This window comes from Amphiura filiformis, chromosome 13 (genome assembly GCF_039555335.1).
Source record: "Amphiura filiformis chromosome 13, Afil_fr2py, whole genome shotgun sequence".
NCBI lineage: Eukaryota > Metazoa > Echinodermata > Ophiuroidea > Amphilepidida > Amphiuridae > Amphiura > Amphiura filiformis.
Window position 1 is genome coordinate 67,420,239 of NC_092640.1, and position 72,089 is coordinate 67,492,327.

General features: G+C 37.2%; 1 protein-coding gene across 2 annotated transcripts; it reads right to left on the reverse strand.

The window, feature by feature from the left end:
* Window positions 1–6,378: 6,378 nt before the first annotated feature.
* LOC140168678 (uncharacterized) lies at window positions 6,379–39,678 on the reverse strand. Of its 2 annotated transcripts, XR_011861262.1 has the most exons (10): window positions 39,317–39,677; window positions 37,314–37,424; window positions 35,808–35,993; window positions 33,933–34,091; window positions 32,609–32,728; window positions 25,402–25,447; window positions 23,203–23,308; window positions 20,400–20,529; window positions 10,239–10,352; window positions 6,379–7,983 (listed from the first exon to the last, which is right to left on the reverse strand). XR_011861262.1 is itself a non-coding variant. In XM_072192089.1 (9 exons), exons 3-8 carry the CDS (start codon window positions 35,923–35,925, stop codon window positions 10,287–10,289), a joined length of 615 nt encoding a protein of 204 aa, XP_072048190.1. In that variant the 5' UTR covers window positions 35,926–35,993; window positions 37,314–37,424; window positions 39,317–39,678; the 3' UTR covers window positions 7,226–7,983; window positions 10,239–10,286. The 2 variants fall into 2 exon arrangements, 1 of the variants encoding a protein (XP_072048190.1); XM_072192089.1 differs by lacking the exon at window positions 20,400–20,529 and having other exon boundaries at window positions 7,226–7,983; window positions 39,317–39,678.
* Between the last annotated feature and the right edge of the window lie 32,411 nt (window positions 39,679–72,089).

Sequence of the window (72,089 nt, forward strand, 5' to 3'; positions counted from 1 at the left end):
ATGTAACTTTTTCATAAGACCAATGTATCATCTCAACATGCTGTGGTCGATGTTGAAATCGGAACACTACCATATGGTTTATGAGCTATACAAAGTTGGTTTATTTTCATACTTTGAAAAAATTGAAAAACACCCCTATTTCAAATAAATGGTATAACCCACCCTGACATCTGGTGATTATTTTTATACTTTCATTGCGGCATCTAAGGTTTGACCTATTCATACCTTATAAAGAAAAAAAATATATATATATTGTGTATATTAGTAACACTGGCTTCAAATCTTGAAAATTTGACTGCTGAAAAATGCAGAAATTGTGAAAATAGGCCTAAAATTGCAATTTGCCTGTTACCATGGCAACGGGGATATATTTTTCCGAAATTTATCCCATGTGTGTTAGTTTGAGGTCAAGGTCCATCAAATATGAAAGTATAAAGAAAATCTATTTTTGACCGTGGCAACACTATTCTCAAAAATAACAGATAGTTCCTCTTACTTAAAAGTATTATTGAGTATCGATTCGCGTGTAACACCTTTATTTTGACAAACTAAAAAAATATTGTCACGTGTTCCTATGTAATAGCATGGTAATATTCGTATTGCGCGGACTTGGATGTCGACCTGGCTACGCCCCTGGCGCTAACACTTTTCTTTGATGACTTTGACCACAATTCTTAATTTTTTCAAATATCTTCAAAAAACAATAATTGAACAGAAAGTAGTGCGTATGATACATTGTCAGTTAACCTGAACGTTGACCGACTGAGGGCAGTAGTGCAAATCCACCAAATACAGAAATAACTTGTGTAACATATACTCTTTGAAATCCACCCATCATGTAAATGATGTATTTAAATGCAGATGTTGCACGCTCCTTTTGTAGTTATTACGGCACAAATGTTATTCTTAGGCATATAGCCACTAATGATAATTATTCATTGCAAATATAAAGTACAGCTATCCGATTTGATGATAATGTCAATTTTTTTTATATACATAGAAAGTCATCTTGTCATGTAAATGCGTTTTTATAACCATTTTACCCTTTGCAAATTTAAAGTACACTGACTGTCAAAAACGCGGACTCAAGATCTTCCTCGGATATGATTTTACCACATACGCTTCTTTTTTTTTTCGTTTTCTCCCCAAAGTTTTTATTTTGTCTCTCCCCTCTCCCGCCCAAGAAAGCTGGATACGCCCCCGGGGGGGGGCACTCACATTCCCCAGCTATACGAGTATGTGCCGCGGCGACGACCCCCTTTTTCAGAGCCGCTAGCCGTTCCTTAGACCCACTGAATTCATTGATTGCCGCTCTTGAACCCCCGAAATTTTTCTAGACTCTCAGATCACCGATCTCCGCTCTCATTGGCATTTTGATTGGTCATACTATTTCAAGCCCAAAAGCTACTTTTGCGAGCCAAAAAGCTTCAAAGGGAATTTTCAATCAATTTCTTCCCCATTGAAACACACTGTAAGGAATAAGGTGGATTTTAGGCGGGATTTTGGGCTCCTTGTAGTAGTAGCAACACTGGTTGGTTGTTTGTAAACAGTGATTGCAGCACTGTCGCGAGTGCCGAGATAAACGTGTTGCTGGAAATAAATGATTTTGAGATCTCTTTTGGGAACAAAATTGCCAAATATAAGGAAAAGTACCTCAAATAATTATGTACACGTCCTTGCAGCTGGCCATAACAGTGAATTAAAAGGTAATTTACGATCTACTGGTTTAGTGCCAATTCTGTCGGTCCAACATCCGGGCTATCTCTAGTCTCGGGCCCAAACTGCATGTGGCTCACGGTTTGTTGTGAACAACAGAAACCGGCTGTGAAGGAGGCTACATAGCGATGTTGCTGGAGTGGCATTCAATTTCGGAAAAAAACGACACTCGACCATGGAATTTAATTTTAAGTTTGTCAGTATATAAACGGTAAATCAAGTAAGTTTCTTTCACTCTGAAGACTTAGAAACGGTTGTTTTTTTCCACTGACTATTTGCGATCGAAATTTACATAACACCAATGACAGAAATCATCAACAAAAATCGAATCAGGCCTTTCAGGGACTTGTTTTCACTCGAACATCATCAACCGGAAGTGACGTGACACGGACCGACAGAATAGTGGAATGGTTTTCATTTGTCAAATTCTGCATACTTTACTTAATCGTGTCATGTATGCATGGCAGTTCAATGTAGCCTAAATGTTTTTCTTTAGTTACGGCACTGAAAAAAATATTTTTGTGGGTTTGTTTTTATGGTGGGCTTTTATGTAATGCTGCTCGCTGCTGCTATAATTATCAGTAGGCTATAGGTAGGTCTGCAGGGTCTAGTAATTTTGATCCGAATGCTGTTTTGCTTTGCTGAGAGTTCCATCGTAGGCCACCCCAGACCAATTTTGCATTGATGGTTTTCTTGATTTAATAATTTAATGTACAATTCAAAGTGAAATCGATTCCTTCAAAAATCTGTGGCAAAAACACAACGAAATTGAGCCCTGGTTTGGCCTGCATGGTTTAGTTCCGAGACCCCCATTTTCAGATTTTGGCTGCTGATTAGTTCCCAAGACCCCCCTTTTTGGCTGGTTAAGGTTGGTCTGAACCCTGGAATTATGGAAACTTCCAAATTGTTGGTCTAAAGTATATAAAATTATACATATTTAGAATGGCAAAGACTTGATAAGTTCATCTGTGAGGTCAAATTTGGGCCACAAATGCCATTTTTGGCCCAAAATCCCAAAAATAACGGTTTTTGTTCCACTTCTTTTTCGTGCATCCTAACAAAAAAAAATTCTTGGGTCAAAATTTTTTTTATTAATTTTTAAAAACTAGATCAAAATATCTAGGACCCGTTTTTTCATTTTTTTGAATTTTGACCAACTTCACAAAAAGTATTTGAAATTTGGGCCAAAATCGGGCTTTTTTATGATTTTTTTGAAAAATCAGCATTTTTTGACAATTTTTGGTGCAAATTTCTCAAAGTTACACACTTGATAAATTATGTACATACCGAGAATTCAAAACTCTCCTTAATCCTGAAATATATTTGTTTTCTGTTGAAATTTCATCTCATAGAAAGGCCCTTAGCCGGTTGAGGTGTTCGAGTCACTCATTATTTATTGAGACGGGTAGAATTCAAAATATTGATAGAGAATGTCGCATTTGTGTCCTTTGTGAAACGGGGGATATCCATGACGAATTCCATTTTGTTCTCATTTGCAATTTTTTCACCAGCTTGCGTTTAAGATACCTGCCTGTTTGGGTTTTGACTCGTCCAACTGTTTGTTTATCATGCATTCAGTCTAAGAAATAGTGTAGTTAAAACTTAATCATGTTAATGGTAATACTTTACATGTAAAAATTATTCATCAGTATACTGTTTTTCTCATATACAAGTTATATAATTATTTAAAATAATTTGTGGTGTTGTTTGTGTATTTGTGATGCTTTATAATGCAAAATATTTTGTAATACTATGGGCCAAAGGCCTGAATGTATTTAATAAAATTGAACTTGAACTTGAACTATAAACAGGCTGATTTTGAAACCCATAACCCCCCTGTATTATGGCTTTACCAATATCTTCCGAAACTGGATTAATTATTTTAAATAGAGGTTACTCTATTGTGTATTCTATTCAAAATTGGTACTCCTTCTGTAGCCAACTCTTCCACAGGGGTAGTGTGGATTTTAAATGGAATAGCCCAATTGAGTGGTTGCCAAGTTTTATTCAAAGCATGTTGATTTATTTTTTGGGTTTTTTTTTTCAAAGTGTAAACCATGACAACGCTGAAGTACCACTCATGTTGGGTAGGGTGGTGCCAGGTCATGAAGACCTTTGCAGGTTATCAATAACGGTTTTGAATGTCATCCTTTGGCGTGCTGGAAGCCAATGTAAATCTTTGAGAACAACATGCCTTACTTACGTCAAGATTGGACAATTAAAGTTGTTTATTACACGGAATATCAGAATAATCTTCTCAAAAAACTTCAAACTGGTTCAAAAGTCTACTGCACGTGCGCACACCAAAACTCGTAAATTCGATCATATTTCAATTTTTCTCAAGGATTCGCATTGACTTCCGCAAAAGCATGAAATACATCCGGGGATATACAGAACATAATTGCTAACCTGCAAAAGTTTTCATGACATGGCACCATCCTACCTAACATTTTCTTCCAACTTGCGAATTGTAATCAGCTCTGGCAAATATTGCATTGATCATTTCAAAGCGAGCGTATAGAAGAATTCAAAAACCACAGATATACTTTTGTAGGTCCTGTGGTTCTTGAGAGTTGTAAAAATGGATGAAATAACAACACTTTCGTAAAACGTACATAACTCATTAACAATAATAAATCAAGCAAGTTCCAGCGTATATGATTTGTAGAATGAACTTTTGCAAAAGTTGAAAGTGTTATTTTGCAATAATATATAGATTTAGATAACGAAAATCTTTACGCTCATTTTAGTGATGAAATTTTTACCCCAGCACCTTATCATTGGATTTTGCCTGACAATACTTCCTGATGCGGATGGTCGAATAAAATACTATCTAATTATTATGACATTCGTCCCCATTAAAATGGATTGATAAAATGTTTATGGTACCCGACGTTCTACAGCTTTTTATTAACAAAAATATCGCTGAAAAAGACCAAAATTTAAAAGAAAATTGAACTTTGGAATTTGAAAAGTATAAATCACGTTGGGTCTTAGGCTGCGCTAACACTTTTCTTTGATGACTTTGACCACAATTCTTAATTTTTTCAAATATCTTCAAAAAAACAATAATTGAACAGAGAGTAGTGCGTATGATACATTGTCAGTTAACTTGAACGTTGACCGACTGAGGGCAGTAGTGCAAATCCACCAAATACAGAAATAACTTATAACATAACTTGTAACACATACTCTTTGAAATCCACCCATCATGTAAATGATGTATTAAAATGCAGATGTTGCACGCTCCTCTCGTTATTACGGCACAAATGTTATTCTTAGGCATATAGCCACTAATGATAGTTATTAATTGCAAATATAAAGTACAGCTATGCGATTTGATGATAATGTCAATTTTTTTATATACATAGAAAGTCATCTTGTCATGTAAATGCGTTTTTATTACCATTTTACCCTTTGCAAATTTAAAGTACACTGACTGTCAAAAACGCGGACTCAAGATCTTCCTCGAATATGATTTTACCACATACGCTGAATTTAGCACTCACCACTGTACAAACTTTACATTGTTGTAATCAATGGGACCAAGATAATAATTTGACATGTTTGGAAGTGTAATCTCCCTGATTGGGGGAGAGGGTTAGGGGACTGAGTACCCCCTGACAAAAAAATGTAAGAGAACATCGGGAAGATAAAGGACAAGAAAAAGGACAAGGAGCCCGTTTTGATTTTCCACTAAAAATCACCCAGATGGGCCAAAATAGTGTAAAATACGAATTTTTTATGCTTACACAATGTCCCAATAAAGCTCGAAGACTTTACATACAGTTTCTTTGAAAAACAATCAGTGTATGTCCACTGGAAATACTGGTGTAAAATAATGCAACCGGGATTTTTTTCGTCTTTGCCTGGAAATGTTTATTTTGTCTCGGTCCCTCTACCGACCAAGAAAGCTGGCTACGCCCCTGGGGTAGTGTGGATTTAAAATGGAATAGCCCAATGGAGTGGTTGCCAAGTTTTACCACAAATTCTTACGTACACATGTTGATTTTTTTTCCTTCAAAATGTAAGAAGCCTAAACCATGACAACACTGAAGCACCACTCATGTAGGATAGGGTGGTGTCAGGTCATAAAGACTTTTGCTGGTATAGTAACGTTTTGAATTTCATCCTTTTGCGTACTGGATGCCAGATCTTTGAGAACAAATGGCCTTACTTACGTAAAGATTGGACAATGGAAATTGTCAGATAATCTTCTCAAAAAACTTCAAATTCATTTGGTTCAAAAGTCTACTGCACGTGCGCACAACAAAACTCGTAAATTCGATCATATTTCAATTTTTCTCAAGGATTCGCATTGACTTCCGCAAAAGCATGAAATACATCCGGGGATATACAGAACATAATTGCTAACCTGCAAAAGTTTTCATGACATGGCACCATCCTACCTAACATTTTCTTCCAACTCCATTATAGTCTGGGTCGTAATCTCAAATCCTCAGAAAAACTACTTCTTCCTGTTCCTCCCGTTACAACATCAGTTGGTGACTACACTTTCTCCTCTGCTGCACCTTAACTTTGGAAGTCTTTACCTTCTGATCTTCGACTCTTCGTCGCTCCACATCCATCGGACATTTTAAAAAAGGACTCAAGAATCATTTTCTTCAATATTGCTTTAATGCATATTTGATACCCTTTATTGATAATCATAATCTAGTGTTAATTGCACGTGCAAATTAATTTAGTTGTATACTGGGAGCAAACACAAAAATGATTTGGTAAAAGCGTTCTGGTTTTAGTTAAACGTCTGAATAACATTTAAAGCGTTTAAAAATTATATGAAAAAACACTATAACATTAGCTTTAATTAGTTTAGAATGTTACTGAAAGATATTTGTGCAAACCATTTTGTCAACACTTATCTAATATTATGTTAGAATTATTAGCAGCAATTGTTTCAAAAATGTTTTGAATGTTGTTACTAAAACGTTTTATACCCTTTATAAACCCTCTATATAACTCGACATTTTTACGTTTTGTGTTTGCTGGGATATAATGTTTATTTCTATTATATTTTTTTTTCCAGCAAACACAAAAACGTTTTAAAAACGTTTTGAATAAGTTATATTTTGGCTTTTGGTTTAGGTAAAAACGTTTTGATAACATTAAAATGTCGGGTTATATAAAGGTTATGAAAACGTTTTAAAACGTTTTGTATGAAAACACACTACAATAATATTTTTAAAATGTTTTCAAAATGTTTTTCCAAACTATTTTTGCAAACATTTTTGTCAAATATTTTGTCAACACTTAAATAACATTATGTTAAAATATTTGCGCCCAGCAAACACAGAAATGTTCTTAAAATGTTCTTTCAAAATGTTTTAATAATATTTAAATGTCGGGTTATATAAATGTCATGAAAACGTTTTAAAACGTTTTGTATGAAAACACACTGTAACAATATTTTTAAAACGTGTTAAAAAATGTTATTGCAAACTATTTTTGCAAAAATTTTTGATAAATATATTGTCAACACTTTAATAACATTATGTTAAAATATTTGCACCAAACAAACACAGAAATGTTCTTTAAATGTTTTTTTTCCAAAAACGTTATTGCAAATATTTTGGGAAAACATTTTTCGAAAAAATATTTTTTCAACCCCAAATAACATTCTGCTTAGAATGTTTTGGATCAAGTTTTTAAAACAAGTTTGGAATGTTATTAAAACGTTTTTATACCCTTTATATAACCCGACATTTAAACGTTTTCTGTAAAACATTTTGTGTTTGCTGGGCAGTAGATTATCAAAAAAATGTTGTTTATTGTAAAGAAAACGTTTTATAACCTTAATATACCGTTTATATAACCCGACATTTAAACGTTTTCTGACAATCTTTTATAACCTTTTGCGAATCATGTCGAAAACGTTTTGTGTTTGCTGGGTTACAGCGCTTTGGGTTAGGTTCATTTCTAGATAAGTGGCGCTTTATAATGCATATTTCTATTTCTATTCTAATTTAAGAGGTGTATCGCCCATCACCGTAATCAGCCACAATTAGAATCTTGAGCATGCATTTTGTTGAACAACTGTTAAAGTTGTGTATCGCCTATCACCGTTATGAACCACATTTAAAATCTTGAGCATGCATTTTGTTGAACCACTGGTAAAGTTGAGTCCCCTAGATTGCAACCGATGTACTGGAGTAAACCCTTCGATAAATAAGTTAGTCCATCAGTGCCGCAAACTAAGACAATGTTGCATCACAGTTGCCTAACAGCTCTACCTCCAGCAATCTGGGTCTGTAGTGAATATGAAAATGTTATAATCTTAGTTTTATTACGTCAAGGAACTTGAATGAAATATTTGATGCGATCAAGCAAAATCAGTCTTAAGTAGGCCCAAGTCAATTTTGAGATTCATACATTTTCATTTTTAGTGTATTCAAACCCTCGTTTCATCTTTTCTGTTTCGGTTTCGGTTTCACTTTTCGGTTTCGGATCTCATTGTTTTTTTGAAGTGTTAGCATGGTACATGTACGTGTGAACAATCCTTTTATTCTTGTCTTTTGTTGACTACAGAAAAGTTGAACGAAGATAAGTTCTGTTTCGGTTTCAGGAGTTATGTTAATTTCTGACATGAAAAAACGTGAGATGAGAGGGTTGATGCTAATCTAGACAAAAGAAGTGTCTAAATGTTACGGTCGTAAATTCGCGATAAATTGTACGGCTTCAATTGACTTGTGTTGGGTGTATAGGTGGGAGTGGCTCGTGGAAATAGCCCAGCGTAGAAATATACATTAATATACATTAATCGCTAGTTATCAGTGTTGCCAAGAATTTGTTTGTTTGTTTGTTTGTTTTATTTCTTCTTTAACCTGGGACACTCAATCAGTTGAAAACACAATTAATCATCTGTTCTTCCTTGAGGCCCAGGGTTAGAATTAGGTATAGAGGGCTTACTTGTTCGCGCAATCGCGCAAAAATCGGTCATATGATTATGTAGAGATGAAACGGGAAATTTGGTAATATGCAACACCAAAGAAGTGCGCTGAAGTGAAACTAATTGGATTTCTTTCATTGGAATTGGTAATCTGATCATTGCTTCGGGCAAAATTGCCTGACTCAAATCTATTTTAAATGTATATTATTTTTCATTTAATGACCAGGTTAAACATGTTAAAGATGGCAAATTGCGAAGTAAGGGGAAATGAGAGAGTGGGGATTATAAGACGAGGAGATGATCGGGTGGAGGGGTGGAGGGGAGGAGAGGAGAGGAGAGGAGAGCAGTTTATTAAAATTTGTCCATGTTGATGATAGGCAACCTGCTTTGAGTTTTCCAACTGCATAGCAGGGTAAAATTAGCAACAAAAAGATGAAGAAAGCCCAAAGTTTACCAACATCAAAGGCCTATCGGTATTAGAGGACATTCAAGCGAAAGGGCGCTAGACCACTAAATACACCGGTCTTCCACACACAGTGGGTGTCCTATAATCTCGTCTTATCCATCCTTGTTTATTAACAACAGGTATCTACCTCTATTGAAATAAGCTGATTGGTCCTTCAAAGTTAACAATGAATTTAAGGAACAGATCAATTCACACAATCCCTTACGTTTTCATTTCTGAACAATAGAGCTCCCGAAACAGAAAAGATAAAACGAGCCAAAGCTCAACATTAGTGAAAAACCCAATGATAATATGACATTTGGTTACAAAATTACAACAATTTGAACACCAATACATTAAAAAGAAAGAAACAGAGTTAGAGTACTTTAATTGAGTCATTTTTAGCACATCTGATATAACTTTGGTTTAAGATATGGCTACGAAATTTGGCATAACGATACGTTAAATCTGAGCTTCGTTTGCAATAATTTCACAGTTTTTGACAATTATCGCAGTTGGAAGTGGTCAAAATGTGAAAGAAGAATGCTTTTCCATTAAAAAAAAAGCAATTTCGATTTTCTACCCCTACACACACATACACACCAATATCTCAAAACCAGTATTGCCGAGTTCCGACTAATTTTGTTTGATCGCATCACATATGAGAAGGGCGAGTGGAATGACTTCACGATTCAACAATATGTATCCTATATGTCTAGATAATAGGTGCCATTAGCGGCCATTTTGGTTCATACATGATGCTCTTCATTGTGTTTGAATGCTGCCAAAACAAGCCAACCCCCCCCCGGGCCTAGGTGTCATTAGCGGCCATTTTGGTTACTACATGATGCTATTCATTATGTTTGAATGTTGCCAAAACAAGCCCGAACATTTCATGTTTAAAGGACCCCATGGACCTAACTTAAACGTGTGGATCCCTGGACAAGAAATGATTTGGGAGCCCCTTGGGGAGCTAGCACTGGTTGCGGAGACTCTACAGTTTACTCGCACTTAGACAGCACCAATCATTCGTTTGACAATAAGGATGTCAAAATATTAGATCGCGAAAGCAGATGGTTTTAGAGAGGAGTCAAGAAAGCTATTTACGTCAAACTGGAGGAGCCTTCATTTAACAAGGGAGGCGGGCTACGTCACAACTTTTTTTCTTACAAACTGAGCTCATGTCCACTTCTTCAGATTCAAATCTGTTCCATTCAATTATTTCTTCTGTACGCTTGTTGACTTGTTCGTCATTTGCATTGTCCTTACGGAGATCCAGTAATTCTTTAAAATAAAGCAAATCATTATGATAATTATATTAAAACCAATAGCGTTTCCCTATAGAATAAGTATTATTTCAACCAGGGCAAATTTCTCCCAGCATGCTTTTGACACAATTTCGATAGCATTATGTCTATTATATGGCACGCCACACATATATCACGTCTCTACATTTTATCTAATTTGATCGTGTAATTCACATATCATATTAGCAACCCAGCAAACACAAAACGTTTTCGACATCATTCGCAACAGGTTATAAAAGGTTGTCAGAAAACGTTTAAATGTCGGGTTATATAAAGGGTACATTAATGGTATTTAACGTTTTCATAACATTAAATAACATTTGATGGACAGCAAACACAAATGTTTTACAGAAAACATTTACATATCGGGTTATATAAAGGGTATAAAAACGTTTTAAGAACATTCCAAAAACATTTTTGAAAACTTGGTACAAATCATTCTAAACAGAATGTTATTTTTGGGTTGAAAAAATATTTTGCAAAAAATGTTTGCCCAAAATATTTACAATAACGTTTTTAAAATGTTTTCACGACCTTTATATAACCCGACATTTAAATGTTATTAAAACGTTTTGTAAAAAACATTTTAAGAACATTTCTGTGATTGCTAGGTGCAAATATTTTAACATAATGTTATTTAAGTTTTGATAAAATATTTGGCCAAAAATGTTTGCAAAAATAGTTTACAATGACATTTCGAAAACATTTTAAAAATATTGTTGTAGTGTGTTTTCATACAAAACGTTTTAAAACGATTTCATGACCTTTATATAACCCGACATTTTAATGTTATTAAAACGTTTTTAACTAAACCAAAACCCAAAATATAACTTATTTAAAACGTTTTAAAAACGTTTTTGTGTTTGCTGGGAATGACCTATAATTTCTCATTTTATTAATATTCCTATCTGATCTCACTTGAATTAGTAGAAAGTAAAAAACTTAAGCAAGTTGATTTAGTTTTTCGACATGTCCACGTAATTACGCCTCGAAGCACTCGTAACGTAACGTAACGTAACGTAACATAAGCAACATAACGCATAGTACTGATTTTGCTTGATCGCATCACATATGTGCATCCTCTCTATATATTAGAGTTGCAGTGAATCTCAGAAAAAGTGCCTTATTTTAGGAGTTTAATGTTCCCACCCTACACACACCCCGGCCCCCGCACTCCGTAAGGAAGGACCCCAGGGAAACGACCTACAGAATAACCCCCTATGCGCTGGACGGACAACATCAAAGCAAACTGCAGTGCAGTGGGAATCCAAGCCACAGTAGAAGCCGGTCGGATGGCAAATAAGAGAGCTGATTGAGTGGCAAGGCAGCTATCTCCAGGACCTACCTGTGTCATAGGAGGAAAGCTTTAAGTCAAGTCAAGTATACATTCATATGATGCATGATGTGGAGCTGAGAGATTTGACATAGGGTGTTTTGTGGCACTTTTCCTAAAAATGCTCATTTTTGGGCAAACATGTGATTTTTGAGATATTGCTATTTTTGACATATATGTACCAAGCTGCATCCATAATCATAAACATACTTATATATATCCGATGCCTCATTAGTGCATAATAAGGATCCTAAAATTACAAAATGTACAGTAAGTATAGGAAATACAGAGTAAATACGTGCGTTTTTCTTATAATCATATTTCTGAAAGCAAAATAAAAATATAAAGTTTGCTTACACATTTATAATATACATATTTTTACGTTAAATCATATCCTGATGCTAAAGGTACATTCTACATTCAGATTATGCATGATGTGGCAGTGGCGGATCCAGAGAGGGTGGGCCAAATTTTAGAATTCAAATGTAAGTAACCACCCCGGAGCGCTTGCGCGACCCCGGAGGGGTGTCTGTGGGGGTGTATGCCCCCCCCCCTGAGAAGTTAGAAACTTTTGGAAAATGAAGACCCAATTGAAGCCATTTTGTCAATATTATTGTGTAAAATTTTAGTTTGAAAAAGCCTAACATTTGCGAAAAGACAGCCCAATTGAAGGCATTTGTGGACAAGTTTTGACTTTTATTGTCTGAATTATTGCTTTATAATTATTTACTTATAAAGTTGCGCACGCAGAGGGTGTCTGAGTATAAAGAAAAATTTGTAAAATGAAGACCTAATTGAAGCCATTTGGTGGACTATTTTGCACTATTATTGTGTAAAATTTCAAAGTTTGAAAAGGCCGAAAATTTGCGAAATGACGGCCCAATTGAAGCCATTCGTGGGCAAGTTTTGACCTTTATAAATTACCCGATATTGCTTTAGATGTAAACATGAAGTTGCGCACACAGGGGGGTGTCTGAGGGGGATGTGCTCCCCTCCGAAGTGAGAAACTTTTGCAAAATTAAGACCTAATTGAAGCCATTTGGTGGACCATTTTGGCACTATTATTGTGTACAATTTTAGTTTGAAAAAGCCAAAAATATCAAATTTGCAAAATGACAGGCCAATTGAAGCCCCTTTTTCACTGTTATTGTATGAATTATTGGTTTAAACATAAAGTGGTGGGTGTTAAATACAGACACTACGAATTATTTGTATGCGCAGGGTGTGTCTGGAAATTTTTGAAATTGTTCAAAATGGCCATTTGGTGCATCATTTTTACACTATATATCATTGCTTTTTAAAACAAAAAATGGCCCGAACTCAATTTGTAAAATTGTAAATGTTACACTGAGACTTTATAGGCCTAAGACTTGAGATTCGCAATTAAAGCATGCATGGATCGATGTTGAATTGAAGTCGGCACGGAGTCCGTCTTAATAGGCCTGCTGACTTTAATGACAAAATGTGACGGGCCCTACATATCGGTGGGCCCGCCGTAATTTTCACATGCTTTTGGGCAGAGGACCCGCTTTCAAAAAGACCGACTGCGATTTAGGCATGGGCCTACAATTCGTGCAATTTAACCTTTTCCTTCTCCTTTTCTCCCTTTTCTCTTCTTGTTCTCTCCTTTTCCTCTTTCTCTTCTCTTCTCTCCTTTCCTCTTTTTTTTGGCACAGATTCTTGGCTCACTGGCTGGCTTAAAGCAAAGCATCCTAGGGTCACTGAACTTTGAACAGACATACACATTTCAAAGTGCTCCAAACTAGTGTATGGATTATATATATATATGCACTCCAAACAGTAGAAGTGAATTTGTCACGGCCTGTAGGCACAGGAGGACGTTTTTGTTGTGTAATAACTAAGTGTTTGAACATTTTTTACACTTGATCAATAGTGTGTATAAACTTTTTTCAACTTTTTTCAACCAAGCATTTCTCTCATCTAGGACCTTTGCCAGTCATACAAATGCACCTGATGAGTGTGGCAGAGATTTAATGTCTGTCATACGAAACAGAACTGTAGTGTAATGTATTAGCCAAGTTCAACCCTTATGGAATAGTATTAGCTCTGTTTTCGGACATCGAGCACTCTCTACCTTTGTGATTGCATACTTTTCACTGGATTATATATATATATATATATATATACGAAGTAGATAAGGCTGACTTGCCAGTAAACAAAGTGCTCGATCCGTAAGGAGAGCGTAAGTATAAACAAAAAGTAATGCAAAAATTAAATTATGCAACTGGCAGTTTCATCCATGATGGAATCATCAGGCATACTGATCTTAAAACTACATTACAAGCACACACATATATAAATACAATCGTTATACACTTGACATAAACTGCTTGAACTTAAGCTACAATAGTCCATCATAAAACGAGTTAGTTGAAGTTGTGAAAAACCGTCAATAACCACTTGGCCAACCAAGAAAAATGTCATGTTACTCCAAAGTCACTGAGTTTGTATTTACCCTTATGTCTGCATTTTGATACCAGTTCTGAGCGTTTGTTTAAGGTTGAGTTTTTATCAGCTGTCAAGATATGGTATTTTTCTGCTAGACAAAGATTGCAGCGTTTGGTGGATGGGTTATAATGGGTAGCTTTCTGTATGATTGACCATTCAAGGGTGTACTGTTCGCTTTTATCCTTTAAAGACCATATGAATTTGGAAAGTTCTGTGGAGTGGGACATGGACTTGTTTTTGAAGGACGCCGTATGGTTCCCTAATCTCTCCTTGAATGTGGTGCTGGCGAGGCCGATGTATTGCTTGGGTGGGGATGATTCTGGTGCAACGGATGCTTTATATATGATATTTCGTGTTAAGCAGTGGCCGTTCAACGGGCAGGTTGCCTTTGCTTTCTTAGGGCAATTGCATGTCCTTTCGTCGTTGCTCGCAGAGGGTGTGTTGAGGGTCTGTTTGTTGTGGGTGTTGATGATGGATTTCATGTTCTCCATGCATGAGTAGCTTAATTTTACATTGTTTCTGTTGAAGATTTTGTGTAAGGGTGATTCGTTTGGAAAGTGATGGTCCAAGAGCTTGAAGAATTCTTTGCCCACATTAGTTGTTACGTTTTTTGAGTAGGGTGGGTTAAACCAGATCACGTTGCGTTTGTGGTGTCTTCTTTCCTGATTATTTGGCTTGGGGTCACTTTTGAAAGTGAAATCGTGGGAGTATCCTGATCTGGATAAGGCTTCCTTATAGGGTGGAATAGCGTCAGTGAAGGATTGTTCTGAATTTGAGAGTGATGAGATGCGCTTGTTCACAGAGTTTGGCACTTCCTTGAATATCATCGGTGGATGGTTTGACTTGACGTTTATGTAAGTTGGGTCATCACCTGGTTTTCTAAATGGCTTGAATGAGTTCTGTTGCAGGTTGAGTGTGACGTCGAGGTAGTCGACGGTGTTCAAGTTTGCGTCTGCCGTGATTTTCAAGTTGAATTCTGTTCTGAACTTAGAACATAGGCGTTTCTTGGTACGTTCCATTTCAGAAGGGGTGGACTTGTGGATGACGGCCAGTCCATCATCCCTGTAGAGACCTACATTGCTTTTATCTAGGACATCCGATATATGGTTCAGGATATAGATGCCGACGAGCTCACAGATCTCCGCGCCGTCAAAACTACCCATCGGTACGTCGAATGGGTTGTTCCCGGTAGTTTTTCTTTTGATCCAAGTTTTTTCGCTTGTGAAGAGGAATGATTTGCGGGAATGAAGTATGATCTCTACATCTGAGTCCGTTATTGTGACGAATTGTCTGGCAAAGTTGATGGCTTTGGTGAGTAGGGACGTGGTGATGGAGGGTAGTATTCGACTATGTCGAAGACAAGAAAGCTACAGTTTTTCTTGTCTGGTATGTTCCGGAACCAGTTGATGGTGTCTGACGTGGATTTCCACTGGTTTATTGTTGTTGCTTGCTTCACTTTGGTGATAATATTGTCCAGAATGGATTTACTGATGAGCCCGATTTCTGTTTTTGCAGGGTTTATTAGCCTGCAGGAAGGGTTGTTAGCGAAGTTTGCTTTGTGGTCTTTAACTGATATGAAAGCGTTTTTCTTGGCTATTGTTTCAATGCGGTCATCCAGTTCTAGACTGTTGGCAATACATTTGGCTTCCATGTTCACGTTGTCGTAAGAAGATTTGGGTGCTTTTTTGTATGCTTTGGTTACGGAAGTAGAGAGTAATTCATCATACTGATCTTTACTTGCCTTGTAGTAGTTCCGTGTCTTATCAGCGGCTACATAAACGTCGGTGGATTGTTTTATTTTCTTAACGTCATCCTGGAGTTTCGTTTGGAAAGCGCACTTACTTGGTTCTGTTTTGATATTAGAAATCAAGTCATAGAGTCCGTTTTCAAACTGTCGTAATTCCGGGACTGATTCCTGCTTTTGAAGGACTTTTTGGATGTCTGTCGAAGAAAGCCTTCCACCTCATCCTGTGTATTAGACTTTCAGTTTTTTCGATCATTTTTTTGTTTTAGTTCGAGTACGTTGGGATCGGTATGTTTTTGGTGCTGTAGTCGAATTTAACTTGCTGCATTGTTGATGCTGAGTGAAGTCAAAAAAGAAAGCCGAAGTAGATAAGGCTGACTTGCCAGTAAACAAAGTGCTCGATCCGTAAGTATGTGTAAATTATGCAAGACATGATTTCAGATCTTAAAACTACATTACAAGCACACACATTTTACAATCGATCATTGACATAAACTCTTGATGAAGTTCGAGTTAGTTGGGATCGGTATGTCACTTTTGGTGCTGTAGTCGAATTTAACTTGCTGCATTGTTGATGCTGGTGAAGTCAAAAAGTGCTCTACCGAAGATTGGGAGCGATATATACGAAGTAGATAAGGCTGACTTGCCAGTAAACAAAGTGCCGATCCAACGGAGCAGGTTAGTTAAATCTTTCTTAGGGTAAGTGCATGTCCTTTCGTCGTTGCTCGCAGATTCTGTTTGTTGTGGGTGTTGATGATGGTTCATGTTCTCCATGCATCGTTACATTGTTTCTGTTGAAGATTTTTGTGTAAGGGTGATTCTTTTTGGAAAGTGATGGTCCAAGAGGGTGCCCATTAGTTGTTACGTTTTTTGCGTTAAACCACTGCTTGAACTTAGCTACAATAGTCCATCATAAAACAGAGTTAGTTGAGTTGTGAAAACCGTCAATAACCACTTGGCCAACCAAGAAAAATGTCATGTCCAAAGTCACTGAGTTTGTATTTACCCTTATGTCTGCATTTTGATACCAGTTCTGAGCGTTTGTTTAAGGTTGAGTTTTTATCAGCTGTCAAGATATGGTATTTTTCTGCTAGACAAAGATTGCAGCGTTTGGTGGATGGGTTATAAGGGGTTTTCTGTATGATTGACCATTCAAGGGTGTACAGAACGCTTTTAACCTTTAAAGACCATAAGAATTTGGAAAGTTCTGTGGAGTGGGACATGGACTTGATTTTGAAGGACGCCGTATGGTTCTAATGCCGATGTATTTTGGGTGGGGATGATTCTGGTGCAACGGATGCTTTATATATGATATTTCGTGTTAAGCAGTCGTTTTCCTGATTTGTCCTTTTCGGCTGGGTGTCACTGTTTGTTGTGGGTGTTTTGAAAGTGAAATTTTACATTGTTTCTGTTGAAGATTTTTGTGAGGGTATCTTTTTGGAAAGTGATGGTCTGAAGATAAGGATGGGTTCAAGAAGTTGCCAAACTTTCCTGTGAACAAGCGCATCTCATCACTCTCAAGGAAAATTCAAGCATCTCAACAATCCTTCACTGACGCTATTCCACCCTATAAGGAAGCCTTATCCAGATCAGGATACTCCCACGATTTCACTTTCAAAAGTGACCCCAAGCCAAATAATCAGGAAAGAAGACACCACAAACGCAACGTGATCTGGTTTAACCCACCCTACTCAAAAAACGTAACAACTAATGTGGGCAAAGAATTCTTCAAGCTCTTGGACCATCACTTTCCAAAAGAATCACCCTTACACAAAATCTTCAACAGAAACAATGTAAAATTAAGCTACTCATGCATGGAGAACATGAAATCCATCATCAACACCCACAACAAACAGACCCTCAACACACCCTCTGCGAGCAACGACGAAAGGACATGCAATTGCCCTTATAAAGCAAAGGCAACCTGCCCGTTGAACGGCCACTGCTTAACACGAAATATCATATATAAAGCATCCGTTGCACCAGAATCATCCCCACCCAAGCAATACATCGGCCTCGCCAGCACCACATTCAAGGAGAGATTAGGGAACCATACGGCGTCCTTCAAAAACAAGTCCATGTCCCACTCCACAGAACTTTCCAAATTCATATGGTCTTTAAAGGATAAAAGCGAACAGTACACCCTTGAATGGTCAATCATACAGAAAGCTACCCCTTATAACCCATCCACCAAACGCTGCAATCTTTGTCTAGCAGAAAAATACCATATCTTGACAGCTGATAAAAACTCAACCTTAAACAAACGCTCAGAACTGGTATCAAAATGCAGACATAAGGGTAAATACAAACTCAGTGACTTTGGAGTAACATGACATTTTTCTTGGTTGGCCAAGTGGTTATTGACGGTTTTTCACAACTTCAACTAACTCGTTTTATGATGGACTATTGTAGCTTAAGTTCAAGCAGTTTATGTCAAGTGTATAACGATTGTATTTATATATGTGTGTGCTTGTAATGTAGTTTTAAGATCAGTATGCCTGATGATTCCATCATGGATGAAACTGCCAGTTGCATAATTTAATTTTTGTATTACTTTTTGTTTATATATATATATATATATATATATCCGATACCTCATTAGTGCATAATAAAGATCCTAAAATTACAAGTATAGGATATACAGAGTAAATACGTGCGTTTTTCTTATAATCATATTTCTGAAAGCAAAATGACAATAATAAGTTTGCTTACACATTTACAATATCCATGTTTTGTACATTAAATCATATCCTGATACCAAAGTTACAATCTACTTTCAGGTTAACTGCGAGATTTGATATAGGGATGTGTTTTAGGAACTTTTCGTAAAAACCTAATCGAAAACTGGCTGTGGGTAGCACGAGGATCTATCTATTTCATATATGTAGGAATTGTCCTGTTTCAGATTTCTTTTTGTGACATTTCATGTCCATGATACCTTTCTATTTGAAGCGTTTGTCTTAATATATGACCACGTCTAGGAATTGGATGGTGTCTTCGGAAGCTTTATAGGTAAACTTCAAAGTGTCGTAGAAACTCATATATATTTTGATCCAATCATATAAAGAGAAAACAACCCACATAAATAAAATGTTAATTATATTATAAATTAAGTTAATTAATGCGCGGAATGTTTGTCAGTTCATGGGTGTTGGGTGTGTCTGTCCATGCCGGGGTGGGTATGCGTGGGTATATTTAAAGGTGACATGTGTGGGCGTGTACACACTGCTAATGCTAGTGTACTTTTCAAGAAGTACCCTTTTATTATTATAAAATCACAGTTCGGATTTTATTCTCTCATTGGACTGAGGGGTGCCAATTTTGTTTAGTGATGGAGGAGCACAAAGCATTGGACCGAGACATAGGATCACCAATATTCTCTAAATTCTAAAGAGTGAAAAAGTCAATCCTCCTCGGAGTGACTCTCCGGGTCAATCGAAAAGATTGACATCTTTTCACTCTTTGCAGAGTGAAAATTTTACTCGTATGGAGGAAAATATGTGATTTTCACTCTTGGTACATTGAAATGTCAATCTTTTCGATTGACCCGAAGAGTCACTCTGTGGAATTTAGAGAGTACTAACGCTTAAAACTTGCTAAAAGGTGGTTAGGCCTATTTAAATAGTATCATTTTTTCAGGGTTTTTTTCGTCCGTTTTAAGGAATAAAGTTAACCATTATCATAGATGAATGTAGGGGGTACATACATTTAATACTTCCGGTGTCATAATGCGCAGAAAAATATATAAATAAATTCTGCTTCGAATTTAAAGCCCAAATTTGGCACTGAAAAGATAAACCATTTTCGAATGATAAGTTTATATAATGATTAATGATTTCATGACCATTGTAAACCGACATTGCATGACCAAAAAAAATACGTTTAAACGTTTTACATTTTTGCGTTTAGGTGTGCAAAGTAGAACAAGACATTATTTTCCGCCATCAGTCCTACAATATGCACTATGTACAAGTACCACGTAAAGACGAGTCATGATGATGCTGTTTTACTGCAAAAAGAAGTTCCAAATACTCTGCAGTAATATTATTCGCAGTGTTCTCTGCTATACCGTCTCAAGAAACTGAATAAACTAAAAATGGGATTTCAATCTAAAATAAACCTTAACTTGAGAGATCGGTGCAGCTAGACAGAGCGCGGGCTGGTGCAGATTTATGCTTGTGCCACAAACAAGCAACTATATATAGTACGTTTTCTAATGTTTATCAGAATCACCGGCAATGGATATAATTGAAGACCAAATTAAAAAAGACTAGTTTGCGTCTGACGTCAGGGTAAAGGCGCGGCGTGATTGGTTGCTGAGCTGCGAAGTACGGCATTTATAGTCTGGTTGACAGGACGTCATACGATTCAAACTATTCCTTTTAATTCGGGCTTCAATTATAGTCCACATCAGAACATTATACTGTCCCATGATGCATTGCTATTGTGATAAATCTCATCATAATTGCAACCATTACCTCAAACCTTAATACTACTTATTTCGGGGTTTCGCAAACCACTGCTCTCCAAACAGTCTCCTGTCCTGCATCATAGTTCCCAGGTCAGATATTTGAGCACATCTATTATCTAGGCCTACATAAGACCAACCTGGGTAAACAAACAAACAAACAATACGGACGTCTACCGTGTAGTCATAAACTGAATCCTACGTCATCTACCGTATATTACACATTGTCAGTTAACCTGAACGTCTACCGACTGAGGGCAGTATCCACCCATTGAATATTTTGATACAGATGTTGAAGAACATTTGATGACATTGTCAATATTCTTTGATTAACATAAAAATGTCATTTTGTCATGTAAATGATGTATTTAAATGCAGATGTTGCACGTTCTTTTCGTTGATATAATAATTCGTTATGAATTCGGCAGAGTGACGAATCGAGAATTTTGAGCAAATTGAGATTTTGTATGCTTATGATTATGTTTCAGGTTATCTTTTATTTCCACTAAAGATTAATGGTAAATCGTTCTCCCCGACATATTTATTAAAATTTTGATTTGGACGAATCGCAGTAAGTGGGAAAAAATGAATTCGGCAAAGAGACGAATCGTATACTTAGTTGTACAAATCAGGTTGATCTATAGCTGGAAATCCCGAATGTTCTATATTTAATGTCCTATGCTGATATATTTGATACCAACGTATAGCTGTAGGTATACCAAAATAAGTACAAACATTCCTCACATGGTATCGCTATGGCTTAATAATGTGAGTGCGCCCCAGGAAAAATCCCAGAAAATCATACGCAAACTATACGCCAATATTGTTATTTCTGCTTTAAAATCCTCACGTTTTTGCTAAATATTACAGGGATGACTATTTATAACTTATATACCAAGTTAAGTCTACATAGCCTTTAGGACAACCAGTAATTTCTACACAAAAGCCCCAACTCTTACCTGTCACCAATGCGCTAAAAATAGGCACAAAATTGGCCAGGGGTGTAGTACCCCCTTAATATCTATTTTATGGAGAAATTATCGACCCAACGGAGGGCATTTAATTTCGAAGATACAGAGGGGTGCATACATGTTTTTCGGTGAGAGATGTAACGCAAAAATAGGGTCGATGAGTGTAAAAATAGGTAATTAGAATCCACGCAGTGTCATCGGTGTAGCTAGGGGTTGTAGCGCCCGGGGGTAAGGATAGAGAATGACGCATGTCCCAATTCCTGAAACAAATGCAAAGCGTGTAAAAATATGCACAAATACCACTAATTTGGTTATAATCAAGTTGCATTTCGGTCTTAGAACATGTAGAATGGTCTTTCAAATGAGTTGAAATGCGTCGAAGCGCGCCAACATTTTGACTTTAAATTCTTGGAGGGGCACAGAATCTGGGCGCAGAATCGATCCCGGGAATCGATGCTGAATTGGTAGATTCGACACCCACGACGGCACCCAGTGCACATGCCCTCCCCCTCTAGCTATGCTACTGGGGTGTCATTTATGTTCTCGTCATGGAAAATTAAGCTAGCTTGAAATTCTCCGGGGTAAAGAACTTAGTGCTATAAATTGTCCTGGCCTATCCATACAAAATTCAGGGACCTGATCCTGAATACGATGGCGAGCTGCGTCCCTGACTTTGTTTATTTGTGTCTTGGGCCACACCCCACAGTGGTCAGGGATGTTGAGTGTGCTGAGGCATGTGGATTATAACGCACTATAAATCATAAATCACTGTGTTTAAGCTAAATAAATGTACGATCTTATAGTACCAATGAAAAAAATAAACCTGTTTTTTTTAGTAATTGGTCAAATTCGTTGTGTTTGTACAGGGTACACAACTTATAAGTTCCCCCTAATGCTTTTTGAAAAATATCGAAAATTATTTAACGAAATGTAAAATTGTAAAGAGTTGTGAGTAACCTTATTAGTTTTACAAATTTGGGCCAATTTGTAGTGTCACACATCATTGCGTTTGGTCACAATGGTTCATTATGTAAATTTTTTTTTAAAGTTGCACCTGAGTCCATAGGAGTCAAACAATACAGTATGTTAGGCCTGTCCATGTGTTTAATGGAAATAAACCTTAAAGTCAGATGTTTAGTAGGGGATGTGTCCTCCTGCACTGTTGATAAGTGCATTGCAACGTCGCCGCATGCTGTTTATTAAATTCCGGACCCGTTGCTGGTCCATGGTGTTCCATACATGTTGAATTGCTCGGGTTAGCTCTGCAGTGTTGTGGTTTCATTGATTTGTAACATATCCGTTCCATCTCAGCCATTTATCATTAAAAAGAAAAGAATTAAACACCTACTTTGCGTTTGAAAAGAAGAAAAAGAATACCAAAGATTAAGTTTTCTTTTACAAACACATGAATATCCCTGGCCTACTGTATTGTTTGAGAATTGAGTCCTATGAACTCAGATGCAACTTTTAACACTGTTTAAAACGGTCTCCTTTTTTTACATAATGAACCATTGTGACTGAACGCAATGACATGTGACGCTGAAATTTAGGCCACGTGTGTAAAACAAATAAGGCTACCCATATATTTTTACAGGTTTGCATTTCGTTAAATATTTTTCGATTTATTTTAAAAAGTATTTTGGGGGGAACTTATAAGTTGTGGACCCTATTGGTCAACAGAGCAATTTTGACATAAAGTCGTAATTACGACAGTCCACCATAGGCAGTCCACCCCCATTAACGGCCAAAATAACCAGTAGGGTTCGGCTTAAAATGGAAATAAATCACTCCTGACAATTACTAATATTTCAGTATTTTTGGTGCAGAGTTAGAATCATTTACCAGTATGTAGTGCCCCTCGTTAGCAAGTTCAATTATATAGTCGAGGACTTTAGCTTGAATGCACATCCAACCACCTGGTGCAGGAAGTGGTTGCCCGCAATCATAGCTGAAACAAAATAGAAAAAAAAACTCAACGGTGAATGGGAATGCGACCATATTCGGCAGCTTTTGGAAGTCTCCGTTTCGGCGCAAGCCCGGGCATACAGTTAAGGCTAGCCGTTGCCATTAACTCAGAAACATATAACAAAATTTGTACATGTATTGTCTGACTTTTGTGAAATGCCCCTGCCAATACTTTCATGCCACTTGTTGCTGCGGTAAGTGACAAGACGTATCAGTCAATCACAAGCCTTGATTGTGTCCATTTATCTACCATGCGCGTGTGGCAGCATGATAATATGAAACTACCATGCAACTATAAAAAGCAAATTGCAAGATGTTACCAAGGCCCATTCAGTGACTTGCTCATCCGGACGATCGCTAAAATTATTAAAATTCAGATTTTGGTACCTTTGTCATTGTCATAAATTTTATGTGTTAACATAGCCTGCTAGTGGTTCAGCCGAAAGCCGTGTATTTAAGACAAACATAAGGAAATTACATGAATTGGTAAACGGCAGTCCACTGGCGGATGAACAGTGGAGAAGGGAAATGCTGGTTATCCTTAGTCCACCCTTTAGAAGGCTACAGTATTCATGGTATTAGCCTAGAGGTAGAAGTGGTCATGTAGTTTGGTGTGATAGGCTATCGGTCGGAAGGCTGTAAGATCATTAGCTTTCTCATTTATCCTCTATCCCACTCATTGTGGCCCTAAACGTGCAGACACCACAGTGGGTGCATAGCATGTCGTGGTTCGGAGAGTCACGTAAAATGGTGGTCCCATGTACCAGAAGAGCAATATCTGGACATGTAAAAGTTGTAGGCCTTTTCGTAAAGAGCAGGGGATCAGCCCGGCCTGTTGTCTGTCACACTCAGCATTGAGGTCAACTTGCGCTGCCCTTTGGGGCTTGGCAGCATATCGACCCGTGGCACGCTTTGAGAAATCGGAGTATTCAGAAAGCGTCGATAAATGCCGTTTTATTATTTTTTATTATTATTATATACTGGCAGTATATAAATTACCTAGATGTATTTGAATGGGGCTTCAACTTTGACAATACTGCTGCTTGTCTTCGTTTTTTCCAAAATTTTTAATTTCAAAACTACCAAATGGCAATTTGAATGACGCTACCCGTCACCCAACGCACCCACCAACAAATCTAACACCCCCCCCCCCATCCCGGAGCTTCCTGCTCGGTATCAAGTAAGGGCCCACGTATGCGTCTGAGTCCGAAATTATTTTGCTCGCGCAAAAATTAAAGGATACACAACATTATGCCTTATAATGTTAGAAAATAATCATTAAGAACGAATCACGTGATTTTATTTGAAACAAACTCATGTTGACGAATAAAAACATCGGACTCTCAACAAGCGATATTCTAAATCCCGCCCCGAAATTGTCGAGTGCTATGACCTCATTGTTAATTGTTGTCAGCCTTCATTGTATTACTAGGACATCATTGCACTGGACAAGTTCGGCATCCGGGAATTTTGAATATCGCGTGCTGAGAGACGGCTGTATTAATTCGTGTTTATGGTCAACATGAGATTGTTTCAAATAACACAACGTGATTCGTGCTTGCCGTAGACATCCTTTAACATTTACCATTTGTACCTCTTTAGCTGCCATGTGTAGATGAATACAATATTTGTACTGTGTGTAAATTGCCCAATGTTCACAGGGCAGCTATTGCACTTGCCCGTTTCTGGTATAAAGGTAATACACTATTTTAAAGTGTTGCGATTTGGTAGTTCACAACATCTTGCGAATGGTAGTGAGCTTTGGCAAAAATTGCATTGCTCATTTCCTTGCGAGCGTGTAGAAGAATTCATATATCACAGAAATACTTTTGTAGGTCCTGTGGTTCTTGAGTTATGTTGTAAAGAGGGCTGAAACAACAACACTTTTGTAAAATGTACATAACTCATTAACATTAATAAATTAAGCAAGTTTTCAAAATATATGATTTGTAGAATGAAGTTTTGCAAAACATCAAAGTGTTATTTTTTAATAATATATCGATTTAGACAATAAAAATCGATTTTTTTTTTGGCTGCTTCGACCAACAATACCGCATCTACCCTTAAGAGTCTCACCTTGATCGCCTTGCCTTTTTCCCGTTACACATGTCATCAATGTTAGACTGGGTGTTACGCCCTTGACCCTTGTCATGCCAGTTGATTGGAGTTGGATATTATATTGATTGTGCAAGGAAAAACTTATATAAAAGTAATCATAAAGAAATAATGATCTTAATTGGTGCCAAGGTTGATAACTTAGTAGTACACCCTCTATATGGATACTGTACAACAACCAGAGGGCAGCAGATATTCTCTATGGATGATTTACAGCAACCAGAGGGCAGCAGACTTTTACTTTGCATATTAATGAGAAGTAGACTCTAATTTGCATATTAATGAGATATGACGTCATGATACAAAACTCTGGAATATGAGGACTGACAAAATGGATGTCATCGTGTGATAGGTGACATAATTTACGGGAGACAAATGTCTCCAGATTTGGCAGTGAATGCCATCCTAATGGACATCAAGAGTTTGTCATGTTAACCACAAACTCTCCTGGACTCTCTTCTGTGTGCTTGAATGGTAGGATGACTTTATTATAATGCAGATTAAAGAAGATATTGAATCACAGTTCCGGCGTCAAGAAGCTTAACATGAACAGCAAGTAATGTGGTAACTTCAATGCAAGCTTCCATGAGCGCTCCAACGTGATCACTTTAAAGTACTCTGGAACTCTGAATATTCACTAAAACCTTCCACCATCAAAACTATAAAGATTGACAATAACCTAAATCAGTAATTGCATTGTTTTATTGTTTATGTAACAACTTTGATCTGTTACGTTAATACAACGTTTTGGTGATATTAAACACCATAGAATATATATATTGGTCATAGATTCTTCAATTAATATGTTGTTTTGGTGGTTTTGTTTCAATTGATTACAAGTCAGTGAGCCAGGCTTGTAACATGGGGGCTCGTCCGCGAGATATTCTCAAATGCAAATTCATCTTGGGAATAGAAAATGAAAATCAAAATTAGTGAAATCAAAAGGTCAATCAGCTGGCATGGTAAATTTTCACCCCACTTGAAAAGTGTTATGAATATTGTAATGCCTAAGTAAAGTATATCAAAAGTGTACATGAACTACTTGTTTGATATTGACCCAGTTTGTGAGCAAAAATTTATTGTAGGCCTACAAGGTTAATTGGGCCTATTATATCTTGTGGTAAATTACAAGTTTCTGCAAATAGTGATTTGTGTAGTGTGTCAAATTAAAACCTAAACATGGCTTTTAATCCAGAAACGTTTCTTGAGGAAGGTACATTTGAAGTGTTTGATACACTAAAGAAGTCTCATCTTCAAGTTTTGGCAGAGCACGTAGGGCTAAAAATTAGCTCAAATGAAAAAAAACAGGGTTTCAAAAACAAACTGATAGACCATTTTGTGAAGTCAAAGAAATTTGATGTGGTATATTTGGACAAAAAGGTGGAAATACAAGAATCACAAATGAGTGAAATGGAAATGAAACTTCAGGTCACTTTGAAACAAATGGAGTTGGAACATGAAATAAAAATGAAAGAATTAGAAAACCAAAAGGCTGTTGAAATGAAACATCTAGAAGTGCAAATTAAAGAATTGGAAAAGAAAACCAAAACTGAGGCAAAACCAGAATCAAAATTTGATGTAGCCAAGCACCTAAAAATGGTGCCTGAATTTAGGGAGACTGAAGTCGATCAGTTCTTTCAACACTTTGAGAAGACTGCTGGCCTACATCAGTGGCCTAAAGAGGACTGGACGTTGTTGGTCCAACACAAATTTATTGGAAAAGCGCGAGAGATATACGCCAGTCTAAAGGCGGACCAAATTAACAACTATGAAATTGTGAAACAACAAATTCTAAAAGGGTACCAATTTATTCCAGAATATTATAGACAGAAATTCAGATCAGAAAGAAAGTCTGGGGAACAAACCCACGTGGAATTTGCGAGAAAACAAGAACAGTTGTTTGACCAGTGGCTCTCAGCCAAGGATGTTGGAGACAGCTTCGAAAAGTTTAGAGAACTGATTCTGATAGAGCAATTTAAAACCTGCATATATGATAATGTAAAAACGTATCTAGAGGAAAAACAAGTGGCAACTATACAAGAGGCAGCTGTAAAGGCTGACGAGTATCAGATGACTCACAAGTTATATAAAGTCAAAGAAAAGAGTTCTGGTTACAGTAATTATAGTCACACACAGAGTCACAGTTATACTCAAGCACAAAAGGGGAGTAGTGGTACCAATGCTGGTAATAACAAGAGCACCACCGGGGTTGCTAAAGATGACAAATCAAAGATGAAATGTTTTCATTGTGAAAACGTTGGGCACAAGCAAAGGGATTGTTGGAGTTTGCATGGCAAACCTTCAAATCAAAGCTCGAAAGGAGTGGGTTGTGTCACAGCTATTTCAGGTCAACGTAAAGTTGTGGGAGGGGAAGGACCTCCAAAAATAGAGTCAAAACATGACTATAATGAAGTCAGGGAGGAATTTAGACCATTTGTTAGTAATGGCACTGTGTCCCTGGATGCAAACGGTGAGGAAATCTCAGTCAAAATAATGAGAGATACTTGTTCTGGACAAAGTGTGATATTGGAGGGGCTCTTGATTTTGATGAAAATAGTGCTACTGGAAACCATGTGCTATTACAAGGTATAGACATGGAGGTACTGAGTGTGCCCCTTCATAGAGTCAATTTGAAGTCAAGTCTGGTGTCAGGGTCAGTCCAGATGGGAGTTCGGAAGGAGCTGCCTATTGAAGGAGTTGATATGCTTCTTGGAAATGACTTGGCTGGTGATAAAGTTCATGCAGAACCAATAGTATCTGATAAACCATGTCTTGAAGACAGTGGGGATTACAATGGTGTAATATTTCCGTCATGTGCAGTCACGCGTGCTATGCATAAAAAGGCAGTTGAGGCTGAAGAGTTGATCAAGTCACAGGGTCCCAGGTTGGACAAAGAGCCAAGTTTGGACAAAGGGTCAAAATTGGATTCAAGTTATAGTGACATTGACACAGAGCCAAATGTGCATGATGTGATTAGCAGGGAAGAGCTGATAAAACAGCAAAATGTGGATCCAGATGTGTTACAAGCTGCGGAAAAAGCAGTCAGTACTGAAGAAATGCAGTGTGAAGCTGTATGTTTCTACAGGAGACATGGGGTGTTGATGAGGAAATATAGACCCCCAGAGTCCAAGGTAGATGAGGACTTTAATGTAGTCCATCAAATAGTTGTACCTAGAGTGTACAGGTCTGAAGTGTTGTCTTTAGGTCATGACAGTCCTATGGCTGGACATCTTGGTGTTAGAAAGACCAAGGATCGTATATTACAGAATTTTTTTTTTTTTTTTTTGAGTAAGGATGTGGCCCTTTATTGTAGGTCTTGTAGTACCTGTCAAATTGTGGGGAGCCAAACCAAAGGGTGCCCCAAGCCCTGTTGCAGCCTATTCCTGCTTTTTGTTGAACCATTCAGTCAGGTGATAATAGATTGTGTAGGCTAGGCCCCTTGCCCAAAACACGTTCAGGTAATCAGTACCTCCTCACCATAATGTGTGCAGCAACAAGGTTTCCAGAAGCCATCCCACTTAGGAATATTAGAGCTCAAACAATAGTCAAGGCACTGGTGAAGTTTTTCACACTTGTTGGATTGCCCCAAACCATTCAGTCAGATCAAGGTAGCAATTTTACATCAGGATTGTTCAAGCAAATTCTCAAAGAATTAGGCATAGAGCAAAATTTAGCAACTGCTTATCATGCGCAGAGTCAGGGAGCTTTGGAACGGTTCCATCAAACATTGAAGAATATGGCCAAATGCTACTGCCTTGAAAATGAAAAGGATTGGGATGAGGGAATTCATTTGCTCTTGTTTGCAGTCAGAGATTCAGTGCAAGAAACTTTGGGATTCACACCATTTGAGCTCGTGTTTGGTCACAGTGTGAGAGGTCCACTGAAGTTGCTCAAAGAGAAGTGGTTGGGTGAAGACATGGATGTCAATTTGCTAGACTATGTGTCGAAGTTTAAAACTAGACTAAAGGGGGCATCAGAAATGGCAAAACAAAACTTGAAACAGGGCCAACAAAGAATGAAGGTTTGGTATGACAAACATGCAAAATCCAGACAATTTGATCCAGGTGACAAGGTGCTTGTGTTATTTCCAGTTCTGGGAAATCCCTTGCAGGCTAGGTTTTCAGGACCTTATGTGGTGAAAACAAGGGAGGGAGATTTGAATTACATTGTGAAAACCCCAGATCGTAGGAAGAAAACACAATTATGTCATGTGAACATGTTAAAGAAGTATGTGGAGAGAGAAGAATCTCCAAATTGTAATCCTGTGTGTGTGGCTGTGAATTCTGACACCAGAGAAACTATAAACAGTGAGTCTGAAATTGCACATAATTCAACTGTGCAAAGCTTGCACACAGGTACATGTAGTCAACCACCTGACGTGGAATTGAATGACTATAATGTGAAATTGAAGAATTCAGATGTTTTGGCAAACATTGATGACAAAGTTTCCCATCTGCCACCAGATCATCAAGAGCAAATCAAAGCTTTGATTCAGAGAGATGAGAGGTTATTTCCAGATACACCATCAGTAACTGGTGCTGCTATGCATGATATTGATGTGAGTGACACTCCACCCATCAAGCAACATCCCTATAGGCTCAATCCTCAGAAAATGAAATGTCTCAAACAGGAGATTGATTACATGCTTGAAAATGGGATAATTGAACCGAGCAAAAGTGAGTGGTCATCACCATGCATAATGGTCCCAAAACCTGATGGCTCATTTAGAGTGGTGGCAGACATGAGACAAGTCAACAAGTGTTCCAAAACAGACTCATATCCAATCCCTAGGATAGACGATTGTATAGATAGGGTTGGAAACGCCAAATATGTCAGTAAGTTTGATTTACTCAAGGGATATTGGCAGGTACCTTTAACAGACAGAGCAAAAGAGATATCTGCCTTTTGCACGCCATTTTCGCTGTATCAATATCGAGTCATGCCATTTGGGTTAAAAAATGCGCCTGCCACGTTCCAAAGAATGGTCAACAATATAGTATCAGACATTGACAATTGCGAAGCCTACGTAGATGATTTGATTATTCACACGGAAACATGGCCGGAGCATTTGGCAGCACTCGATATGCTATTCCGAAGGTTATCAGAGGCAAACCTGACCATAAATCTCCTCAAGAGTGAATTTTGTCATGCAACAGTGAAGTATCTAGGTCATGAAGTTGGTATGGGTAAAGTGAGGCCATTGCAGGCAAAGGTAGAAGCCATTGAGAAATATCCCCCACCAAAAGGGAAGAAAGACTTGATGCGGTTTCTTGGCATGGTGGGCTACTACAGAAAGTTTTGCTCAAATTTCTCCACCATAGCCAGCCCCTTGACCAATCTTTTCAAGAAAGATACACCATTTGTATGGTCTGATGAATGCAACGATGCATTTCAAAAGATTAAGTCAATCATGATCAGTTCACCTGTTTTGCTTGCCCCTGATTTTGACAAACAATTCAAATTGGCTGTGGATGCTAGTGATGTGGGATGTGGTGCTATGCTGTTTCAAGAAGGTCCTGATAGTATTGACCACCCTGTGTGCTATTACTCCAAAAAATTCAACAAGCACCAGCGAAATTACAGCACTGTAGAAAAGGAGTGCCTTGGGTTGATTCTGGCGGTTCAGCATTTTGAAGTGTACCTTAGCGCCGCTGCATTCCCCATCCTGGTATTCACTGACCACAACCCACTGACCTTCTTACACAAATTAAAGAACAAAAACAGACGCATCATGAGATGGTCCATTTTCCTCCAGGAATTTGACCTCCACATTCAGCATATTGCTGGGAAGGACAATGTCATCCCAGATGCTCTTTCAAGAGCATATTAAGTGTACATACTTTGTGTACCTTCAATAAAAGGACACAGGATTTTCTGATGTTAAAATGTATGTACATCAATATTGAATATAATAGTGCCTAGTTGAGTTATGTCACAATGTTAGTTAAAATGTGACTTATGAAAACATTGTGTGGTGATAAAAGTGTGTTTGAAATATTGTTTTGAAAGTGTAATAATCACCAGTTCAGGAAAAGGTGATTCTTTTAATTCAAAAAACTTAATTTCCATGAAAATTAAGAAAAGGTTATTTCGACACCACAGAATTTATGTATGGAAATTTTGATCAGTATATTTTTGGTTGAAAATTTGGGTGTTCTGAAAGATTTGTGAAAAATGAATTAGTTACAATTTAACTAGTTCTTACACTGTAAAACTTGTAGTGTAAATTACTTTGAAGTAACTGTAGGTGATTTAAAAATTTCAGTAAAAAGTATGTAAAGAAATCTTTTGAGAAGATTTCTTTCCTTTAAGGGGGGTGGTGTTACGCCCTTGACCCTTGTCATGCCAGTTGATTGGAGTTGGATATTATATTGATTGTGCAAGGAAAAACTTATATAAAAGTAATCATAAAGAAATAATGATCTTAATTGGTGCCAAGGTTGATAACTTAGTAGTACACCCTCTATATGGATACTGTACAACAACCAGAGGGCAGCAGATATTCTCTATGGATGATTTACAGCAACCAGAGGGCAGCAGACTTTTACTTTGCATATTAATGAGAAGTAGACTCTAATTTGCATATTAATGAGATATGACGTCATGATACAAAACTCTGGAATATGAGGACTGACAAAATGGATGTCATCGTGTGATAGGTGACATAATTTACGGGAGACAAATGTCTCCAGATTTGGCAGTGAATGCCATCCTAATGGACATCAAGAGTTTGTCATGTTAACCACAAACTCTCCTGGACTCTCTTCTGTGTGCTTGAATGGTAGGATGACTTTATTATAATGCAGATTAAAGAAGATATTGAATCACAGTTCCGGCGTCAAGAAGCTTAACATGAACAGCAAGTAATGTGGTAACTTCAATGCAAGCTTCCATGAGCGCTCCAACGTGATCACTTTAAAGTACTCTGGAACTCTGAATATTCACTAAAACCTTCCACCATCAAAACTATAAAGATTGACAATAACCTAAATCAGTAATTGCATTGTTTTATTGTTTATGTAACAACTTTGATCTGTTACGTTAATACAACGTTTTGGTGATATTAAACACCATAGAATATATATATTGGTCATAGATTCTTCAATTAATATGTTGTTTTGGTGGTTTTGTTTCAATTGATTACAAGTCAGTGAGCCAGGCTTGTAACACTGGGCATCAGCTCCATCATGGTCACCTTTACCGTTGAATCTTTTATTGTTGGTCTCAAGTCGTATATTGGAATGGTATTTCACAGTGCACGCTTTAGTTTTTAAGGACGATCCACAACCTGAATTGAATTCGGAAATCCATTATGTGGTTGCGGTTATTGTTATTATTATTATTATTAGTAGTAGTAGAAGTAGTAGTAGTAGTAGTAGTAGTAGTAGTAGTAGTAGTAGTAGTAGTAGTAGTAGTAGTAGTAGTAGTAGTAGTAGTAGTATTAAGTAGTAGTAGTAGTAGTAGTAGTAGTAGTAGTAGTAGTAGTAGTAGTAGTAGTAATAGCAATAAAGAAAGAACAACAAGTCAAACGGGGGTCAAGATCCTCCTAACATTTACGAAAGTCTTCTGGAAACACCAAAACCATCCAGGTGTGAAAAAGACAATCAGCCAAGCACTACTACCTGAGGATGGTAACAGATCGTTTAGTGTTTTAAGGGGGAAGTGTTAGCTTTCGTTTGATTAAAAAAAAACACTCAAGGTTTCAAAAAAACAATTACAGAGGCCCATTTTCCAGCTAGAAGCTCCACCGCTCTTGCCGGGCTATGCATTCAACCATGCAGAGTAATCAAATACTGTTTGGAGACAATTCACTGCATGTTTGGAAGCTCTTGGACGAAAATGTGTGCTCATATGTATCGAGGTGGTACATTTCAGTGCTTGGTGGAAAGCCCTTAAATTTAGACAGAGTGGATTAAGGGGTGTTAAGGGTGAATTTACTTGGTGTCACGTTGTGTAATGTTTATTAAGGGGCCGTGTCAAAGTAGGTCAGGGTGGTTTAAGGGGTGCCATGGTGGGTGAAGGGGTGTCAGGGTGGGTCAGAAAAGTGTGTTCCTGAAAGTCTCTTTTGTAGATGTGACAAATGGACCAGTTAAGAGAGATTCAGGAAAATTAGTCGCTGACTTCCAATCGCCGGAAGTAGGTTTGACCAAGTAACCCTTATCTAACTATAATAGCGATTCTAACACTTAACCCAACCCTACCTTTCAGCTAGCAGCGTAGTGCGATGGGGCAAAGCCACAATTTCGTCCCCATGCCAATTTGTCGTTCCGTTTTCAGTATTTTTAATGACACTTTACTCTTTACTGTCCCCATTTTCATCCCTGACAATTTCTGTTAGGGGACAGTTTGCCCAACACTTCAACCCCGACCCCCCTGGCAACGCCACTGCCTTCAATATGTAGTTCGGAGAATTTATTCTAATTTACATATCGTACGTGTCCGTACATGTACGCATTTTACAGACACCGAGGAAAGCGACCCAATTGTCTTACCATCATCGGGGCAGGTGTCCGTTGGTTTACTTCGGCAACATTTCACTGCGTTTGCTCTGTAAGGACAGTAGTTGCTTACGTAATCATTGTTAGGACATTGTGATGCTGGTATGCAATGACCAGTTGAGTAACCGTCCACGCACTTCTGATCAGTATTCCCTGTAAAGATTACAAACGAAAGACAATAAAATAAGATCAGGCCAGTGTAACGTAAAATTACCGAAAACGACTTGTGCCCCCCCAATCAGACCCGGTGCCCCCGCCCAAATCATAGTCGGTGCCCCCCCCCCCCCCCCATGTGATGACCCACGCTACGCCACTGCTAAGTTTGAAGCGATTTGGGGATCAGACTCCCAGGGAGGATCTTAAGCAAGGGGGCCCAAGGTTGGTGGGTAATATAACGAGGTCTATTTTACACATTTCTTGATATGAACTGATTAATAACGGGTTAGCTATAGGTACATATGTAATAGAACCCAGTTAGTCCGATCTTTCTATTACCATCGATGCTTGGTCGAGCATTATTATTTATGAAATCAATTACCGGTAATTTAATATTTGTAATTCTCAATCTTTGCATGTATTGTATTGACCGAATCAATTTTCCCATTTTTAAATCATCAAAATTCGATATATTTGAAAATCTTTAAGAACAAATAATAAGAGATTTTGGAAAACAACAGGGCCCTTCGGTGAGAGATTATCAGAAATTTGTTAAGAAATCTTGAAAAGAGGTATTTTGTTGACAATAAAATGAAAAGGGTCTTTGGGTTAGAGGGAGTTGAAAAATGGGGGTCATTAAGACCACAAATCCCTGTCACACCCTGAAAAGGGGTCTTTGGGTGAGAGGGAGTTGATAAATGGGGCTCATTGTGACCGCAAATCCCTGTCACACCCTTTAAAGAAGAAGGTATTTATATTTTTATAATGTCGCTAGTGAGAAACAACATGATAATTTACCATAAGTAAAATGCTACTTACCAGTGGACTTCGGTTGTATATATAAATGCGCATATATAAATGCGCACGTGACCAGATGGCCAGTGCCATGTTCGTGTTACCTCACTGTCAATCACTGAAATTGCGACCACAGTTCCAGGTGGTGGCCGCATTGCATTCTCTAAATTCAGTAAATTTTCATCGTCAACCGTGTAATTGAATGGGATTATTTTGAAATTTTAAAACGCTTGAAATATCACAAACAAATAGGCCTATGTTGATAAATAATATAAATACAACCGTTTGGGGTCGATAATGAACCCCACAAAATTAACCGACTATATTGGAAAATGCCATACGGCCGGCCGGTTTCACAAGTTGCCGGCTCGATCATGTCATCCGCCGCCTGCACAGTTCTGACCTTAAAGCCAATCATGTGAATCATGTCGCCTTTCATACTTTCATGCCGTTGCGACAAGAGGCATGACTTATCAGCCATTCACAAGTCTTGATTGTGTCTGTTTGTCTACAATGCGCGTGTGTCACGCCGCTCGGCGGCAAGCAGCATGATAGTATGAAACCAGCACTACGTCATAGATATGGCCAATTGGCACGCCCATTTAGCACGGAAATTATGAAATATAAGTTTGTAAATCAGCTATATCTAGCTTTTCCGTAGTTATTTTTTTTCCGTGATGGAAAACGTTAATAAAGAGTTTATCTTTCGGGTCAAGTTATTTTACCCTTTGCAATCAATGCCACTATTTTGCAAAAGCAATTTTCCTTGCGACCTGTCATTTTCCCCTATACTTTTGCACGGGGTGTTTATGATCATCCGGGTACCTTATATCGTTTAATACGGTATGGCGACTTGTAGATGTCACGTGCGCATTTATATATGCGCATTTATATATACAACCGAAGTCCACTGCTTACCAGTGAAACAACATGTAATGCTGCTTCCTTTGTGTGGGCACAACATAGGAATATAGAAGTGCCTAGGATCGGTCACTGTTGTACCAGCTTGAGGATTAGGACATTCCGAAGTGGTCATGCATTTCCCAGTACATCCATAGACTGGATGCTCGTGATGAGCGCATTCATCGTCCGTAGAATAATAACCTAAATCGTAAATTAATGAAAAATTAGTACATCATAAATATTTGCAAAAATAAATAATTTAATCAATACTTCAATTTCTAAGGTGAGGACACAGAATTCCATATCGACAGCTAGAAGAAACAAGACTACTAAATGACCTCAAAAGGTCAAGTCGTATGGGAAAATAGAAATGGCGGACAAGAAGTGACCTTTCGAGCGAAGAATACAGCTTATTTAGCGAATGTCAACATGAGGATCATCGGCAGAAATATTTTCCTAACATTTTGGACTAACACTCAGTGTCTAGTGGTTAGAGCGTCCGCCTCACGATCGGGAGGTCGCGGGTTCGAATCCCGGCTGGGCCATACCAAAGGCTTTAAAAATGGTACCTACTGCCTTCTTGCCAGGCGTTCGGCATTGGAAGAATGGAGTAGGGAAAGTTAAATACATGGCTACCAGTGGACTAACCCCTGTTGAAGCTTTTCTGCTTGCAGACATGTGGCCTAGGGTTATGAAACGGAGATAAGCGCTGTGTAATGGGCCGAAAGGCTTGGGAAGGATTTAACTTTAACTTTTTTAACTCAGCTATATGGCATCTCAAAATATAACTGTAGGCCTAATGGAAAGAAATGTGCAAATGTTCGTCAGGTTTCGTTTATGACGTCACTATGTAAACAACGTTCGGGTATTAATAATTAATGAGGTAAAACCAAATATGGAGGTATCCAAAAGTATGCTAATTAGAAGGTTCAACGAATCAGAATACGATCCGACATTTACCTAAACCCAACCCCAAAATATAACCTGTTTGAAACGTTTTAAAAAAATTTTGTGTTTGCTGGGATAGTCCTCGACTATTAATTAAAACAAAAATCTCATAATGAATTATTTACGGCCTTTTGAGTAGTAAGCCGTCATTGTTTACTGCCAGGCATATGAGAATTTCAGAGGCAGATTTGGATATATCAAGACTAAACAGTGTTACCGGTTCTAGTAACATCTAGAAACACCAGAGTGATCAAGATTCCTGATTAATACTAATTGAACTATTTCTGAATGAGTATCAGGTTTTGGATCTGAAAAAGAACATTTCATACTTAATTAGCTTCAATTGAGCTATGCAATGAACCATCCTGATGAATTTGTTTCAAGAGGTTGTTTTTTTGTATGTATCGGTATTAATGAATTGACCAAAAGAAGAAGAAATCCAAACTTCATTCTGTATAATTAGTCTAATGTACATCATCTTAAAATAAGTATCAATGCAGCATCGACGGTCGTTCCGAAGATCTGAAGATAGAACCAATCTGGCAGCAGTTAGTCCCAGGAGTTATAGCCTACCTCTTCTTTCTTCGTCAAGTTCTTCAGATGTTCCCAATTCAATGGTTTCTTCTATATGCGCTTGTTGTCTTGTACGTCATTTGAATTTTCTTCAAGCAGATCGAGTAATTCCTTAAAATGAAATAGCATAAGGATAAATATATTAAATGCAATAGGCCTAGTAGACCCCTAGATATATCAAATAATTATTATTTCAACAGCCCCCCCAGCATGCATTCGAAGCTATTCGAGAGCATTTTGTACAACGCCATTTTATCATTTCTCACACGTGTATGCGAAGTTTTATAACAGTTATATACACATTTTAGGTTTTTTTGCAGAGCTCTAACCCCTCTGTAATTGATTTGCGGGCCCTATTTTTTGACAAATTTCACAGAAAGTTCGTGATTTGGTGTATATTTACCATCATTTTGGACATTTTTGGAACAATGTTGCTATTTTTACAGACAAAGCAGACATTCAGCATACGGGAGTCTCTCTATCCTCTCCCCGGTTATGAGCTTGTGGGTGACCGAGCCCTTCAACATATTTTGTTTGTGGAGGACACGACACAATATACACCCTTTAACTGTTGCATGATTTGTGTAATACATTTAGATGATTGTTTGTGTTGATCCTTCAATAATAAGAAAATACCAGAGCCATTCAAAAAGTTCTACCTCTATCATCCCATCTCTCAGCTCTGTTATCTTACGTGCCAGGATATTGAAATTACCTGTACTCTTAAATCTTGGCTACAAAATAAAGGTTATTTGATTAAAATGTGATTGTTGGTTGTTAAAAGGGCATTTCGTGATCCACAGCCTCATCCCCCCACTTTTCTCAAAAAAAAGTTAAGATTTTTATATCACTGGAATACTCTGGCACATAATGTTTATGTACAAAATAGTTCTTGCAGATTAATTCGTTTAGCAAAGATATCGCGAAATTTGAATTTTGGTTCTGGTGCACCAGAACGAAATTACAACGTATTGTCTACGGAGCAGTGTAATACACATAATCATGCATAACTCGCAAACGCAAAATCGAAATAAACTGAAATTTTGGGAATATGCTTTTTTCGTGGATATGTACTGAAAAATGTCATACAAAGAGGATGCTAGGATCACGAAATAATCCTTTAAGATGTGGTGGTTGAACCGAAAACATAGTTGGTACGTCGGATAAGCGTTTGTGTGTCTGTTCAACCCTTCGATGTTTATTTCTCATATAAAATATGTTTTATTTTGTTTTAATACGGTATGGCGAGTCCCAAGGTATGTCAGGGAGCTCCAATAGGAGTAAAACCTATTGATATTTACCATACCAAATAATATTATGTATTCGCTTTAACCAACACACCTAAACAACCACAAACCATATTTCCATCAAATAATTTTTATTTTGTATCTAGGATATAAGATTATAATTTCAATACCCTGACACGTAAGATGTCTTTTTTAATGACCCTCGTATAATGACACAATAAAAACAAAACCTTTCTTGTACACTAATTGATATAACCTAAGGGCCGCTACAGACTTTGTAAGTGGATGTGGAATATTCGATATATTAAATGCGTGTTCGTTATTCAATTTATTCCCATTTTATTCAAATAATGTTTAACTTCTAACGAATGTTTGCTGACGTGAAATCGACCATCTATTTCCACCAGGCATTCTACATATTATCGATAGCGGCACCGGGTAGCGGCACAAGCTGAAAGGAGAAGGTCCCCGGGCGTGCCCGGGAGAAGCCGCTGTACCGTACCAACAGGCGGCGGAAGCGGGGTCTCCTCTAAAAAAAATCCAGTCCCCTAAAAATACTAATAAAGCAAAAAATAAAGCAATAATTGCCTGCGTATCTTTCTTTTCAGCAAAAAATTGCAAGTTACCTTCATTTTAGGCTACAGTAGTCTGAATTTTACTATTTTCCGGGAGCAATAATGTCCCAGTAGCTCCCAGAAAAAACGAAACAAAATTATGCTCCGGTGCCACCTCCCCTAAGTTTTAATGCGGCCTTACCTTAACTTCCAGTAATTCTTCAAGTTTGCGTAAAATGTTTCGCTCCTTTTCTTCTTCAATTTGGGCTCTAATTGTTGAGGCGACGAGCATCACGACAACAAGTCCCATATAAAGACGAATCATCATGGTGCTCGTTTTCCCGCTCGTTTTACGGATCGAATAAGTAACAAATTAAGCTAAATATCTTCAAATTACTCTGCAGGCCTAAAAATTATTTTGTAGTGTTGTCTGCTATGCTGTTTCAAGGGTAACCTAAAATGGGCTGCCTCTAACCATGCAAACCCGTAACTTGCAACTAGACCATGTAGACAGATCACGAGCTGATGCAAATATGATTGTTTTGACAAACGGGCAGTAAACGTATTACATGATAAAGTAAAATATATTATCAACTACTGACAATGGATTATTCAGACCGAATCCATCCCCACATGTTGACACAGTTATCGCGGACTAAAGTTTGACACAGTTTTCGCGGACTAGGTTTGACCAACTAATGAAACTACCTGATTTTAAAATACTGTATCGTTATGTGTTCTATTGTCACGGACTCCAATACTATTCCTAGAGATCTAATGACCATATTCTTCATCATAATGATCACCTGAAAGTTGACACAAAATGGAACTGTGACGAAACAAATTAGAGAGTTTCGATTGCATTATGTGGTTTGGTATATCGTAGGAGTGAAAATAATGAAATGAACTTGTACTTGTGATATACCCATGATTATGAACAAAGAGAAATATAACTGCACCTACAATTCAGTATAGACCATGTATTGTCAATATTAACCTACTGCAACTTCCTTTTACATAGGTAAATATTACACACGATGCCACGACTCATGTAATTTCATGTAGGAATTAAAACTTCCGCTTGATGTGTGCAATACAATAATAATAATAATGGTAATAATAATAATGGTAATAATATTAATGATGATGATAATAATAATAATAATAATAATAATAATAATAATAATAATAATAATAATAATAATAATAATAATAATAATAATAATAATAATAATAATACATTTATATAGCGCATCGTGAATCGCAGATTTCTCAATGCGCTTTACATTAAGAAAAGGAACATCATAATCACAAAATACACCGAATTCAATATAAAAATTGAATAGACTTAAAAATACTAAACATTATCAAGTATAATAAAAATATAATTTAAAACCCAGACCAGTTGTAAAATGTAATAAAAAAATTGTTAACTACAATTATCACGTTCACTATTTTTTTTACAAAAAGTTATAAACATAATATAAAATACTGCATAAACTGTTGTACAGGGTGAGTCAAAAAAAGTGCAATAGAGAAAAGGATCCATATTTATTTAAGAACCGAGTTGAACCTTTTAGGTTTTAAAACAGTTTATACATAACATATGATCCTGTGCCATATACTGGGGTACACAAAAAGGTGGCTTTGTTACATTTTGATGTCCAGTTTGGATTTCAAAACACTGTCTTTTGAGTATTCCTTCACTTAGAAGATTCAATTAGGTCTTAAATTGAGGCTAATTTATTCTATATTACTCATGTTTTTATCCTGTTTTAAAATATTTTTCAATTATTTTCTTATGACGTTTGGCATGAAATGTGCCAAGGGTGGCTGAGGATTAGGGGGAGGAGGATTAGGGGGAGGGATTCATAATGTAAATTTGATTTAAAACCCCCTTTAAAAATTTGAATCTAGTAAAAAAATGTCTAAATGAACTCCCAGACATCTAAACCAAGTGAATAAATACAAAAGTTCATTTAAAAGACCAATACTTGCTCAGAATGATTGTAAATGTGGAAAAAAGAGGTGGGGTTACATCCTCCCTACTTTGTGATTGTTTTTGCCCGCACTCTCTCATTTTTTAACCGATTTCCATAAAAAAAGGTGTCAAAATGCTCAGAAGGATGAACCACTTCAAATGAGATGTGTAGGTAAAATGTTTGAACCATTTCATTTTTTACTATGTAACACAAAGGTACCCCAGGTTGTGACACAGGACCATATCCATTAGAGATCATGTGTGAAAAAATCAAGGAATTAGCATTTACCGTTTTGTTTTTATGACACATTTTATAACGATTCCCAATTTTAATGTTTGTCCAAGAGACATCGACAATTTGAAAGTCAGCCCACTCTGTGTAAGGTAGATTTGGAACAACTGCCATTTTCTTAACCTCATTGGCATTGAAATAAAATGGAGCACACTAAGTGTTATTGACCTTGGTTTTGTTTAAGGAGAAGAAACATTATTTGTTGTTATTTTCATTTTCCCTTTACTTTAACGATGTTTATTCTCTATCGAAAACAAAAATTTGTAGGCGGGTTTTTCAAATGTCGAAATGAAATTCGCGCAAATTGAAGTGGAGTGAATTACAAAATATTCAGTAAGCTGGACATATTGGGGTTTAAAAAAATGGAGTTGCAGTCGATTGAGGTATGAAGGACTTAAAGTAATGTTAGAAAGTTTGTTTGAGCAGAAAAAAATTAAAGTAGCAGGGCAGATTGCAGAGAGTGGTCATCAATGGTGCTCATTCTGACTTATTACCAGTCACATCCGGTGTCCCTCAGGGCTCTATCCTAGGGCCCTTACTTTTTGTTATCTTCATCAATGACATGCCATCCTGTATCTCACCTGATACACGCATTGCTATCTTTGCGGATGATGCAAAATTATATAGAACAATTTCTTCCATTGATGATCAAGTGGCTCTGCAAAATGACCTCAATGCTCTGAATAACTGGAGTAAAACATGGGATATTGATTTTAATGCAAAAAAAAATGTGTGGTGCTTCAGGTCAAAACTCGTAAACATCACCATGTTGATCCTGTTGATTATAAACTTGGTAACCACAATTTACTCTCTGTTACTAGTCAAAATGATCTTGGTATCATGGTCACTAATAATTTGAATTGGAAAATGCATATTAATCATATGATTTGCAAAGCTAACCGTATTTTGGGCTTGATCCGTCACAATTGCAATGAAATAAAAGACCCCCTTACTCGTAAAATTCTTTATTTGGCTCATGTCAGACCTATTTTGGAATACGGGTCAGAAATTTGGAATCCGTCTGCTAAGGGTCTCATTACTGCCATTGAAAGAGTTCAAAGGCGTGCTACCAAATTCATCCTTCAAAGTTCTGCCCCCTATGAAGAGCGTCTTGCAGAACTCAACCTTTCTAGTCTTGAGGACCGTCGCAAGTTTAAAGATAACATCCTGCTCTTCAAGGGTTTACATGGCATGTCTTTTATCTCATTGCAAGATAGAGTGAATTTCCGTGGCACTGAATCCATTTCTTTAAGATCTTCTGACTCACCTACAATTATCCCAAATAAGTGCAATACCAATATTTTCAAGCAGACATTTTTTACCCGCGTGTACAACTCCTGGAACAACCTCCCTGCTGACGTTAGGAACGTTCAAATTTTCAAATATTTTAAATCCGAGCTCTTTAATTACTACATTTCAAATTCACCTGTCAATATACATAAATAATTTCATCGGGATTGTTCATAATTCACAATTTGCAAGTGTTTCTTCTGTACATGTCCAGAAATGCTTCGGTATGGAGGTCTTAGGCATGCCTCAGTGGCGTTTCGTACTGCACTGTGGTACTTTCTCAAATTGACGCCACCAACGTCAAGTTCCAGCAGGAATCAGACGAGGAGTGTGAGAGTCTATCAGTCAGTTTGATATAGTGCTACGGTGTGGTGCGGGGCGTCATTGGGGTGTGTAGGGGATCTTTGTGCCGAGGTGTTCTTGGATTTGTGCGGGGGAACATTTGCAGATTGTGAACTTATCAGTTTACCTACCTTGTGCAATTTCACTAATGTTTATTGAATTATGCGATGTCTTTTGGCAACTCAATTTTAGTATTATATTGTATTTTTAAGGTATTTTATAGTGTTTTTTAAACATGTTTATAATTATGTACTGTGTAATTTTAGTTCTTTTATTTTGGTGTGTGTATAAGGGCCCCCATCCAGTGGGCCTGCGTGCCTGTTCGGGGTTGCCCTTTTGCACCACACACCGCTTTTTGATATATAATTGCAATAAAGGTATTAAAAAAAAAAAAAAAGTAACGCAAAAATCAACCTTATTTAAGTTAAAGTCAGTTTCAGAGATGGTGCCTTTACCGCGCACTGTGTGTTCTCATTCAAAATACATGGTACCTCGTGGACAAAATAATAATGAAATTGGGTATCGCAGCAAAAGGACTCATAAAAATTAAACGGTAGCGAGTCACCTCATTTTTGCACAGAAGGTGACTATTGAGTGTGGCATTTATAAAACTTTCAATGATGGGAAAGTTCAATTTGGTTCTTACATAAATATCGATTCTTTGCTCTATTGCACTTTTTTTTACTCACCCTGTAATTGTAATGTATCTAGTTTACTCGCCTTCAAGCTTTCTTCTCATACCAAAATCACAGCTTTTATGAGAACAATGCGGGTGGGGCTGGGTAGTCGGAGACGTAACTGACAACGGCGCACCATCCTACATCAAAAGGCTGTTGATACAACACAAACCAAATGTACGCAAACAACATTAAAACTAACTTCTTTATACATTTTGAATAGTTCTTCGGAGTGATACCAAAAAATACATAATTAATTTAGGCCAATAAGGTATAGAGCGCATTTTGTTGCATTGAGAAAAGCGCGCTACTTTATTGGTCCAATACCAATCGCTCGTCTCTCAGCGATGTAGTATAAATTGGGCTATTCCAGTTGAAATCCATACACCCTTAAGGAAGACACGACCTTAAGAGACCGGTCGAGTGCAGAGCCGTCGGAACACGCTTTTCAATACGGAATAAATGCTGACCTCATCGTGACATCATCCAAGCAGCAAAGTTTTCCATTGAAAAAGCGTTATCAACCATTCTGTTATGTTGGCCACACAATTACCCAGGTGGTGTATGACGTGCATTCCCTAAATTCAGTAAATTTTTATCGTCAACCGTGTAATTGAATGGGATTATTTTGAAATTTTAAAACGCTTGAAATATCACAAACAAATAGGCCTATGTTGATAAATAATATAAATACAAGCTAAAACCGTTGGGTTTCGATAATGAACCCCACAAAACTAACCGAGTATATGGAAAATGCCATACGGCCGGGCGGTTTCACGAGTTGCTGGCTCGATCATGTCATCCGCCGCCTGCAATTACCTCAAATATTGGATGCCATTCTTCCCTCTTTGGCTGTTGACGTCACCACATTGAAGGTTAATTATATATAAACGTAAATGCACTATACACTCGTACAAAATGTATTCTTGTCAATGATGATAATCAATATGAATAAATTAATTAGAATTAAATAACAAGTCATGATTAGACAATAGGCCCAATCAGCTTATATTCCAATCAGAAGACATCGAATTAATATACAAGTATAGACAATAGGCCATAACGAGGAACAAAAATGTTCTCAAACGTGAACTGCTATCACGTGTAATGTCAGCCCCTTTGTGGTCATTTTAATTACGAAACAGGTTTGAATATTTCATACCCGTTCTGTTTATGAACATTTTTAGTTATTTTTTTACTTCTTCCTCTGCGTTGATAGCCTAGTTTGATCTTATGCGTTGAATAAACTCAAACACAAACTTTGTTGTAGCAATATCTGAAGTATCAATGTTAGCAAATAATTTAAACTCATGTCTAAAACAATTATAATTCCAGACCAGTAAATGAGAGATTATATTTTGCTTTCTATCTTGGGCATGCATTTTTGGCAGTATATTCATAATTCTAAATTACCAAATCACAAAGTACTTATAAATTAATTCCATCCTAGGATTCCCAAGATAAAAGGGTAAAATGTTCACACGACTGATGTAGCGCGCGCATTTCGTTTTGACGGCTTTTTTACGCATTGGAGAAAACATCACACATTTTTAAATGCCATTTTTGATCTGCAGGTTGAAAGGGGATCTTAAATATTCTTAAATATGAAGAAATGTGATTTTTTGTTTAGACCCACTGTAAATTCCCATTCCATTATTATTATTTTAAGGTAAGGATTAAAAAAATAATAATAAAAAAAAACCGCATTTCGCACTTGACTTTTTAGACCTGCTACAGGAAACTCACGTTAGTGGAACCAAATGACTCCGAAATGTCCATGACACCCTTCCGAAGAAAATGGCAGCTCCCTAGCTTTGAGAGGAACATAACATTACAATGTAATAGCACCATTTTTGAGTTTTGGCCCGTAAAGTTCACCTTTCAGGAAGAGTCGGAAGGAACTATCCTATTTCTGGATACCCGCATAGTCAGCAATGAAGATGGTATACGGAACATCACAAGTCAGACCATGTTTACCAGTACCTGAGTTTCCAGTCCCACCACCCTGAGAAAGTCCAGGCAGATTTGAAAGTTTGCGCGTATCCTGATTGAATATATAAACAGATGAATACCAGCTGCAGGCAATCACACCTAAGAGAACCACCAAGAGTGCAGAAGAACGGACAAAGAACGAAGGGTTGGTGATCCTTCCATACGTTGAAGGTGTCAGCGAAAGAGTGTTGGGAGTCATGAAATCCTTACAACTTCTCCACTGCCATGCGGCCGCATTCATTCATTTATTTATTTATTTATGTATTTATTTATTTATTTATTTATTTATTTATTTATTTATTTATTTATTTATTTATTTATTTATTTATTTATTTATTTATTTATTTATTCTTCTTCTCTTCAATGTTAAATCAGCATTGTTAGTTCTTCTTCTTTTCTTTCTTTCTTTTTCATATGTGCAATTCTGCGAAATACCGTGGAGGACTTAAAAGGGATGCTTGTTCTCTAATAAACTTATTTATCCGTAAAAAAGTTTCCTGAAGCATTCCGAAGTGTTTGAAAAATAAAATCTATGAAAAGAAAAAAACTGATTAATGACAGAGACTGAGGCATTATGGGTAACAAGTTAATTAATACGGCCTTATTCTAAGATTACACACGAAGGTCTATAAGGTTTGTCGTACGCGATGAGACAGGTTCATTGTTCATTCGGAGGAAAAGATGTCATAAACAAGCAAGTGCCAGCAATTACAAACTGTGAGTATGTACTTTATATAAGATATTGTATCCAACGTGGTATTTCAAAAGGAGACACTTTTGGGCAGGATCGTAAATGAAAAAATACCAAAGAATCTGCCCGGAGGTAATTTTTTCACAACTTGGGTTTGTTGCAAATTTGTGATGTTAATATTGTTTAAAATATTGTCTGATAGTTTTAGACTGGAATATAACTGGCATCTTGTATTTTTTGAGCCATTTTTCAAGATTATTCTTACTCTCAATATTGTCAATAATATTGTTAATGGCCGATATCTCAATTTACAATTTTAAAATACCTTAACTTACGAACTCAATATCTTCGCTTAGGAATATCTGATTTCATTTGAGAAAATGGCGTTGTGGAGCAAAATGTCTCTATATTTAAGATATGTAAGACACTCAAAATTGATAACCTGCCCAAAAGTGTCTCTTTTTGATATACCCCATCACCTATTGTTTGTTCTGATATCTAAGGTGGGATTTTTTAGTACCATACAAACATTAACGACGTGGAACAGGTACGTTTTTGTGTTTGCTGGGTAGGTACTTCTGCAGCGCAAGTCCTTAACTGTTCTACTCTGAAAATTGGTTATGCCTTATTAGGAATTGTTTATTTTATTTCGGGAAGGAGATAGAGAAAATTATATTGAACGTCAACTTGTTAATTTGCAGTCTTAAATTATTTTATTCGTGTCACTGCTATTTCTGGTCCCGTCTGCACCAAACTGGTGTTGTAACTTCCCAATTGGATGGATTAAATTCGCTTAAAAATCGATGTTTAATTGTATCTGTGGGACAAGCGTTTTGACAAGAATAGACCACCTTTTCATCTCTCAAGGAGATTTCACTCTGGTCAAGATGAAGAACTTAATTGATATTTACAATTTGGGCAATTTTGACGTCTGACGATATCAGACGTGAATTTTTGTGTGGTGGATTTTGAAAAAATAAAAAAATAATAAAACAGCAGAAAAAACTAAATAACGCCCCAAAGGCGGACGATTTTACTGATGCGCGCGGGGGCTTTGAGACGAACTATTAAATTAAGATGGCATTATTTGCTCATTCTGTTTGTAATTGTCTGCGAAGTTTTAACTGCATATCCTAAAAGCAACTTAACTTATGAGCGCAAGATGACCGGGGTGTCAAGAGTGACTAACCATTAAAATATCGTACAAAGAAAGTTGAACACAAGTATACATTTGTTTATATATTTTTTATATTACTTTTAATTTTTCTCTTATTTTTTTCATGGCTGGACACGTTGCACAAAAGAATCATTTTGAAAATTAAATAATGTACACTGAAAATAAGTCTTAGTTTTAGAAGGCCAATACAGAAGAACACATTTTTGGTGAAGGCGTTTCTGCAAGGTATATCTCATGTCATAACATAGTGAAGTTAATTATAATCTTTTGCATTAGGCTGTTTTTATATTTTGTTGAGTTGAAATCGCTGCTGTGTTATATACTGTACGTTTTTGACTGATGTCTTGAAATAAAGCTGAACAAGTTTTATTCTCTGTTATAAATAAATAAATAAATAAATGTTGGATTTATAATGCGCCTTTCTCCAGATCTTAGAGGACTCAAAGCGCTGTAATTTCGCTGCAATGGTGAATCATCACAATCAGATCGCATCAACTAGGTTGCTGCCGAACGGCACACACCAATCCGCATTTAGATTGTAACATCCACCAATTATCTGTGCAGCTCCCCAAATTCCATTGGGTTTGAACCAAACAACTAATCACCGATTTTTGCGATACAGGAGGAAACCGGAGATCCCGGAGAAAACCTGCGAGAGCGAGCATGGAATCGGGATAAACCAAGTGCACATGAGTCCTTGGGCCGCGCCGGAGCTTGGACCTCAGTGGTGCAAAGCGAGGGTATTACCGCTGCGCTAACTCGCCCTCCCTAACTCGCTAACTCGCCCTGTTCATCAGAATAAAATACTGTATCTGCCATGCTATGACTAGACCTACTTTAAGGTCCCGCCAAATGCACGGTGGCTGTGACGTACCTCGTGCTGCATTTATGTCACGTTACGTAAACAGCTTGTTCAGGAATGCGTGGAATGCGAGCTAAGCACGCAAGTTGAGAACTTGACAAAGGGTACATAAGATTTTCATTAATATAGTGAAGTTAATTACAATCTTTTGCATTTAGGCTTTGTTATATGCTGTACATTTTTGACTGATCTCTTGAAATAAAACTGAACAAGTTTTATTCTCTGGTCATCAGAATAAAATACTGCATCTGCCATGCTATGACTAGACCTATCTAAATGTCCCGCCAAATGCACGGTGGCTGTGACGTACCTCGTGTTGCATTTATGTAACGTAAACAACTTGTTCAGGAATGCGTGGAATGCGGGCTAAGCACACAAGTTGAGAACTTGACATATGGTACATAAAAATGACAGTGATATTTGTTAACATATACATCGTTTGTTTTCAAAGATCTACAATTAACCTTTTTTGGGACACTCTTGTTGAACGAAATAGTCAAATATTTGTACGTCACAGTCGGCGCAGGTTATTTCATCGATCCCAGACTGTTTAAAGGATTCTAACTTGTCTTTAGGGTCTACTAGCCCACTCCTAAGCGTATTCCTGGCTCTGTGACTTTGTCAGCGTTCCCTGGTTGTGTGACTTTTTCAGCAACCGTATGCAATGTGTCCGCTACAATCAATCACTCTCTGAGTTCAAAGCTCTCAATGGTGCCCTCCCACAAGGGACTAAACTCGGCCCAATTGGCTTCCAGGTTATCATTAATGATGCAGTTCAGACCAAAGATGCAAGCATCAACTGTTGGAAGTACGTGGATGACCTGACACTTGCTAAAAATCATCTATATTCCCAACTAAGCAAGCTTCAAGATACACTGGACGAGTTTACTGAGTGGACAAACAAAAACAAGCTTAGCTTGAACCCTAGCAAGTGTCAGGCCATCCAGGTCTGTTTCAAAAATGAACCACCACCCCCTATTGAGCTTAAGATAGCTGGTAAGACCCTGAATTATGTAAGTGAGGCTAAGATACTAGGTGTTCACCTTCAAAATGACTTGACATGGGACAAAACTGTTAATGAAATAACAAAGTCAAACCAAATGTTGTATAATGCTTAAACTGCTGAAAAAAATTGGTTTCAATGATGACGAACAATGATAACTGTGCACAAAGGTTATGTGCGCCCTATTCTTGAGTATGCAGGTGTCACCTGGCACTCCTCGTTAACAACAAATCAGACAAAGTTCACAACTTACGTACTTAGCCCGCATTCCACGCATTCCTGAGCAAGCTGTTTACGTGACATAGTGCAACTCGAGTTATTATTTGATGCAGTCGCTTACATTATCCTTCTTTTGATTGATACACATGTCACGAGTTTAAACGACAAGATGCTGTTGGTGAAGTTCACGTTGAAGTAAATATGAGCAAGAAATTTCATTTCTCAAACTCTCTATTATCTCTGACTGACTTGGACCCATATGATTTTGTATTGTTTTGTATTGTTTTGTATTGTATTGTATTGTATTGTATTGTATTGTATTGTATTGTATTGTATTGTATTGTATTGTATTGTATTGTATTGTATTGTATATTAATTACAAATCACATAGCAGCCAACGACTGAATTGCATGCCCGGGATTCCATGACATTTACATTAAAATAGAATCATGTAAAATACATACATTATAATTAAAAACATGAAAATAATAAGAACGCTTTAGAATTGCACTTAACTGGATTCGGAACACATCAAAAAATAACTGCCAAGAAAAAAAAAGACTAAAATGCTTTTGGGAGGTTGGTGAGAAAGGGTAGGGGGCTATATTGAAATAAAACAAATATGATTTTTGGATTTAGGCCTATATAAAAGAAGACTGTCAGGTGGTGGTCGCATTGCATTCTCTAAATTCAGTAAATTTTCATCGTCAACCGTGTAATTGAATGGGATTATTTTGACATTTTAAAACGCTTGAAATATCACAAACAAATAGGCCTATGTTGATAAATAATATAAATACAAGCTAAAACCGTTGGGGTTCGATAATGAACCCCACAAAACTAAACGAGTATATTGGAAAATGCCATACGGCCGGGCGGTTTCACAAGTTGCCGGCTCGACCATGTCATCCGCCGCCTGGAGACTGTCAGCAGAGTGCTGGCAACAGAAATAATTGTTATGAAACCTGATATCGTTATGGTGCTTGATGACGTGGAACTTGTTAATTAAGCACGTTTCAAACAATTTTAAACATTGTTATAATGAACATGACATAATTATCATGTCATTATAGTGCCAGGGAGTAATTTGTTTACCAATTGCAAAATATAAGTCCTTCAACATGTTCAAAACAAGTTGGAAATTATTCACTCATTATAAGGTGTTTTAAAAATGTTTTTAAAAGGGTACAGATTAGCAAACATCTATCACGTGAATAACTTGGGACTCTATAAGTTTTAGCCTAATTTTTATCAATTAAACTTAACGAACTGGCGATGAACTTCCTGTTATAATAAACATATCAAAAAAGTAACTAACCCCCTTAAATAATGGCCATTATTCAAAAAGGGGCTATTGTATTACAAATCCGTGAAATGCGTTGGAAGCAGAATTTATTTCTACGCATTTTGACACCTCATTTGATACGATAGCCCAGAAAACAATAAATCACCGGTCAATTTAATGTAGTGAGGTCCAGATTTGAAAGTTGCACTTACATACAAATTTTTACAATACAAAAACACTCGGATATCATTACACAGATTTCCTTCCATTACACTGAATGCAAAATCAATAAAATTTACTGCAACTTTTAAATCTTGGGCTACATTGATTTAAATGTACGCTGTGACGTCAATATTTAGTCAATTGCTACAAATGAGGTGTCGAAATGTGCAGAAATAAATTCTGCTTCCAACGCATTTTAAAGATTTGTAATACAGGGTGTCCCAGAATGATCTATACCGAAAAAGATGGAATTTTTTAGGTATGAAGGGCATGTTAAATGGTCATATTGTTTTATATTTTAAGTTTTACATATATTTAGCTTTCTCAGATTTTTTAGATTTTAAAAATTGGACGTTTCTAGTAGAAGTTATAGAAGATTGCGTAAAAATGGTGAGTTTTGACAACGCAACCTATTTTAAAAATCTGTAACATTACTAACCGTTCAGCAAAAGTTATTTGGAAAAAGTTATGCAGGTATTTTAGTTGTGCCCTGTTCATATTTCCACTAAATAGTCGATATCTATCTATTATTTATGAAGCAATCATTATATGGAATTAAGGATTTGCGGCCTAATCCCATTCTCTCTTTGGCGGCAGTTTTAGTTATTGTGGTGTGAGGTCCATGTCATTTGAAATGCTTGCAGAGGTCGAACTGGTTGTGGCACAGAAAAGATGGCTCCTCAATTTATTGTACAGCAGCGTGGATTTCTTTCAAAAACTTACTGGCAAACCGGCAGCTATGTTGAGACGCAAAGAAGATTCATTAGACGATTTCCGCGAGCACGCATTCCAGTCAAATGAGCGCCGTGTATAACGTAAAGAAGTTTGACGAGCACAAAACTGTCAGGAATCGAAGCTTCAGAGTGAAGCTTCAGGTGCTCGTAAGACTGTAAGAACTAGAGCGAACATTGCAGCTGTCCAGCAAGCTTTAAGGCGCAACCCCAACAGTAGTTGTCGTCGAAATGCTGTGCCAAACATCCCACGTTCTTTATTTAATCGTATCGTGCCATTTTCAAGGGTATGCGAGTCGTTTGCGCTGAAAATGAAAAGCAGGTTTTAAGTAGGAGACATGTCCAGCATTATAATGTAGGTATCAAAAATAGATACACTGCCCGTCTTCTATTTTTAGTTATTTTTGCAAACACGGTACAAATCATTCTGGGACACCCTGTACAATCACCCGTTTTTGAATAATGGTCATTATTTAAGGTTATTCATTATTTTAAACTGTTGTGATTTGGTAGTTCACAGCATCTTACGAATGGTAGTGAGCTTTGGCAAAAGCTGCATTGCTCTATTCATAGCGAGCGTGTAGAAGAATGAAAATATCACAGATATACTTTTATAGGTGCTGCGGTTCTTGTGTTACGTTGTAAAGAGGGCTGAAACAACAACACTTTTGTAAAACGTACATAACTCATTAACAACAATAAATTAAGCAAGTTTACAAAGTATACGATTTGTAGAATGAACTTTTGCAAAACATCAAGGTGTTATTTTTCAATAATATATTGATCTAGATAATGAAAATCGATTTTTAGGTTGCTTCGACCAACAATACCTCGTCTACCCTTAAGGGGTTTAGTTACTTTTTTGATATGTTTATTTTAATTATTAAGGGGTGATATCAATCGGGTTTGTTTTCTTCTTAGTTTTTTATTCTATTGATTGAAATGAATGATTATTTCAATAGTATTTTTGGTATAATTCAGTGATTAGAAAATACATAACACGTGAAATCAATATTCTTTTTATATTTGTATAAAATATCCATTTTTCACATCCGACTTACTTTGCATGCAAATGATATTAAGGACTCGGATGGTAATGTTTGCATAGTATTTTGTGAGAGCACATCAAACATATCGAATTACATTCTAATATGTGGAATGTTCTACTGGTAAAAAGTCAAATTTTGGTATTCAACCGTTCTCGAAGTAAACTGTATAAGTCTAATGATATATAAGTCTGAGGAGCCTTCGGGCGAAACGGATCGTAGTGGACATGGAATAAATGTGTTTCTTTTAATGTTATGTATACGCTCTCCTTCACAGGATCGAGCACTCTTTTTAGCTGCGGGTAGCAGCTCTATAAGTCACCATGTCTCTCCGTTAGTCCGTTTGTCCGTTAGTCCGTCCGTTGGTAACAAACGCTAAAACATGCTGTTACGTCAACATCGTTTGTCGCATGGCTATGGTACCTGGTGAGGGAGAGGGCCTATACCGGTCCCATACTGGAAAAGAGTTTCGTCCCGAAATATGCTAATTAGGTCATTAAAGGGGCATTACACGATTTTCAACAATTTTCTGCATTTTTGAAATTTAGATTTTGTCGCATGGCTATGCTACTTGGTGAGGGAGAGGGCCTATAGGGCAATTAAGGGAAATTTCGGAAAAGTGGGGAAAATGAGGGAAATTGAGGGGAATGGGGGGAAATTAAGGGCAATTTTGGGGAAATTAAGGGAAATTAAGGGAAATTCAGGTGAATTCATTGAAATTGTGGGCAATTAAGGGAAATTGATGGAAATTGGGGAAAATAGAGGGAAGTTAAGGAAAATTTGGGAAAATGAGGGGAAATTGAGGGAAAATTGGGAACATTGAGGGAAGTTAAGGGAAATTGAAGAGAATTAAGGGAATTTGAGGGAAATTCAGGTGAATTCAGGGAAATTGACAAGAATTAAGGGAATTTGAAGGAAATTCAGGGGGGAAATTGAAATTGGGGGAAATTGGGGGGGGGAAATTAAGGGCAATTTTGGGAAAATTAAGGGAAATTCAGGTGAATTAATTGAAATTGTGGGCAATTAAGGGCAATTAGGAAATTGACAAGAATTATAGGAGGATTTCGTGATCCTAGCATCCTCTTTTTATGACATTTTTCAGTACATGTCCACGAAAAAAGCCTATTCCAAAAATTTCAGTTGATTCCGATTTGCGTTTGCGAGTTATGCATGATTATGTGTATTACACTGCTCCATAGACAATGCGTTGTAATTTCGTTCTGGTGCACCAGAACGAAATTCAAATTTCACGATATCTTTGCAAAACGAATTAATCTGCAAGAAATATTTTGTACATAAACATTATGTAGCCAGAGGTTTCCAGTGATATAAAAATCTCAACTTTTTTTGAGAAAAATGGGGGGATGAGGCTGTGGATCACGAAATGCCCCTTTAAGGGAAATTCAGGGGAATGGGGGAAATTAAGGGCAATTTTGGGGAAATTCAGGGAAATTAATTGAAATTGTGGGCAATTAAGGGAAATTGAGGGGAATTGGGGGAAATTGAGGGGAATTAAGGGAAATTTGGGAAAATTGAGGGAAGTTAAGGGAACTTTGGGAAAATGAGGGGAAATTGAGGGAAGTTAAGGGAATTGAAGAGAATTAAGGGAAATTGAGGGAAATTCAGGTGAATTGAGGGAAATTCAGGTGAATTAAGGGAAATTGACAAAAATTAAGGGAAATTAGGGGATTTAACACTTTTGTCAAGGCGCTTTTTTCCTGAAAATCGTGTGGACATCAAAAATGTCCGAAATCGGTTTCCGAACACTTTTGATGTCAAGACGCTTTTTCCCCGAAAATCGTTTGACATCATAAGTGTCGAAATCGGTTTCCGAACACTTTTGATGTCAAGACGCTTTTTTCCCGAAAATCGTTTGGACATCAGAAGTGTCGAAATCGGTTTCGAACACTTTTGATGTCAAGACGCTTTTTTCCGAAAACCGTTTGGACATCAAAAGTGTCCGAAATCGGTTTCCGAACACTTTTGATGTCAAGACGGTTTGTTCCCGAAAATCGTTTGGACATCAAAAGTGTCGAAATCGGTTTCGAACACTTTCGATGTCAAGACGCTTTTTCCCCGAAAATCGTTTGGACATCAAAAGTGTCCGAAATCGATTTCCGAACACTTTTGATGTCAAGACGCTTTTTCCCCGAAAATCGTTTGGACATCAAAAGTGTCCGAAATCGGTTTCCGAACACTTTTGATGTCAAGACGCTTTTTTCCCGAAAATCGTTTGGACATCAAAAGTGTCCGAAATTGGTTTCCGAACACAATTTTGATTTTTTTTGGTGTGGATGGAAATACCCTTTCTGGCATTATTTTAAGATGAGCGCCCTCAAAGGTTAAGCTCACAGAGGGGTTACAGGTCAAAATAGGGGCCAAACTTAAACCTGCTTCAAAGACACCATAACTGCAAAATTGAATTCCTTGTCCCGCAGCGACCGCTACGGTTACCGACGGTCCTTCACTTTATGTAAGTCAAATGATATGTACTTAAAATGTATATACCTGGGATGAAAAGACTATCAATTGAAAAATTTGAAAAGAGACCCAATTTTTTGGTGTTTAGGGGGAAATTGTTATCTTCAATACGAAAGGTAAAACATTTTCATACGATTTTTATCCCAGCTACATACAATTTAAGTACAAATCATTCGATTTATACAATTTACTTCCAGGACTGTTAAATTTCAAGAATATAAATTTTTAATAATTTGTAATAAAACGTGTATTATATCGCGAATTTCAAAAAATCAAAATTATTTGATATCAGAAGGACATTATTCCTTGTTTTCAAAATGCAATTCGATATGTCTGATATGCTCTCAGGTCCCACACAAAAAAAAATGTGAAAACGTCGCTATCCGAGCCTTAACAATGCTTAACTTGGAAATAAAATTGTAGGAGTATAGATCTTGTGACAACACTGCACGATTTTTGTGACAAGAAAACTCAGCAAATATGCAATTACAAGTGTAGGTGATGTTTTCCCATTATGTTTTTAGCAACTCCGAATTTGTGGGCACCTTTTATATAATTGTATACTATAAATCCGAAGGAAGAAGGTTGATGCCAAGTTCCTTGCTTTTATCCCGAAGTGCACTATGCAGTTATTGACTACACTAACAGGCATATAGGGTTAAGGTAACTTCGTAATTAAATTTACTTTTCCTTGTACCTTGCAAACTCTATATAGGTAAGCGATAATGGTCAGGACCGGGAACATCATGACAAGATTTTCTGCGATTCTCATCCAAATGCTGTTCATCATCACCGTTACTAAGGATGCTTGTTCTGTTGCCCAAAATGTATTTGGTAAGTATCCACGAAATAACGTTGCAAAAGCGTTTCCATACCATAGCCTATGTAGTCCGGTATCTACGGGAAGTTAATGATGCCCCCTCCCAGGACTCTACCAAACCCACCTTTTAGCTTCCTTTTATTGTCCTATAACACATTCATGTTGTTAACAAAAAATAATTCCCGGCACTCCGGCCATATTCTAGGTTAAAGGTCAACACAGTGGTCAAATTTCAAGTTAACAAGCACACCAAATTATTCCTTTCATTGCAAGGATTCAGAAAAAGTATAGTTTGACCTACCTTCGACATACCGTTCTTGAGTTATAAGCCTGGATTATGTAGCAGCTAAACACTTCAAAAAAGGTAAATTCCCCTTCATATTTGACCTTGTTTTGACCCCAAAAATCCATACTGGCTGCCTCAGGTTTTCGTCGGGTAATCCGGGTTCATCCTACTTCTATAACTGTACTGTCTTCCATGATTGTAAACATTGTAAAATTGCAGACATACACAGGTGACGAGCGCAACCTGCTTGTAAAGGCGGGTGATATATTCAAAAAATTGTTTTAATCTATTGCTATGGTAGTTTATCCTGTTACATCATTCATCACTTCTAATGCGAATAAGCATTGGCCCTGGAGGACAATGGGCAGTTCATTTTGGGATGATACTGAATCATAATAGATTATACAGTACTTGAATAGTATATACATATTGAATTGAATGTTTTTGAGTTCAAAGGTAAGAATATTTAAATGAGGTGAAATATGGACTGTTCCATTCAACGATGCTTTGCCGAGTTGAATGGAACAGTTCATATTTCACTGAATAAAAACATTCAATATTTGTTTTATGTAACTCATATAAAAATTCTTTTTCTTCCACTTAATTTATAAATCACCAGGAAACAAAAAAATTAAACAAATATTACAATCTGCATTTATTTTAGAAGCGATACCCACACCTATAATTGGCCAGTCGAGGTGGGTTACCATGAGCGCTATACGCTCGCGTCTGTCCGCGTTGCTATGGTGGCTGCGAGTCAGTGCAATAGAAAATGGACTGTTGCAATGGCGCGGAGTGCAATAGTCTTTTTCTTTTAAATAGCAAAAATAATCAACAGTAATTGACCAATCAAATGATAAAAGTCTTTATATGAGTTATATAAAATTGATTTTTGGCTGTAAAATATACCTATGATTTACTATAATTCTTTAGTATCAGTATACTAAAACATAAAGAGCAAAATGATACACTAAAATGGTTTAAAAGCACTGCTCACTTTGTAGGTAGAGATATTTTATCATGTGAGTCTGTAAGGTGATTTGCTGAAAATTAACTGCGGCATTGATGAAAATCATGTCATTCCGTAACATTAGCAATCTGATCAGGACCGCGACACTCCCGGCTCCGGCACTTGTTGGAAGACATCTAGTACAGCAGACAGTACATGTACAATGTGATTTTCTCATTTATAATTATGATTACGTCATTGCCAGAGCTTGTTTATTTGTTCAATAGAATGATTGCGGACTTATACTCTTTCTTTTGTGAGCGGTACAAAAATGTGATTCTCTAATTAATTATAGGTCAAGGTAGGTCAATTCGGACCGTCTCTTCCTCAGACCTCTATGTAGGACTCTATGGTATCTTCTCATTACACGTTCGTAGTAAGACTTGGCCGGCGGCGACGCTTGCGAATTGCCTGTTTTCAACTGCGGTATAGCATGGTATAGGCAGTTTGTAGAGAGTGTCTTATCTCATTATTATAGGATCTCTGATCTGATCCGTTAGTTCTTCATTAATTTCTTGTTACAGTTCATGGTAATGATACTTATGAGTTGCGACTGGTCGGTGGAAGTACACAGTACGAAGGTACATTGGAAATACGACGTAACAATGGAACATGGGGGACCATTGGTGGCAGCAATTGGTCGTCACGTCATGCTTCAGTTGCTTGCAGATCACTAGGCTTTTCATCTTCTGCATTATCACCAGATTTAACGCAGCAATTTGGAGTTGGTAGTGGACCAGTTCACCTTCATATTACCTTCTGTGTCGGTGACGAAAAGTCCCTCTTAGATTGTTGGCATAATGGATGGGAGCATAGCAATGATCACAGAGTTGACATTGGATTACACTGTTTACCAGGTATAAATAGCTATAAACAATATTCATGAATATAAACACTGTGTATTAATTAGGGGCTGTGCAATAATTATGAGCCCTGGGGAGGGTAAAATTGGGGGGGGGCAAGAAATTTTGGCAATCCAATAGGGAGCAAGCAATTTTGGCAAGCCGAGAGGGGGGGCAAGCGATTTTTGGCACACTTTCATGGGGCGCCTTTTAAATAAAACGCTCTAAAAAGGCTTAGGAAAACAGTACGGAAACGCTTAAATATGCAAATTTTCCTACTCGCTGCGCTCGCAACATACACTAGACCATTTAGATTTGCAAATTGGGATCCCAAAAATTTGGCATGTTCACGGGGGGAGGGCAAAGAATTTTTGGCGGTCCGAGAGGGGGGGCAAGCGATTTTTGGCAAGCCGAGAGGGGGTGCAAGTGATTTTTGCGATCCGTTTGGAAATTCCCCCCCCCGGCTCATAATTATTGCACAACCCCTTATGTTCACTCAAAGCACCAAATAATCGAAATGGTCTGCCACAAATTACATGCCTTCTGCTAGCTCTCGACATGCCAAAATATTATGTCCGCCCTGTCTGCAAATGCAAAACAGTGAGCCTAAGTTGTAACAAAAATTGTCTTTAAAAAGACGGTTCGCCGATCAGGTGTATATTAACTTTCATGCACAAAGAAACAGGGATTATTTTCATTCAAACAAATATCACTATCATATTCAATTATACCAAGGCGTTGATAAGCTTACTCATACATATTGACCCAGTGTAATATGGACACTTATCAATACCTATACTTTCTCACATCAGGGAGATGAGAGAATTAAAATGCCCACATTTGTCATTATTAGGCTCCAGTTATTGACAGATAATATAAGCAAGCATTACTGGTAGATTTGTATTCCAATTATGCGAACCTATAGATGAGATGACCTCAATGGTAATTAACAAAGGCAAGGGACTGGTAAATTTATTTGCTTGAGCGAACTGCGTTCAACCACCACACTGTTTAATAGCCTTCCCAGCAAGCACAAAACGTGTTCGACATCATTCGCAAAAGGTTATAAAAGGTTGTCAGAAAACGTTTAATGTCGGGTTATATAAAGGGTACATTAATGGTATAAAACGTTTTCATAACATTAAAAAACATTTTTTGATAATCTACTGCTCAGCAAACAAAAATGTTTTACAGAAAACGTTTAAATATATAAAGTGTATAAAAACGTTTTAATAGCATTCCAAAAACATTCATGAAAACTTGATACAAAACATTCTACACAGAATGTTATTTTGGGGTTGAAAAAATATTTTGGGAAAAATGTTTGCCCAAAATATTTCCCATAACGTTTTAAAAACGTTTTCATGACCTTTGTATAACCCGACATTTAAATGTTATTTAAAGGTTTTCAAAAAAACATTTTAAGAACATTTCTGTATTTGCTAGGTTCAAACATTTTAACATAATGTTCTTTAAGTATTGACACAATGTTTGGCAAAAATATTTATAAAAATAGTTTACAATAACATTTTTTGAAAACATTAAAAAAATATTGTTGTAGTGTGTTTTCATATAAAACGTTTTAAAACGTTATCAAAACCTTTATATAACCCGACATTTTTATGTTATTAAAACGTTTTTACCTAAACCAAAATCCAAAATATAACTTATTTAAAACGTTTTTAAAACGTTTTTGTGTTTGCTGGGTTATTGTGATGTGGCGGGAGTTTTAAAAGCATGGGTCCTGAACAAAATATGACTCGCGCGCATACTGCCAGGCAAAAAACAACGGAAATTGTGGTGATGCGTGCGCATTCTGCCAGGCAATGACGTCAGAAGTCAATTGCTCACCAATCAGTAAAGCCTACTATAACCATGTAATGGCCAGAATCCAACAGTAAACATGATTAGAAAAAAGGCTCATACACTGTACAGTCTCATTGCTAGCTAAATAGCCCTTGCCATGTGAGGCAGGATTAGAAAAAAGGCATACAAACGAGGGTATGAGATATTATGAGTTATTTCCAAGCCTCTTAACCACTGGGCTACAATAGCTACACTACAGGATTCTCATGAGAGTAGCAGCGCTGCTACTCGTGAGTACCTACTTTACGTCGGCCACCAGACCCTTGTGGCCCAGGAGGCCGGCTACATAACAACTCGCGAATACCTCGTGGCATAGGTACTTTGAAGGTACTCCGAGTACCGACAATGGTACATACTGCAGTTACTGTCCGTTTTCCTATACACAATACACAGTGCTCTTTCCCATTGACGCGTGACCTCTACAAATAGCCTACGTTAAAAGTATGGGGATATGCCTAGTTAACGTCGCTGTGTGAAAAATAACCGGCCAATATTAAAAGTACTCTTCTAAAGTTCTAGAAAATATAGTTTTGTTACATGTCCTAAATTTTTAGCTAATTTAGATGTTTGGAAATATGCGTACTTTGGTGTTTTAGTTAATGTTATAGGTAATAGTACATTGCCTAGTCAACGTCGCTGTGTGAAAAATAACCGGCCAATATTAAAAGTACTCTTCTAAAATTCTAGAAAATATAGTTTTGTAACATGTCCTAAATTTTTAGCTAATTTAGATGTTTGGAAATATGCGTACTTTGGAGTTTTAGGAAGGATATGTAAACGACAGATAACACCAAAAAATATGAAGAAATTATTTCCAAACCGTGTTAAGTCTGCAAACCACCATGTTTCCCATTTTCAAGAACGCTGGTTAACAATAAGCACGCATTGTCTTATTTCGTTAACAAAGACCACACAGAATTGTTCTCTATAGCGCTCGCTTTATAATCGTTCACCCAACTGAAAGTATAATCCCAGTTCATTGCTCCACTGTACGTGTAATGCAGAAACATATGTTGTGTGTATTTAACCAGAGAAGATATGATTTAATCGGTTGAGCTGTTTTCAATGAGTGTTATCTTGGTTTAAAGCTTTTAATGGGGTTTAAGTCCTGCAAAGGTCGAGTTGAATTCTACTGTAGACATGACTGCATCATGACTCGCCTGACAGGTACTCCGCAGCTGAGTACCGACGTGAGTACTCTAGCAAGAAAATGAGGCAAGCTGGTTGCCATTTCTTATTTGTTTCTGTTGCCAAATTGAATATTGATTAATATGTTCTTGATTTATGTTTCTTATTTGTTTTTGTTTTTTGGGTATTTTTAAGGGGTGGGGTATGAACGTTTGGACAGTATTTATTGTGGGACATTAGAGCACATCAGACATATCGATTTGCATTCTGAATACGAAGAATGTCCTTCTGATATCAAATAATTTAGATTTTTTTAAACAAATGATTAAAAATTGATATATTTGATATTAACAGTACTCGAAGTAAACTTCATAAATCTGATGATTTATACTTAAAGTGTATGCCCGGTGGGTTCAGTCTTCACGGACAATGTGTACGCATGATGGTTCCAATTAGGGGTACTTTTCAAGAAATGTCCGCGGAATTATCGAGGACAAAATTGTTCGCGATTGTCCAAATTAGGGGTGTTTTGGAGCAAAATTGTCCTTGAAATGGAAAATAGGGTGTATTCCTAGGACTTTCGTCCGCGTTTTACCGCTACAGTTTTCGTTATTGTACTCATTCCCCCATGAAATAGGGGGGAAATTCAAAAGCGTCCTTGAAATGGTAAAAATAGGGGTATTTATTTTGGAAAAATGTCCTCGATTCCCCGTAATAAGGGGGTGAAATGAAAATGCATCCTTAAAATGATAAAAATAGGGGAGGTTTTTTTTTTTTTGGGGGGCAAATTTTCCTTGATTTCGCGCAAAATAGGGGGTAAAATTGCTGCAAATGTCCTCGATTCCCCGTGAAATAGGGGTCATTTTCAAATCCTACGTCCCACCTTTATATCTTCAATATGAAAGATCAAAATTTTCAATTGATCGTCGGCTTTTCCTCCCAGCTACATACACTTTAAGAATATATCATTAGATTTATAAAATTTACTTCGAGGACTGTTATATATCAAAAATGTGAAAAATATCAAATTTTAATAATTTGTCATAAAATTTGTATTATATCGTGAATTTCAAAAAATGAAAATTATTTGATATCAGAAAGACATTCTTCGTATTCAGAATGCAATTCGATATGTCTGATGTGCTCTCATGTCCCACAAAAATACTATCGAAACGCTCAAACCGCTCATTCCCGATCCCATAAACGGATAAGTTAAGTAAATTAGTGAATAAATAAGTAAATAAACAACTACATGTGTAAGCATGAGTAAATAAATAAATAAGTAACTAACTAACTAACTAAAGGAGTAAGTAAATAAATAAGGAAATTGGTAAACAAATAAGTTATTAAATAAATATTTACCCAAAGAAGTAAATAAACAAATAAATAAATGAAAAAATAAATAATAAATAAATAAATAAATAAGGAGATAGGTAAACAACTAATTATATGCCATGTGAACCCATATTTCATATGTACAGTTTATCCCTTACATACCGTGTGTCTTGAATACACTACAAGATTCCTGGCGACGGAGTACTTCTGCTGCAATGGTATTTCGCAGCTACTACCGCTGCTACTACCGAGTACCCTAGACCTTTGTGGCTGACGTTGGTACTACACCAAAGTACCAGCGTCGGCCAACACACTGTAGATACCCCGGTAGCAAAGTACTTATATCGATACTCCACCATGCGTCACCTAAGAGTCAACTGCGGTGTATCGAGTAGGTGACTATAGGCACACCATAGTCGGGGGTACTTCCATGACCCTTCAGCGGAAGTACCTGCACAGTAACCCCATCCATGGTGTACCCATGTGTCAGCAGTGAAGTAGCAGTGAAGGTACTCACCCGCGAGGTACTCCGTCGCCAAAATCCTTTGATTGGAAATTTCATTGACTTCATTGGCTTACACACTTGAAAATACTATACTCCTTTATGTCCACATTACACAGCTACATTCGATAAATGTATACATATGTATTTATAAATACGCGCGTGACCCATGGGCACGACATACCAAGACCAGCAAGCGTGACCAAATCCTCATGCCATTGAAAAGTATTTTCTTTTTTGGATATCATCAAATTTAAGTATTATCAAAAACAACATTTTGAAAGTATTTACCGACGGGAAAATATGTATCGACGGAAACGTGTGCAATATAATCACAAATTTGACCAAAATAGACAATTTGGTGCACAGTAGTCTCGTGTCGTTTACCGCCATTGCATTTAAATGCACAGGAAGGCCACCCGCTATGTAGAATGTCACTTCGAGACTTACTGTCTACAAGCTGTTTATGGCAGCGCGGAGGTGGGCACGTGTGTATTTATAAATACGGATACTGTTACACCATCAGACGAGGACGCTTAATTTCGGTACACCCGGGGCCCACTTTTTGAGGAGAGGAGCCCTCAGTGTCAGACAAAAATGAAAATAAAATGGAACAAGGCACAATATTTTGTAATATCATCTCGTATAAGACAGCTATCATAAAACAAATGCATAACGATACTCTGAATGTCGTGTCAATTCTGTGTTCGTGACAGGTAACCAAACTTTGACTCTACGTTTAAGACAAACCCGGAACAACCACACGGGTCTTCTGGAAGTGTATGATGGTGTATCCCAATGGGGCAGTATCTGTGGACAACGATGGAACTTTTATAGTGCCGACGTAGCGTGTCGGCAACTAGGATATTCGTCGGCGCAATCTGCCTTTCTATCTACCGATACACACCTTCCTGAATACTTTATTAACGGTGTAAACTGCGGAGAAACTTATACCGAGTATTCTTCGTTAGACCAGTGTGTTTTTCAAACGTGGCGAAACACCTACCGACGTTGCATTAAGAATCAGGTGGCGGGAGTCGTGTGCGCAGGTGAGGACCATTGTTATCACCCTGGCTTTAGCCATGGAGGGAGATATTGCAATACACAGCGTCATCATCCCTATATCTTCGTGTCAAAAATTGCCGTGATAGTACGGCGAATCCTCTCGTTTTTCAATAGCTACGCATGCCGATTTTGTTCGAGATATGCCGCGCGACTCAGGCTAAGCATAGTACACCTATCATATGAGATCCCACCAAGTTCTATTCTACACATTATTACGATTTGCGCATGCTCTAGTATCCCATATGGTGTTGCTATTACAAGGAAATTCGATTTATTTTCAGGTAAAACACAGGTTTTGTTTTTAATACACTAACTTGAAATTAAATACACTAATTAGCGACCATTGCCGTTCGCTCTGGATACATGTTTACTGCATTTTTGCCTTAACAATTGAAAATTGTGATATATTTAATTTTGAGAATTACAATTATAATTATAAAGGAACACATAGCCCATTCACCTAAGATCCAGGTGCGGCTTGTATAGAATATTCGATCATACGTGTAGGCCTACATATCACAATGCATATGTAAACTTTCTTCATCTATGTCAATAATAGAATATTGATTTCACCAACGGAGTATGGAGCTGTATGAAAAAAAATATATTCATAATATAGGGTGTTGACACTGTGCGAAAGTGTATTCCTTCTGTATGTATGTGTAGGGGTGTGTATGTAAATGTATGTGTGTTCCATTTTGGTTAGGTTTTGCTTTAAGCCTAATTTTCGGAGACTAGAGGTCGCACGTTCCTCAAACATGGTGGGTGGGTGCATCTTGACCCGAGACAGAATAAGTTTGTATTGGTTAGTGGGGTCAAGATCACCTGAGGTCATCCAGAGATCATCTGAGGTCAAATTAGTAAAAACTATGGGCATGAAACTTGGTGGGTGCAGTAAACATTTAAAGTCAATGGATGGTCATTTCGGGTGATCTGAGGTCAAATTTGTAAAACTGTCGTATGGGCATGAAACTTGGTGGGTACAGTCAACATTTAGAGCCGAATTTTGGAAGGTCATTTCGGGGTCACCAGGGGTCATCTGAGGTCAAATTAGATAAAACTGTCGTATGGGCATGAGACTTGGTGGGTACAGTCATCATTTACAGCCAAATTTTTGGAATGTCATTTCATGGGCACCAGGGTCATCTGAGGTCAAAGTAATAAAACTGTCGGAAGGGTATGAAATTTTGTGGGTGCCGTCAACATGGATTTTAGTCGGGAGATGTTCAAAGATAGTCCAGGATGGGTGGGGTTGTAGTCCAACTGGGTGGGTGGGTGGAGTAGGTATGGGTACTAATTGGTTACATTTTACTGACCGCACATCCGGGGGATCGTGTGGTTCGCGAACCGCTATTTTTTAATAATAAAACCCGAATAAAACCAAGAGGGTGAGACTGCATAAGGGATGTCGGGAACGTGAGCTAACGTGGTCACATGATTATATACCACCAACGGTCATTCGGTTCATTCTAACGCATGGTCCATGTTATACGTTATAACTATTTTCTGTCGGTCGGTCTGATCACGATATAGGCATATATTCTTGATAGTAATAGTCAGGAATATCCCGCATAATTATATTATACCTCATCAGGTATATCCGCGAATAGTTCCAATACCATGTTTACTGTATTAATATTTTATCATATTGATAAAATGTGACAAAATGTATATTGTGAGTAGAATACTATCGTATGGACGTGCCTACTAGGCATGCCGGGAAGGATACTGATTACTGACCCGTCGAAGTTCATAGAGATTATATACCACTTTGGAATCATGACCATTTTCAACCGCCATTCCTGAATAGTAATAATAATTTCCCTGATAAAACGTACTATGTATGTACATTGTTACACCACATTTCGCCATACTGCATTTTAGAAACGCTTGCTGTTAGAATAAGAAAAAATTTAATTGTAATTATTGCGCAGGTCACGGCGACCCTGTGACCTTTCCGGAAAAAGCCGAGTGGCAGGTTTTTCAAATAAATATTTTCTGTGTAAAAACTGTACCATCAGATAGGTATTGGAATATATGAATATTAACTCTACATTTATCACAACAATTTTTGATAACAACTTGCGTCACAATTGATCTAGTATAGAAGGTAGATACTTTATTTCAATCTTATATACCCCATTTTTTTAGGAATTAAGTGAAAATTAATTCTGTAAAAACTGTAATTTTTTATGTAATTTTCACATTAGACCCGACAAAAGATTACCGTTTTGTTGTTATGATAATCTAATCTTTTGATTTCGTAAATAAAATTAGGGGTCTAATGTGGATTTAGGATGCAAACTGGAACAGTCCAATGCCTTGTCAAAAGCATTTGCTTCAAAATAGAGTTCGGATGCACTTCGTAATACAACTTCCGCCACTGCGGGAAACCACATGCACAGCAGAGCACGTGGCCGAAATTTAAATCGATTTTATGTATTGTGTATGTAGGCCTATTCATAGGACCCTCGTATTAATTGTCTCTATGCGCTTGAGAATTCAACAATATAAATAATGGTAGCTTTATTATAATATACATTAATGTTTTAAGCAGATAAAATTCCAAAATATGATGTAGTAATGAAGTTTCGATTTATTAATATTATATGTTTAAATTTCCTTCGTGATCGAGCGGTCTAAGGCGCTGGTCATATGGTATACGTGATAGCGGGGCAGTACAGCGTGGGTTCGAGCCCCGCCTCTGCCTAATTAAATGTCCTTCTTTTTTTTTTTAATTTCATATTATGTTAGGGAAATGTGGCTGGGAGAGTGTATGTATGGCGAAGAGTGGTGTGGTACATTGTATGTACCAGGAATATCCCAATCCAGTAGCCTGCGAAGGCACGTGAACCGCTATTGGGCTAGTCCAGTTCAAATCTATGATAAACATGATCTTAATCTTCCACACAGGACGTGTGAATTTCAAATGGGGTAGCCTAAATAAGTGACTCCATTTGAAAATCTTCACCCCCTGTGTGGGAGATTAAGGTCATGTCTACCGTAGCGGATGTATGTATTTCAACTGGAATAGTTTAATAGCGAGAACCAACGCACTGAAGAGTCTATTGTTCTATTGTGTCCGATTTGAGCGCTGACATATTGGAAAATGTTGCCAATCAATATTAATGAAGTCGTGCGATCGACACCTACAACTGTTCAATTGGGCGACTTTATTGTTAGGTGCTTTTATTCATACATTGGGCGTATCGAGCTGTATCGGTTGGTCCGCAATTATATTTAATATAGTATTATAGGCCTACAAGTATGATTTACTTTGCTTTATTGATTGATTCAGAAATAGTATGGCTATATGCTTCTCGAGTTATCAGCAAATATATCACATTTGAGGTCCAGAGTAGACTCCTATATACGCGATGCTCATGTAAAATACTATGGTAGGCCTATACATAATAAAACACGATGTGGACCGCGGCTAATGTCCTTAAAAATAATACAGTAGGAGTGATATCATAATTACTTCAAATCCTTATACGTAGACCTATTGGCAAACAATGTAGACAACTTACTTGTGTAGATTATTATATCCGCCACACAGAGCGCGCACTTTGCCTATGCTGCTGAACTGTCCGTAGCGAAATGGTAGAGTACTGAGCGTGTTCACTGAGTATAATCAAATGAGCGCCCAAACCAATTTGGGCGCTGCAATAGGTTTGCATTTTTAGGTGAACCTCTGTTTTGTGTGCATGCGACAACTCGCGCACACCCTTGGGATGGACAAGTACAAAAGGTACCTCTCGTTCGTATAGGCGCTTTTACGTGACTTTCGTTTCATCACTTATTGACAGTAGCCTGCCTATTATAGCGTTAATACGCTGGTCAGGTCAGTTACCGATTTAATGGCGGAAGCCCTTTGTCTCGAACAAAAGGTATCTCTCGATGAATAGCCTGTCGGGAACTCCAATTGGCACAAAGGAACAATAAGCGTTACATAATATATTTCTTCTCCTTCCTATATAAACTCCTTGGCGAGAACCATTTCACCGTTGGCACATCTTTTGTTTCTTTATTGGCATAACAAAAGAGATGCACATGTATGTAGTTTAAATGACGTAAGTGCCATACCGTTGTCAATTAAATGGGGTTTCAAAAGTGGTCGGGTGCATCGCTTTTAAAATAAATGTATTGTTTTTGATTTTTTTTAGATCAAAATTTTATATTAAAATCTTGAATTAATTAAGGGTGGGGTTAGGGTATGAACGTTTGGACAGTATTTATTGTGGGACATTAGAGCACATCAGACATATCGAATTGCATTCTGAATACGAAGAATGTCCTTCTGATATCAAATAATTTTGATTTTTTGAAATTCGCAATGTAATACACATTTTATGGAAAAAGAATAAAAATTGACAATTTTGATATTTAACAGTACTCGAAGTAAACTTTATAAATCTGATGATTTATCCTTAGAGTGTATGTAGGTGGGATGAAAAGCCGACGATCAATTAAAAATTTTGACCTTTCGTATTGAAGATATGGATTTTTCCCCAAAAATTATTTGATATCAGAAAGACACTCTTCGTATTCAGAATGCAATTCGATATGTCTGATGTGCTCTCATGTCCCACAAAAAATACTGTCGAAACGCTCAAAACGCTCATTCCAGATCCCTTAAATGCGTACGTATGTTAGAATGTTGGGTTCTTCGTTTGTTTAAATACGAAGTATCGTCACAACTGTAATTTAGTTTATTAATTATTACAATCGTGTTAAAAAAATTGAGGATGTCCTCCTCAATGTAGCTTTATAATGCCTTTAAGGGGGTACTACACTCCTACCCAATTTTGTGCCTATTTTGCATTTTCTCAAAAATTATAGCACATTGGTGACAAGTGAGATATGTATATTATAGGGGCAAGGACTACAACTACTGCACTGGACATTTTATTTCATCACAGACAACAGTTGTGGAGTTACAGTAAAAAAATGAGGGAAAACAAATATTTGATCAATAAATCAATAACTACTTGTCTTGAGTTGCTGAATTTTAAGTGCAGTAGTTGTAATCCTTGCCCTATAATATACATATCTTACTTGTCACCAATGCGCTATAATTTTTGAGAAAAATGCAAAAAAATAGGCACAACATTTACCAGGGGTGTAGTACCCCTTAAAGCCATATTATAACATTTGCTGAGGAAGACGCTCTCAATGAATTTTTAAAATTCCTTTTTTACACGATTAAATTGTACTTTATTAAACCAATATACCCTGCAAAAATCAAGACTCTAAGTGCTGTAGTTTTGTCAAAATCCGTGATTTTGAATTAAAGGCTGATTCAGCGCTTTATTATTACGATGGAATTATTAGTCGAACGCATACACGATGTTCATAACACACAGTACGTCACGGCATGCGGGACGGTGATATACACAACAAAGGGTCGTACCACAACATGACCGAAGGAGTGGTACGTATTGGCGACATGTGCGCTGGGAGTAAAGTCCAATTTTCTTTGCTTTGCCGTAGTTGTTCGGCTCAAAAATAAAGGGGATATATCTGACAGTAAAAGCTAACATTTTATGGCAAAGAAATGCTAATCTATTTTGTTTGAAAATGTTATAATATTGCTTTAAGTTATGAAGTGTGATTTATTGAAATCTTGCCAGGTCTATAAGACTCATGCTTTTAGTGTCCAGTAGGCTTCGACTGTATTTATAAATACGCACGTGACCACCCCGCGCTGCCATAACAGTTTGTAGACAGTAAGTCTCGAAGTGACCTTCTACGTAGCGGGTGGTATTCTGTTACATTTGAATGCAAAGGCGGTACAACACAAGACTACTGTGCAGCAAAATTATCTATTTTGTTCAACTTTGTGGTTATATTGCAAACGTTTTCGTCGATAAATATTTTTTTCGTCGGCAAATACTTTCAAAATGTTGTTTTTGATAACACATTACAAATTCGGATCCCCCATGTGTAATAATTTTGCTTTTCAATTTATACTTAAATTTGATGATATTTATCTAAAGCGTTCCTATCCGTTCAATGCCATGAGGATTTGGTCACGCTTACTGATCTTGGTACGTCGTACCCATGGGTCACTTGCGTATTTATATATAAATACGTATAAATGTAGTCAAACGTAGGTGGTGACATTTTTGAATGTACCTAACCTTCTTCACAGAGTCGACAACTATTGATTTTACGAATAGTGAATTACGGTTATGGAGAGCCAACGAAACAACCGAGGGAATCGTTCAGATTAAAACACCAACCGAATCTGTTTGGAGAACTTTGTGCCTTCCTCGAAATTTGGGTGTAAGTATTGCTACGAAAACCTCTCTTAAAAACGTCTACCCAATAAGCTCAATAATTCTTTACTTTAAGGGCTCGGATAGCGACGTTTTCACGTATTTTTTGTGACACCTGAATACACATCAGACGTATCGAATTGCATTTTTAAAACGAGGAATGTCCTTCTGATATCAAATAAGTTTGATTTTTTTTAATTCGCGATATAATACACATTTTATGGCAAAAAGACCTAATTTTTTCAGATTTTTGGAAAAAAATATATATCTTCAATATGAAAGGTCAAAATTCTCAATTTATCGTCGGCTTTTCATCCCAGCTACATACACTTGAAATGCATATCATTACGTTTATACAATTTATTTCGAGGACTGTTAAATTTTAATTCCATAAATTATGTATTATATCGCAAATTTCAAAAATTCTAAATTATTTCATATCAGAAGGACATTTTTAAAAATGCAATTCAATATGTCTGATGTGCACTCAGGTCCCACAAAAATATGTGAAAACTTGGCTATCCGAACCCTTAAACTACTGAGTTTTCAAATCGAAGTTTTCCGAAGACAGCTGCCGTTTGTTTAGGGGTGGTGCAATAATTATGTGTACCCCCGGCTGTCTCGCTGTTTGAATTCTCAAAATGGGCTGCCAAAAATCTCTTGCCCCCTTTGTGATGCTAAAAAATATTTGGCCCCCCCCCTTTTGACGTGCCAAAAAACATTTGTCCCTCCTTTTGATGGGCCAAAACATCTTTGCCCCCCCCCCCTTACACATGCAAGATTTTTAGGAACCTGAATTTAAAACCTCAAATTGTCTAATCATATAATGCGAGCGAAGCGAGCAGGAAATTTTGCATATTTAAACGCGTTCCTAAAGTTTTCCTACACCTTTTTAGGGCGTAATATAGAAACAGTGTCCAGAATATCTGTGCCAAATAACGTTTGCCTCTCCTTTCGACCTGCCAAAATTCGCTTGACCCCCCCCCCCTTGTTTTGACCTGCCGAAAAATGCTTCCCCCTTTTAGCCTGCCAAAATATATTTGCCCCCCCTATAATTCACCACCCCGGGGTACACATAATTATTGCACCACCACTTATGATGAGTCATTGATGTTTACACAAACATGACAAACGCAACTATACTGCGCCAATAAAGTATCCTTACACTTGGAAAAATATTCACAATTTCCAAACTCTAATTCTGCACATTGTGACACCACATTGAATCCAATTTGACTTCAAGAAGCAAAGTTACAAGCATTTGATTGGACGAAGGTACAGTTTTGAGAGTGGTGAATGGCTAATTTATGCGTTTGGCTTTAAATTAAAACAAAAGGAACAAAAGGAAACTGAAACGAAAGAACTGGCAAATAAAATGAAAGTTATGAAAAGTACAGAGATGTAAAAACTGAAATAAAAACTGCTTAAGAAAGGGTGTTGTGTTTTTTTTGCGATTGTTGGAATCTTTTTGCGCCTTGTATAGGCCAGTTTGTCACTTTCAAAACTAGACCGTCGTCTATTCAATTGCTTGTAACTTTACTTCTTGAGGT

Bases quoted from the DNA above. Each gene is read 5' to 3' on its own strand.
- LOC140168678 (XM_072192089.1), bottom strand. From the start codon at position 35,925: ATGACCACTTCGGAATGTCCTAATCCTCAAGCTGGTACAACAGTGACC. The intron at 34,092-35,807 runs GTAAGCAGTGGA...TAATCTTTACAG, and splicing joins CATTACATGTTGTTTCACTG to GGAATACTGATCAGAAGTGC. The intron at 10,353-23,202 runs GTAAATGATTCT...TTTATTTTAAAG, and splicing joins ACGAGGGGCACTACATACTG to AATTACTGGATCTCCGTAAG.